At 39.0% G+C, this 72,089-nt stretch overlaps 1 pseudogene; it reads left to right on the top strand.

The window, feature by feature from the left end:
• Positions 1-46,979: 46,979 nt before the first annotated feature.
• LOC102422581 lies at positions 46,980-69,723 on the top strand (annotated as a pseudogene).
• The last annotated feature ends 2,366 nt before the right edge of the window (positions 69,724-72,089 follow it).

Genomic DNA, 72,089 nt, shown 5'->3' with positions numbered 1-72,089 from the left:
CCTGGTGGTCCCACCTGGCGCTCGTACCCACTGCTGCTGCCGGCCCCAATTGCTCCGCGCCGTCAGTGGGTGCAAGCAGGGCTGGCACCATCAGCACGTGGGAGCAGAGGTGGTGGGAGCGGGGCTGCCAGCAGACAGGGACCGGGGCTGTGGTGGGAGGGGCCGGGCAGGGGCGCAGAGGATGGGCCGAGACCCACCCCTGTGCCCACCACAGCCTTGTGGCCCACAGTTTTTAAATAAGATTGTTTGTTAGTTTGCCATTGAGTTGTGTGAGGATTTTATGTTTTGGATATTATTAGATACATGATTTGCAAATATTCTCTCCCATTCAGTAGGTTATCTTTTCTATCTGTTGATAGTTTTCATTGCTGTGCAAAAGTCTTTTAGTTTGATGTCATTCCATATATTTATTTTTGCTTTTGCTTACTTTGCTTTTGTTGTCACATTCAAAAAATTATCACCAACATCTATGTTAAGGAGATTACAGCCTATGTTTTCTTCTGAGGGTTTTATAATTTAAGGTCGTGTGTTTAAGCCTTTAAATCACTTTGAGTTCATTTTTGTGTGTGATGTAAGATAGGGGTGCAGTTTCATTCTGTTGCATGTGGCTATCCAATTTTCCCATTACTACTTACTGAAGAGACTGTCTTTTTCATATTGTATATTCTTGGCTCCTTAGTTGTAAATGAAATTACCGTATATACATGGGTTTATTTCTGGGCTTTCTAAGATCTATTTGTCTGCTTTTATAACAATACCATACTGTTTTACTACAGCTTTGTAATAGAGTTTGAAATCACGGGGCATAATGCCTCCAGCTTTGTTCTTTCTAAAGATTGCTTTGATTATTTAGGGTCTTTTATGATTCCATGCAATTTTTAGGGTCTTTTGTTATATTTCTGTGATAAATACCATTGAAGTTTTGTTAGGGATTGCACTGAATCTGTAGATTTCTTTGTGTAGTGTGGATATTTTAACAATATTAATTCTTCCATTTCATGAGCATAGAATAATCTTCCACTTACTTGTATCTTCTTCAATTTCTTTCATTATTAATGTCTTGTAGGTTTTAATATATAAGTCTTTAACCTCCTTATTTAAATTTATTTCTAGGTATTTATTCTTGATGCAATAGTATATGAGATTGTTTTCTTAATTTTTCTTTCTGATAGTTCATTATCCTATATAATAAAGAAGGTAGTATGCAAATTAACCCTCACAAGATAGCTGTCTGCGACCAGCCTGACAGGGGGATTAGTGAGGGATGACCAAACAACTGAACAGCAGTCTGCATGGAGTGACCAGGTTGGTGGGGGGGCCATGAGGGGTGACCAGGCTGGCAGGGGGACAGTTGGTGGCGACCAGACCAGCAGGGGGGGCAGTTGGTGGCAACCAGGTCAGCAGGGGGGGCAGTAAGAGGCAACCAGGCCAGCTGGAAGGGCAGTTCGGGGCAACCAGGCTGGCGGGGGGTGGTGAAGTTGGAGGTGATCAGTCCGGCAAGGGGGGCAGTTGGGAGTGATTAGGCTGGCAGGGGGGCAGTGAGGAGTGACTAGGACGGCGGGGAGGGGGCAGTTGGGGGCAACAAGGCCAGCAGGGGCGGCCAGTTAGTGGCAACCAGGCCAGCAGAGGGGGGCAGTTAGGAGCGACCAGGCCAGCAGGGAGGGCAGATGGGGGCGACCTGGCCGGCAGTGGGAGGCAGTTAGGGGCGACCAGGCTGGCACGCAGAGGCAGTGAGGGGCAATCAGGCGGGCAGGGGGAGGCAGTTAGGGGTGACCAGGCAGGCAGGCAGGTGAGCAATTAGGAGCCTGTGGTCCAGGATTATGAGAGGGATGTCCTGGATTGGAGAGGGTGCAGGCTGGGCTGAGGGGATCCCCCCTCCCATGCATGAATTTTGTACACTGGGCCTCTAGTTAGTGTATAAAAGCACAACAGATTTTTGAGTATTGATTTTGGATCCTGCAACTTTACTCAATTTGTTTATTACTTCTAAGTTTCTTGATGGAGTCTTTAGGGTTTTCTATATATAGTATCATGTCATCTGCAAATAGTGACAGTTTTACTTCTTTCTTTCTGATTTGGATGCCCTTTATTTCTTTTTATTGCTTAATTGTTCAGGCTGAAACTTTCAGTCCTATGTTGAATAAAAGTGGTGACTATAGGCATCCTGGTCTTATTCCTAATCATAGAGGAAAAGCTTTCAGCTTTTCACCACTGAACATGATGTTAGCTATGCATTTATCATTTATGGCCTTTATTATGTTGAGGTATGTTTCCTCTATACCTGCTTTCTTGGGAGTTCTTTTTTTTATCGTAAATGAGTGTTGCATTTTGTTGCATACTTTTTCTGTATTTATTGAGATGATCGTGTACTTTTTATACTTCATTTTGTTAATGTAGTGTATCACATTGACTGATTCACAAATGTTGAAAAATCCTTGCATTTGTGGAATAAACCCCACTTAATCATAGTGTATGCTCCTTCTAATGTATTGTTGAATTTATGTTAGTAATATTTTGTTGAGGATTTTTGCATCTATGATTATTTGGGATATTTACCTGTAATTTTCTTGTGCTCTAATCACTGTAGTGTTTTTTTCTGTGACATTTTGACAACAAAGGAATAAATTGAAAGATGAGCAAAACAAGTGCAAAAACTCAAGATGCCTTATACTTTAGGCCAGTGGTCGGCAAACTGTGGCTTGCGAGCCACATGCGGGCTCTTTGGCCCCTTGAGTGTGGCTCTTCCACAAAATACTGACTTCTGCGCATGGGCCACGAAGTTTCAATCGCACTGTACATGCGTGCCCGCACGTGGTATTTTGTGGAAGAGCCACACTCAAGGGGCCAAAGAGCCGCATGTGGCTCGCGAGCCGCAGTTTGCCGACCACTGCTTTAGGCCATGCAGGTGCTTGAGCTACACATAACTCAAATACGCTCTAGAGCAAGCATATCACATTCAAAGGGTAACACGGGCCAAATAAGCAAGGTTTAAGTTTATGTGGGCTGCAAAAAAGCAAAAGCTTCAATTTTCATAGAAACGTACGTTTATTTCGATAGGGACATGCTGAATACAAAGGGCTGAAATAAATGAGTAATCATTAATATAAAATAATAAAACATTTTAATAAAAATTAATATTTTTTCTTGAACATTAACTTACCAGACACTGAATAACTTCCCAAATTAATAAGCGTAACGCAAATAAACCTATTTTTCTTGTTCTCCGAAAGTGAAATATTTCCCGTTGCGCACACCAAACAAGTCAGTACAAGACTAATGACGTGGCAATCGGCTGCTAAGATATTCGCTGCTAGTATTAGGAGAGAAATGGTGCACCTGCGTGTAAGGCGCATAAGGGAAATAAATGCAACACAATTATAGAAATCAGTCATTAGCGAAGGTTGTAGTTCGTTATTAATAATTATATATAACAGGATGTTGTAAAAATTAAGTTATGGAATTTTTATTAAAATGTTTCTTACATACCGTTATATTGGCTGAGGCACAAAAATATTCATTGTGGGTCACATGTGGCCCAGGGGCTGTGAGTTTGACATGCTTGCTCTAGAGTCTCGGTGTTACAGAAATATGCAATATTTATATTGTGGTAAACCTGAACCATTAAGAAGAAGTTTGATTTGTTATTGCACATTCTGTTTACAAAGGTAGAGAAATACAGAATGCATTATAGAAAGATTTAAAAAATGTGTTATAATTAATATAATTATACTTCAAGGGGAAAGATTTTAATGGCTGAATATTTACCTCATGTAAAATACTGTACTATCCAAAGATATGGGTAAATTAGGCATAACTCTAATATTCAATATTTAGTGTTCTCTGCTTATTTCACATGTTATTTCTCTAAGTTACTGGTTTTCATACAGCAGATATATCTGTCATTTCTTATATTCCTCCTTATGATTTTACATCAAGAGGAGATGTGTACCTAAATATATACAGAGGTTGGCAAAAGTAGGTTACAGTTGTGTGTATACAGAGTTTATTCTTGTATTATTATTTATTTATTTATTATTGTACTAGAGGCCCAGTGCACGAAATTCATGCATGGGTAGGGGCCCTAGGCCTGGTCGGCGATTATGGCCAATTGGGGCCTTCTGGCTGCTGGCTGGGGCCTCCCTTCCCCGGCTGCCAGTTGCCCACCAGGGCCTTCCTTTGTTCTGTGCCACCCCCTGGTGGTCAGTGGACATCTTAGCAAATGATCTGTCTTGCAATCAAACTCCCGTGGGGATAATTTGCATATTAGGCTTTTATATAGAGAGATTATTTATTTGCATTACAACTATAAGCCTACTTTTTCAACCCAGGTTTGTTGAATATTTGATTCTCTCAATATTTTTCCACACAGTATGCAGCATGTCTGGAGTCAAAATTGTAAAAATGATTAGGGATAGAGTTGTTTCATAAATATTTCTGAAGAGAGTTGAAAGTAGTACAGAAGGTAGTACAGAAGGTATGTCAGTGATTATGACCATAAGTTCAGAACTTTTTTTTTTTAACCTAATGGCTATTTTGTATAATTCAAGGAGAAAAAGTTATGTTGTAATTCTCCTATGTTCCTTATTTCATGTAAGCATAATTAATAATGTAAACAATAAATGGAAAATTCAGAAGAAATTATTTGAAAGGATCAGGTGGCTTCTCAAAGTATGTCTTTAGAGCCCAGGAATTTTTCAAATAAAAAGTTCAATGAATCTGAAAAAGTAGATGAACGTACATGTGAAATGATCCTACGATTGTAACCAAAAACAAACAAACAAAAATCCCCCACAAAAATAACCAAAAAACCTCCCCGAAATAATCCTCCAGACTACAAAAGATGGAGAACCTGGCATTTGGATTTCCCAGTTAATAAGCGTGTGCCATGAATTGCTGTGGCTCTTGTCCACAGAGCTGCAGTGAGTGATAACCAGGAAAGCTTTTCTTTCTTTTCAGACCAGAGACCATAGTAGCTATAATTACAACATTCTGTCAACTGTCCATGGAAATAAATTTTTACTTAGTGCTGTGCAGAGAAGCCTATTGTGTCAATTTGGGAACTTTTAAACACTGTACTTGGGGAAATTTTTTTGGAAGAAACAAAGGATTACTCTCCATAAATATGACCTGGTAGGTTTATGGCTCTTGTGGGATTATCAATCTCTCACTCTCCACTGGAAATGAGTATCTTCTTTGCTCATCTTCATTCTATTTGATTTTAAATATTTCAGTATATAAACGTTTTTTCACTAAAATAACTGAAGGAGAGGCACACACATCTCTGCTGGCTTGTAATAATATCTAATATCTATGTGTATTTATGTTGATATGAGTGTATAATTTACTAGAGGCCCGATGCACGAAGATTCATGCACGAATGGGCCTTCCTTTCCCTGGCTGCTGGCACCGCCTTTGCTCTGGCCCAGAGCTTCCTTTCTGCCTTAGTTTTGCCCCGGAGCCGCCTTTGCCTTCCCACACTGCCCAGAGGCCCGAAGTGGCTGGGGTGGTGTGGAACGCCTGCGTCGTCGCCATGGCAACAATGCAAGCGCCCCACCCCGTCCCTGGCTGCTCGGTGCCTGCGTATGCAAATTAACCCGCCATCTTTGTTGGGTTAATTTTCATACTCACTCCTGATTGGCTGGTGGGCATCACGAAGATACAGTCAATTTGCATCTTTCTCTTTTATTAGTGTAGATGTTTATACGAAGCATATAATGTAAGTGTACTCATATACATATTTTTTTTTATCAACAGCCCCTGAGGGCAAATAAAGAAGCATTTTGATTACCCACCTGTGGTATATTAGTAAATGTTGGACAGCAGGTTTTTGGAGAAGATTAAAACTCTGATTGGTAGCACTTTCCTACTTCCATGGTATAAATGCATTAACCATGACCTAATTCAAGCCACCAACATTCTTTGCTGCTGAACATGGTGTAGGAAAAAAGATGCTGGCTCCCAGACATCTTGCATCCCTATTTTTCAGATGATAAAACTGAAACATATGGAAGTGATGTGATGTTAAAAATAATAGAACATGCCCTAGCTGGCTTGGCTCAGTGGATAGAGTGTTGGCCTGTGGACTGAAAGGTCCCAGGTTTGATTCCCAGTCAAGGGCACATGCCTGGGTTGCGGGCTTGATCCCCAGTGTGGGGCGTGCAGGAGGTAGCCAATCAATGATCCTCTCTCATCATTGATGTTTCTATCTCTCTCTCTCTCCCTCTCCCTTCCTCTTTGAAATCAATAAAAAAAAAATAGAACTCATATTTTTAAAAATCCTACTTGAATCCAGGTTATTTTATTTTTCCAAATACCTTTCTCTCCATTAACTTGTGTGATTTCCTCATACAATAAACTCTTAGAATAGAAGGACAACACTTTTATCTTCTTGGCATCTCACCCCTATCCTCATATATTTATTCTTTTAGTATAAGTATGTCCCATGCAATATTGTAAACAGAATGCAATAATTGGGACATACTTATACTAAACTTTTTGGCCATTTATCTGAAATTCAGATTTAACTGGGTTTCCTGCATTGTATCTGGCAACCCTAGCTGTACTTTATTTAAGCAGTGTTGGAATGAAAATGACAAAGGCCATCACATGCTGAGGGAAGAAAATGAACAGAAGCATATAGGGAGAAACGAAACCCCTTGTGCTCATAAAACCCCAAAGAAACTCACATAGCAGAAGAGGAATCTCTATAAAAGCCCTCTGAGAATAGAAACTATGTCTTACTCAGTCCAGGATCAGCCCAGTGCCTAATTATCATGGAGTGGATGCTCTTAACTATTGTTCAGTGTTTAAATGCACAGTTGCTCTGTAGCAGAGAGAAATGAAGCTGGAGCTGTGGAGTGAGGCCAGATTCTGAGGCCTTAGAGCTGGGAAGTATGGATTTGGAGAAGGTGAAGCTGAGGATCAGGGTTGAGTGGGATTGACCAGAATCTCAAATAACCAGTTTACCTAGCTCAACTAGGACCCTTAAGGCATTCATACTTTCACAACCAGAAAACACGTAATTTTTCTATTACTTCAGTCATCTTTGCTCATATTTCCAGAGAAAGATGTAGAAAAAAAAATTAAGTTTTTAGGTTAACAAAAGGACACAGAAAGTTGTAAGAACATTTTTACTTACGATTATAGGATCATTTCACAGTGTTCCTTCCAAAAGTGACTAATAAACAAGATGGATGAGCTTCATTCTATCTTAGGTTTTGGATTTGCTTGAAAAATTGGTGAGACCTTTTAAGGAAGAGAAATATGACATACACATGCCAGCCCTGTGTGCCTGTTCCTCAGGCTGCTTTCTGGCCCCGCTCCAGGCACTCTGAGGCCTGCAAAGTGGCTGGGATAAGAGGAAACATGACTGAGGTCTTGTGAGTGCTGAGTGCATTGTTGGGGGCCAGTGATGGGTGAGGCATGGTCACAGTTTTGGCGGTGACTGGCAGCACTGCGGATGGTGCACATGAGGCTCTTAGCAGTCTCGATATGGCAGTCCTGGGTGTATTCAGAGGCAGTTTACCAATTTGGTGGAAGCAGTAACAACATTTCAAGGCAGTCTAACTTCTGGTTTGGGTATCAGCAGATACAGGAAGCATCACTACAGTTTGCTGGACCTGCGATGAAGAAAACAAAAAACTCATAGTCACCATGGTCACTGCTAAAGGGACAGTTCACAAGGTACAGAGAAACCTGAGGATATTGGGAAGAATCTGAGATAAACTTGTGCTCTTGCAGAGAAGGCAGTGTAAGAGGCAGAGGAAAAGATTTGATTTGTGTCACTCTAACACTGACCACTATCGGTCCTGTCCCACCCTGGTGGGCTGCCATGTCCTGGTCACCGTGGGCAGCAGAGATGGCCTAGCCCAGTGGTCGGCAAACTCATTAGTCAACAGAGCCAAATATCAACAGTACAACGATTGAAATTTCTTTTGAGAGCCAAATTTTTTAAACTTAAACTATATAGGTAGGTACATTGTTATTAACTTAATTAGGGTACTCCTAAGGCTTAGGAAGAGCCACACTCAAGGGGCCAAAGACCACATGTGGCACACGAGCCGCAGTTTGCCAACCACAGGCCTAGCCTGTGTGCTAATTGTATATATTCTAAATTATATGCACTCAAAAATATATCAACATCATTCACACCGAGGTCCACATTGTGCTTGTTTCACATGTCAGTAACATCTGTTACTTTAAAAAAAAAAAAAATCAGTGTTTAAATAAATGTGAGGACTTATGAGTTAAACAAAATAAACAGTTTTCTTAACTATAAGACTTTTCAGAACCTTAAAATGCTAAAATATTCATTGTAAGTATCCAAGAGGCAGATTTAGAATTAGCATTTCCCAAACTTAATTGGTCACTCCAATTTTCCCTCCTCTGGTGCATCTTTTTAAAACCAGTGTTCTGAGGAACACCACTTTAGGAAAACGTTCTTCATACTCATGATGCTATGCAAGTGTGGGTTAATTGGAAAACCACTCAAGCAGCACAATCATTTTGTTTGTGTGAATGTGATATTGGTGGTTTGTTTTAGTTAGCAGAGAACATTATTTAATTGCATGTTCACACATGTTTACCTAGTTTCTCTAGGCCATTGTTTCATGAGCAGAGCGTTGGTGTATTTGCCATTGGAAAGCACACGGTGTTTGCACACATTGGAGCTGAGAGTCCTCTTTTTATGGGCTCGGCAGAAGTTGAAAGGGACCTTCAAGACTGACCATATCCAGGGAACATCAGAGTTTTCACTGGTTATTTATCATCTATTGTGGTTTTACTACTGGAGAAAGGATCTGGTTTTATGCACTTTTAAGATATTCCCCTCACCCTCTATTATCTCAAATGTAATGTAGTGCTTTTTTTTTTTGTCTCAATGTATTTGAGACTCAACAATAAAGATGATTTGTGAAATTTAACAACTAGTTTCTTCTCAAATAAGTAAATTCTTTAAATTGACCTACCTGGACACTTGTCTCTTTCTCTTTTGAGATATAAAAAAATAAATACAAAGAAGATTCTAGCAAAAATATAACTTCATTTAGAATAACTCCTGTTAATATCTTCTCATATTTGAAGTAAATAGAGATAACTACCTCAACCCCACCCTCAACCCCTCAATCTCATTTTCCCTTTCCAATCTCAGAGGTAACCATTGTCAGGAACTTAATGAGTACCCTTCCTTTTATACTTTTCCATACCAATGTGTAATTATGACATTTATATATATCTATATAATAAAAGGTTAATATACAAATTGTCCCCTTGACCGGGAGTTCAACTGGGGGTTTGACCACGGGGCGGGGCCAGCCGGCCAACTGCCCATGGCCCCTCCCCCTGGCCGGTGTGGCCCGAACAGCCCCGATCAGGGCAGGCCGGCCGGACCCCACCAGTGCACAAATTCTAGTGTACATATATATAAAATGCATCTATAATAATAAAAGTGTAATATGCTAATTAGACCAGACAGCCGAACTATCTTCCAGATCTATAATAATAAAAGTGTAGGGTGATCAGGTAGGCAGGTCAGCCGAACTATCTTTCAGGCAGGCAGGAAGAGTGGTTAGGGGCAATCAGGCAGGCAGGTGAGTGGTTAGGGGTGATCAGGCAGGCAGGAAAGTGGTTAGGGGCAATCAGGCAGGCAGGCGAGCAGTTAGGAGCATCAGGCAGGCACTCGAGTGATTTGAGCGATGAGGCAGGCAGGCAGAGCAGTTAGGGGCATCAGGCAGGCACTTGAGTGGTTTGAGCGATGAGGCAGGCAGGCAGAGGGGTTAGGGGCAATGAGGCAGGCAGGCAGAATGGTTAGGGGCGATCAGGCATGCAGGCAGGCGAGCGGTTAGGAGCCAGTGGTCCTGGATTGCAAGAGGGATATCTGACTGCCGGTTTAGGGGATCGAGCCGGCAGTCGGACATCCCCTGAGGGGTCCCGGATTGCGAGAGGGTGCAGGCCAGGCTGAGTGACCTCCTCCCCATGCATGAATTTTGTGCACCAGGCCTCTAGTATATATGCATAAATATCATATATGCACAAATAATACCATACTTTATTTTTGTGCATATTTGTTTTTTAATAATTTATATAAAACATACTAGGTTTAGTTTGTTTTAATAGCTGTATAACATTTTATTTTGTATATTTATGTATTGCTTTTGGACATGATGAAGGTTGTTCATAGTCTTTTTTTCCCCAGGATTGTTGTCACTGTGGTATGGGTTATGGAGTATATTTGTGTTTTCCCTAAATACTGCTGACTGCATCCCAAGATAGCTTTAAGAATATTTTTTTGATGTTGTTAATCCTCACCCAAGGATATTTTTCTACTGGTTTTTAGAGAGAGTGGAAGGCAGGGGGAGAGACAGAAAGAGAAACATCAATGTGAGAGAGACACATCAATTAGTTGCCTCCCATATGCACCCCAACTGGGCCAGGGATCAAGTCTGCAATCTAGGTATTTGCCCTTGACCCGAAAGCAAGCAATCAAACTTGCGACCCTAGGACCATAGGCTGCTGCTCTAACCATTGACCCACATCTGCCAGGTCAACACTGTACCATCTTAATTAGTATAGCTTCACATTTAGTAGGCAAGAACCCTTTCAAAAAAATGTTATAGTTATTTTGTGGGTTTTTTTTTTAAACTTAATATGTGAAGTTTAGAATCAGTTTGTTCTATAAAAATGCCACTGCAATTTTACTGGTAATTGAATACATTTTAAATCAATTTTGAGAGGTGTTGTTACTATGCTGAGTCCTTTCAATCACCCAGGTCTTTATGATTCAAATAGTTTCATCATTTTATCCAAAATGGTCTCATACTTTTTTTTGTTAGGATTTTTTATAGACTAAATAAATGCTGCTTCTGTAAATGGGGTCTTTTTATTTTTGCTTTTTCCTAACCAGATATTTCTGGCATAAAAAACACTACTAGCTGAAACCGGTTTGGCTCAGTGGATGGAGCGTCGGCCTGCGGACTGAGGGGTCCCGGGTTCGATTCCGGTCAAGGGCATGTACGTTGGTTGCGGGCACACCCCCGGTGGGGATGTGCAGGAGGCAGCTGGTCGATGTTTCTCTCTCATCGATGTTTCTAACTCTCTATCCCTCTCCCTTCCTCTCTGTAAAAAATCAATAAAATATATTAAAAAAAAACACTACTAATTTTTAAAAATAATATCATTTGCGTATGTTAAAACACACGCGCATAAAACAGCAATACCTGATGTTTAAACATATTCAGATAAAAGATTTGTATGTATATATGGTAAGCTAGGGGGCTGTCCTGAGCAAAATCAAATGGGAACTGACTGCTGGTTATCTCTATATTGTACTTATTTTCACAAGCAACATTGTAGTCAGAGATCCAATGGTTGGTTTGTTCTTCTTTCCTGTTGACAGCCAGGACTATTTCCATGTGTCTTCTAGTGTCCCTGAAGGGTAGCCTTCTTGGTGCCTGCACTACTTGTGGGCAGTCTCTTCCACCCAGGAGCCCAGACCAGCGAGGTGGATGGGAGCCAGATGCGGCTTTTTCTTGGCAATGTACAGAGAGTAGGTCTCACTTCCTCAGGGCTTTCTCAATTCTTTGTGAAGAAAAAAATAGAATATTTCCAACAACATTGATACATTCTATTTATTTTCTTAACACTTGATTTTTGAGAATTGATCTTGTGTCTAGAAACCTTACTAAGCTCTCTCACTGATTTTCACAATTTTTTCTTTTGGGAGGTTCTTTGGAGAAGAAGCTAAATAATGGCAATATTTAAAGTCTTTCTGTTACAGAGACCAGTATTTGTCTTCTAACCTCCTTTGTTTTCCTTTGAAAACAGCCCTGCATTTTACCTGGGCATATGGCTGGCTACACAGGATAAAGCCTACATTTCCCAGGCTCTTGTAGTTCGTTGTGGCCATGTGATTAAAAGTATGCAACTTCAGCCCTAGCTGGCTTGGCTCAGTGGATAGAGCGTCAGCCTGTGGACTGAAGGGTCCTAGGTTCGATTCCGGCCAAGGGCACATGCCTGGGTTGTGGGTTCGATCCCCAGTGGGGGCTATGCAGGAGGCAGCCAATCAATGATTCTTTCTCATCATTGATGTTTCTATTTCTCTCTCCTTCTCCCTTCCTCTCTGAAATCAATAAAGAAATATATATTTTTTAAAAAAGTATGCAACTTCAGGGAAGTGTATTTAAAGGGAAAATAAAGCCTTTTACCACCCCTTCCTTGTATGGAATGCAGAAGTGATAGTCATGGTGCTGGAGCATTCATCTTGGACTATGAAGTGAAAACTACATATTGAGGATGCAGAACAGAAATTCTGAATCCCTAATGATTCAGAATCAGGCCACTGATGTTTACAGAAGGTGAAAAAGACACCAAAGCAAAACTACTATCTTGATTCTTTGGTTTTTCTGTTACTTGCAGCAAAACCTGTTCTTTCCAATCCTTATATTTCTTTTCCCATGTCTTCTGGTTTTGGCTATGCCCTTCAGCACAATGTTTCATAGTTGGGCCAGCCTTAATATACTCCTGAATTAAATGAGATTATATCTAAATTACCACCATATGTATGGTTTTTATTATATGGCTTTACAGAAGTAAATCTTTGTTAAGTTTAAGAAATGAAATTCTATTCCTAGTTTTCTAGGAGTTTTAAGGTACCGTGTACAGTGGTTAAATTTTTTAAATGCTTTATTTTTCTCTAAGTATCTGTTGAAATAACACAAATATATATATTTTTCTCCTTTAATCCATTAAGGCAATGAGGTACATTGATAAATATCAAATGTGAAATTATCTTGTCACCCTTAGGATAAATTTTCTATGGTAATGATGCATTTTTATTGAAAAAAAATCACTTTAGATTCTAATTTAGATTCTAATTCTCTAACATTTTATTTCAGACGTTATGCACATATATTTATGTCATATTTCTCTTCTGCTTTTGTCTAGTTATGTTATCAAGATTATGTGATTTATAATGTAAGTTGTATAATTTTTCTTCAGGAACAGTTTATATATGAGAGAGATCATTGATCCTTGGAAATTTGGTAAAATTAAACTATTAAGATGTTTTGTTCAGTGTAGAAGGAGATTTTGAATAACAAATTAGTGTTCTTACTAATTATTCATCTATTTAGGTATAAATTTCATCTTGGATAAGTTTTCTTTGGCTCTCTGGTTCTTTGTCTAGAGAGAGAGGTAGATAGGTAAATAGATATAGAATAAATCTAACTTTAGAAAAATCTTTTATTTTTTCTTGATTTTTTTATTTATTAGCTTTATTTTTATTGTGTATCTTAATGCTTTTTTAAAAATCTCAGAAATATCTTTGTAACTATTTAAGTTGTGGCTACATTTGAAGTGAAATTATTCTGTTGAATAATCATTACCCATTGGGGAAGGGACATTTGCTATAGAGGGGTTCTCCAATTTTTAGTTTAAAAGTTAAATGTTGATATTTTCTTGGAAGAAAATGTAATAAGCATTACAAAAAGAACATAGTAAAAATCTGGCCTGTACTATGATGTGAATTGCTATGTTTTTCAGGTATTATTTATTAATAAGGAAGAAACCCACAATTCATAGCATGGGTTAGGGCAGGGGTGGGCAAACTTTTTGACTTGAGGGCCACAATGGGTTCTTAAACTGGACTGGAGGGCCGGAACAAAAGCATGGATGGAGTGTTTGTGTGAACTAATATAAATTCAAAGTAAACATCATTACATAAAAGGGTACGGTCTTTTTTTTTTTTTTTAGTTTTATTCATTTCAAATGGGCTGGATCCGGCCCGTGGGCCGTAGTTTGCCCACAGCTGGGTTAGGGTGACATGTAATGCCTTCCTAATATTGTTCTTTCTCTGAACCTATCCCCAAAGTAGTTGTTATCTATCTTCTTCAAGTTAAATCTCCAAGTTAACTTCAATTTAACCAACTTTTAAGGATTGACTTATCTGTGGTTAGTATGCCATGTCACATGGTATGCCCAAACCCTTCACAGGGAAGTTATCAGGTGCTAATCAGTATGAAAATATATTCTTACCAATATTGTCATGGCAATGTCAGTCAGCGGGATCATTGAATTGACTTAGTCACGTGATATGGTGCTGGCTACAACCTCTTTTATGTAACAGGTAAGAGGCATGGTATATTTACTGAAGCACGGGCCAGGGTATTACATGCTGACACAGCCTCCCAACTGGCACTCCACCTTCATGCTTACTCCTTGCTCCACTATACATTTTTCAATTAACTTGACTGGCCTTCCTAAGGCCTAAATCAGATCGTGTTAACTCCTATTTAAAATCCTGCAACATCACTCTGCATCCAGGAGGAAGTCAAATTCCTCACCATGGCCTAAAAAGACCACAGTATTTGCCACTGCCTGCCTCACCGACCTCAGCCTTTCTGTACTGCATCGTGTCCGCTATTCCTGCCACACTGGCCTTCTTACTGTTCGTGAAGTATGGCAAACCCGTTCCTCTCTCAGGCCGAGTTCTTGCTGTTCCTTCTGCAGAGAGCATTCTTCAGCAACACTCTCCGAATGACTCATGCCTGGCCTTCTTACTTAAATGTGACCTCTTCAAAGATACTTTCCCTCTTCTCTCCATAGGCCCCAGTTACTCTTTATCTCATCACTGTATGTGGGATGAAAGATAGCAACAGACAGGCTGAGGAGGTAAGTCTTCTTTATTGTTGGCAGTTGGGGAATTTCAAGGAGACAAGCACAACCTGTTTTCAGATGTATGTTGGGCTTTTCGGGACCCTGAGAAGGACCTTGAGGACAGTTGGACGCGCAAAAGGAATAATGCTACCTCTGCAAACAATGAGGGAGGTCTCCCCTGACCCATGATGGCTTTCTTTTTAGTAATTGCCAGGACTTGAAATTATATGTTCTTGGTTTTCTTTCTCATATATTGTCATTCCACACTAACATGTAAGCTTTTTGAAGTCAGAGTGCCTTATTCAATACTGTAACCCATACACCCAGACTGTGTCTCAGAGATGTTCAGTAGGTGTTTGTCCTCCACTGATTGACCGAACAACTTGTTCTCCACGGTCTCCCAGTTCACTCACTCTTCCAAAAGTCTTTTTGAGTTTTCAATCCAAATATGTTATCCTTTCTTTGAAGCCTTATACCTACCCTCTAATGACCTTACATTCTTCCTGTATTCTCGCTATTTCTGTTCATTTCCTGTCCTATGCACTGAAGAGTAAATGCATAAACTTTAAAGATAATGCCATGCTCATCTTTATATGCCCTATTACATTCAGCATAATTCCTTAGACAACTTTATAATAGTGCATCAATTTACCAAGTGATAGTAGTCCTAATTTTCTATTAATTTAGGCTGTTAGACTTGTAATATTTGAGTTATATACTCCTATGTTAAATGGAAGTAACCTTTTTTTCCTTTTAGAACTATAATTGTTTCTGATCTGGCCTCATTCCTAATGTTTTCTTTGCCCAGACATATTCCACTTAGAAATTACAAACTGGCACCTCACATTCTAAACGGAGCCTGCAGATATGTTTTATTTGGCTCTCATAATGTTTCAAAATGTTTGAATGAGCTGCTACTATTTGTGAAACTCAGATTTCATGAAATGTTTTGGACTTCTGGCTTTCCTGTAAAATAGGACAGTCTGGAAGCCCTGGGTTGACATAACCTCCTGATAACAAATGCTCAATCTGGTTCACTACAGTCACCTCTGGTCTTGCTTCATTGTAGTACATGCTTGGACCCTTTACATAGTGGAGTTTCAGATTCCAGCTTTATCCTATTTCTACAATGCCTATGTAATTTTAATTAGTGACGATCCAATAGTAAGTACCTAAAAACCACCTGCAATCCCACCCAGCCCTGTTTGACTTCAAAGTCTGAAGTGTTTCCATTATCTACCACATTTGACTATGTATAGAAGAAGCGTGTAAGGTTTGGGAAGAAAAGGAGGATTAGATGACCCTCCCATAGAAGCTTTCATTTGTTTAGGAGCAGAGAGAAGAGGTGGAGTGGAAGTTAGAACGTTTGGGTTCTACTATCACAGATTTCTTTGTGATCATTTTGTCACGTTGGGCTATAGTTCCTCCTCTATAAAGTAGGAATGGTGTGTTGTTGACTCCTAAGGTTCCTTCTAGCTCTTACCATCCTATAATTTCTTTTTGAAAAAATTTAGAATGTTTTATTTATATGTTGATTTCAGTTATTAACATTGACCTACATAGAGCTAACGAGTCTCTGTTGACTTGACATATTTTCACAGGGCAGTGTCTTTTCTGTGTTGTGCACACCTGTTTGATGCTTTCTAGGTACCCCCTGGATGTAGAAGTGCTAATTAAATTGAACACTATTATTCAAATAACTCCTTGAAGATTATATTTGTGACAGTTGAGCAGTGTGGTAACATTCCCCTTGACATACACTTTAATTTCTAAGTAAAAGAGGAGAGTTCATGGTCAAATGCATTTTGGCTTAAAAAAAAAAAAAGAAGGTGGGGGGATGAATTATGCCTTGTCCCATCCCTGCGTAGTTGGCATATCTTAGAACAGCGGTTCTCAACCTGTGGGTCGAGATCCCTTTGGGGTCGAACAACCCTTTCACGGGTCGCCTAAAACATCCTGCATATCAGATATTTACATTACGATTCATAACAGTAGCAACATTACAGTTATGAAGTAGCAACGAAAATAATTTTATGTTTGGGGGTCACCACAACATGAGGAACTGTATTAAAGGGTCGCGGCATTAGGAAGGTTGAGAACTACTGTCTTAGAACATAAATCACTTGGCTTGTGCTCCAGGGCCTTTCACTGAACTTAACCCATCTGAACTCCTCCTTGAAGTGATTATTCAAGCCCACCCTCCCCCATGTGAGTCCCTGTCAGACATGAGTAAGTGAGTGAGTGGTGTGCTTTCCATCAGAAGCAGCAAGAAGCCAAGTCACAGCGCGGCCAGTACAAGTCCCTGCCTCTTAGGCAAGTGTGTTATTAACAAGAAATAAAAATGAGGCACTGCAGGCCGAGCATGAAAGGAAACCCAAGACAGCTTCACACTTACTTTTTAATTAATGAGATGGTCAGAGATGTTGTTCTCTAACGAAGGTTAGTGTGAAGTGATGTGTATCCAAATATCAGACACAAAAAATGTAGTGCTGAGCCTTCAGTGGTAAGAGCCAGGATAAAGGATTTCTTTTTGATCTGAAAATGGATGATGGGGAAAAAGTTTTTTTTTCACTGATGTGAAACATGGAAATTAGTGCTCACCTACGATTTATGAAAAACTCTTTTAAAAGCTCTGGGACTTGTTTTCTCTGAGAAAAATGTTTGTAGCTGTAATTAAGAAATCTATTTAAATGGTGCCGATAATTACTCTAATTCAGATGAAAATCTGATTGAATACTTGGAAGAGTAAATTGCCCCAGCTGAGTTTAGAAGTTGAAGTAGTTAAATAGGTTTTCAAAAATAAAGATCCTGCTAACTTTAAGTAGGTCAGACTTAGTAGTGCTCTTTGTATGTCTGTTTATCTTAATTTGGGCAACTTGATGGCCTTGCAATATTTATATCCAGGACTAAAATAAGATCCAAAACAAAGTGCAGTGCATTGCTTGAGTTGCTTTGAGATGAAAGGTCCTCACTGTCAAGATCAGACACTAAAAGCTCTTGGAGAGTTCAGGTTCCAAGACAGTGACTGAGTGAACGACCGAATGTAGGGACTCGAGTGCGAGACCAGTGGTTTTCCACATGTGTCACAGGAACAACGGCAGTGCTCCCTAAAATGTGTGTTCCCAGGACAAGCACATCGGGGAAAAGGGCCCGAGAGTCTCTATTTGTTTGTTTGTTTGTTTGTTTGTTTATAAAAACACATGTTCCTTTGGTGACTGTTTTTAATTCATTTCAAATTTGACATCATCATTGCACTAATTTGACCAAACTGCAGATTTCAAGCAACAGAAAAAGAAGGCAAATTAAAGAATATCTGAACAACAACAAAAAATTAAGTAGATTATTTCCTGGAGAGGAGTAGGAAAGTAAGTAAAAAATGGCTGACCTCACATCATTCATATTTGCCCTTGGAAGATGTCCTGACTATATTTTGGGAGCAGATTTATCAGCATAACTTAATTTCGCTTAGGATAATAATAAATAGGGTTTTATTTCCAAAATACACACCAAAAATGTACGTAGATGGAGAGAAATAGTTTCCCATATTGTAGGGGAATGACAAAGGAAAGCTAGTTTTGGGACTTAAAGTTTGCCAGGGAAAAGTTACAGAGTGAATGATCCAAAATAGATAATTAGGGGGTAATTGTTTATAAACACTCTCTATAACACATACTAGTATGATTACTACAAAAGCATATTGTCTCCCAAGTAGCTCATGACAATGTAACTTTCGTAGTACCTGGAGTTCAATAAATGCATAGGAACAAGTATTTTTTCATGTGGGTAGTCACTTTGATTCAACTGAGTCAGGTTGTTTTTCCTAAGCAGGATGCAAGGTGTTTTCTTTCCCTGGTCCAGATGGATTAGAAGAAGGAAGCCACGGACAAAAGGTGGTAGATGAAAAGGGTGGACATTTATTGGAAGCAAGTACAGACTCCCATGTGGGAAGGAGGTTCCAAGAGGGTAACCCACTAAGCCCCTTTTTCTAAGGTTTATAATAAAGGCTGTAGTTCTTTGTTTCTTCATACTCCCTTCTAATTGGTAGAATATCAGCTTCCAAGCCCAGACCCCACAGTGATGCCCCCTTCTCTCCCTCCCCCTTATCTTGTAACATTTCTCTGTCTCCTGTGAAAATCTGTTTTCCTCTTTCTGCCATTTGTCAGCATTTCTCTATCCTCTGTGAAAGTTTGTTTCCTCTTTCTCCCCACACCCTGTGGCTTTTCCCTATCTTCTGTGAGTGGATGTCTTCCTCTCCCCTTATCCTGTGGCACTTTTTTCCCCTTTCTCTGTGAATGTATTCCTCTGGCGGCTCCAAGCCCTCACCTATGCCTTCTTCCCCCAAGGATCCTCTTTATTCCTAAATCTCCCTAAACCTGCCTATTTTACCCCTAAAACTCCTTTCAACTTTATTCCAATAAACCCTGGGTTACATGCTATGCACCTTGCAGCTGAGGAGGGAAGGTGGTACTGTGAACATGATGGGCAATTTGCATTTTTTAATGACAATTATTTTTTAACTCTTCACCTGTTTTCCCACCTCAAAGATTACAATCACTTAAACCATACCCATCTATCAAAGCAAAGTAATCAAAACAACATTTAGAAACTTGGGAAGGAAAAAAGTGAAGAAGACATTGGTTCCATTTTCCTTCTCTTAATAATTCCTTTTGATTTTATACAGAGCTTTACACTATATGTTTACACAGTATACACTACTTCATGTGAGTGAGCTTAGCCCAACTCTGAGTGGGCAGGGATGATCCCATCATCTGAAGGTGATCTAAATGGATAATGGATGAGGAGCCTGAGGCTCGGAGAGATAAAGTAACTCAAAGGTAAACAGGAGTCCTAGAACCTTACATCTTCCAACTCTAAAACCAGTGCTCTCTGTAACCTTAAAACAAAAGAGAGAGAGAGAGTTCTTTCTTTTAACTTGCTAACTAACCATGGGGATGTCATATGCTTCCCTTCTGTTTCTTCTCTGGGTGCTCTAGGCTAGGAATATGATTTCTAGCCGTGTACCCATATAAAGACATTTCATGAATAAATTGGTATCTATGGGATCAATTATAAATGAATAATACAGAGATATTGAAGACATATCTGGAGTCTCAATTGAAGCAAATGTAATTTAGGAGGCTCTGATGAGAGTAAAATGATAGCATGGTTATAGTCTTGAGGGTTTCATTTCCAAGAGATATTCAGGATTTCTAGACTGACTTGCTGTAGGACTGCTTCTTAATAGCGCTTGTGTTCTGTCTTATTCCCCCACATGTCCGGGGATTTTGATAATTCATATACATCATAATTCATACATCAATTCTAAAGATGAGAAAAATATGACACTCAGAAAGGAGATGTCCACATGGCTAATAAAACATTCAAACCACAGATTTTAAGCAGGTCCTCTTACTCTCTGTCCAGAGTTTTAGAAGGAACTCTAAGGTGACAGTTAGTCACACTCCTTACCACCATTGACAAGCATTTTGTGGGCTCCAAGCATTTGCTGGACACAGAGGAAGCAAAGCAGGATAAAATATGGCCCTGTTCTGAAGGAATGCACTCAGTTTTAGAAAACAGAACAGACCATTTCAGAAAGACAGTTCTATCAGTTATATTAGCATTTAGGCAATAGACTATTCTATCCATGTTTTCTTTTTTAATTTATCTTTATTGTTGAAAGTATTAGAGATGTTGCCTCTCTTTTTCCTCCCATTGACCCTCTCTACCCTGCACCCACCCCTCCCAGGCCTCATCACACTATTTTCTGTGTCCATGGGCTATGCATGCAAGATCCCCTGTTAATTTCTTTCCCATCTCCCTACCCCCTGACTACCCTCTGAAATTCATCAGTCTGTTCCATGCTTCTTTGTCCCTGAATCTATTTTGTTCATCAGTTTATTTTGTTCATTAGATTCCACATACGAGTGAGATCATGTGCTACTTATCTTCCTCTGACTAGTTTATTTCGCTTAGCATAATACTCTCCATGCCCCTCCATGCTCTCTCAAAGGATAAGAGATCCTTCTTTGTTCAGCTGCATAGTATCCCATGATTTAAATGTACCACAGCTTTTTATCCACTCATCTACTGATAGGCACTTGGGACATTTCCAGATCTTAGCTATTGTAAATTGTGCTGCTATGAACATAGGAGTGTGTATATCCTTTCTGATTGGTGTTTCAGGTTTCTTAGGATATATTCCTAGAAGTAGGATCACTGGGTCAAATGGCAGTTCCATTTTTACATTTTTTGAGGAAACTCCATATTCCATAGTGGCTGCACCGGTCTGCATTCCCACCAGCAGTGTGCTAGGGCTCCCTTTTCTCCACATCCTCGCCAGTCCCTTGTGTTTGTTGACTTGATCTATCCACTCTTGAGAATAGAGCTTCCAATGTTTCACAGCTAATAGGAAACATCCTAATGTCTCCTGCTATAACTGGGTTTTATAAAATAGCTGGAACCCTTCAGACTGGAAGTTGTGCCATGCCTGCACAGCCGATCCTTCTAAACCATCGCTCAGAAAGGTCAGTGAGTCTCTACTTCTGGCAGTTCCATCCTCTTCTGTGGACCCTTCTGTTCACTGTCATCTCGGGACAATAATCTGACATTTTCAGTAAGCCAAATCAATTTTAATTCTTTTAAAATGTTAAAATGTAAAAGCTCAGTGATGATGTGAATGTGCAGAAAGTGGGGTGACTTGGGCTGTATCAGGTTGGAAAGTTAACCAGTTTTATTTATAGACTTTTGTTCTGCATGAAATATTAAACTATAAAAGCACAGGGTAAACAGATTTATTTTTAATTTGTGTGTGTGACATCCTAGACATCTTATCAAGCTGAAGAATAGGCTGAGCTAATAGGTTAGATGTACATCTGTTTTCTCTCTGTTGAGAAGGCAACTCATAAAAATTCATTTTCAACAGATGGTTATAAGGAGACAGAACTACCTTATTTGGACTAATACACATTCATGAAGAACATGTTACTTTCTGATGAAACTAAGTCATTTCATAAATCCTATCAGTAAACTGATCTAAATTTTTTTGAAAATGTACCCAAACAAATAGTTGGAATATAGCCTTCCACCTTTTATTTTTGTTCCTTGGCCCCACATTTGATCATTGATAGCTTTATAGCAGAGACAGAATTTTGTTCTAAAAGTGTTAAATATAGGTCTTATTTTATTGAGGCTGGAAAAACTGAATCATACTATTGACATTTCCAGGTTTCTAACAACCTCCACCCAAATGTAAGTTCTAAATACTAAGTAAAGGACTCTTTGGAAAAGCTCTTTTCTTAGAAGGGTTTTAAAGAATGAAACTTTACTGTTTTCCCCTTAGTCTTCTAATATTTAAGCCACAACTCTTGCTCCAGGTTTGATAAAGGAAGGACCATTGGACTTGGGCCAGGAATCCTTGTTTCTAGTTCTTGCTCTGCCTCTTATAGTATATGTGAATTGGGGTGGGAGAACCAATGCCTGGGAACCTCAGTTTCCACAGCTTTCAGATGAGGGTCCAGACTGGTCACTGCTGTTAGAGTTTTGATGTCCTAATATCACATATGAGGTTATAGTCAAGGAGGGGGACAAAATGTCTTGCTGTCTTCACATGTATTCTTGCTTTTTGTCTATGTGTGAGCTATTTTTCAGTAGAGAAAGTGAGACTATCATACACATTTATTTTTGGGTAGGCTCATTTGAAGTCTTAGAAGAAATCATATGTTTTATTCTATTTCCTAAACAAGATTCTTTCATGAAATATAAAGGAAGGTGAAGCCGATTAAATTGCTCATCAGTGCAAGTTACTTTGAGATTGAAATGACCTCACAGAAGTTTGTAGCATGATTATCATAACATGTCAGTCCTTGCCCATCTTTATCTCATCTCTTCTACCTCCCTCCATAGTTAGTCACTGACAGCAAAGAGAAGTATCCAGATTAATATGAATCTACTTTGTACATTGCACAAATTTTCCAGTTGCCACAATTCATAGAGATTTCCAAAATTGTATGTATCATTGTTTGAAATATGCATAGTATATTGTTGTTAATTTAAAGTAATCTAGCCTTTAGATTTAGAAGATCATGATGTGGTATTTCTTCTTACATCTATTAAGGGATGTTAAACAATTAGAACTTAATAATACTTTTCAACATCTTTGACAACTACACCAAATCTGAAATATTGGAATGACAGCCAAAAACAAAACTTATTGTGTCCATTAAAAAATTAGCACCTTTCATAATGCTGAGAACCCTCCTGACTAGAGATTCCATATGATATTATTCTGAATAAAGTCTTAGAATTCAGTTTTGTCTATATATTTATAGGTGAAAATTTTAAATTTAAATGATTTAAAGTTAGAGAAATTTACCTAGTGTAAAGAGAAGCAATTTGAGAGCTAATAGAGTAGGAAAGTGTGATTTTAAAGCAACATCACTTGACATGGAAATAGTTTGCTACCCAGCTTGCCAGCATGAATAATTCTCAGCTAGATTTGGATATAATTAAGGTAAACTTTCTCATTAATAAGTGTATTATGGGATAAATAAAGTAATTCTAGTTAGTTTTCCTAAGAACTTATTATAATAGGTCATACTAATATTATCCTTTTCCCTGAAATTTGACATATCCCTCCTTCTCTCCCTCTTGACTATCAGGTCTGTTGCTAATATAGATAGGTGTAAAGTTCCACACAAACATGAATGTTCCTATTTTCTATTTCTAGGAGTTGAGCATTACATTATGGCAAATCTAATCCTATGATCCTAAGTGATAATTTACATAGAGCATTTTGTCTGATATCTGTTTAAGGGATTATACTAGCCAATGGGGATATGAATTTTCTCTCCATTGCTTACCCCAAGCCAAGTGAATGCCTGTCTTATAGAATTATTAAAGAATTGTATTTCTTCCCCATTCCTTTGGTTTCTCCCATATAGAGGGGCAGAAGGTAACATTTGCTCACCCATTTCCAGGGGAACTTAGCGCTGTCTGATTGATGAGGTTGGCTAGAGTAAAATGAGCGTGCTTGGATCTACTTTCTTTATTTCTCTTGAGAGCCAGCTGCCTGCAGGGAGTGTGTGCTCTACTCCTCTCCCATGAAGGCTCTACCCATCCTTGGCTGAGTGTGAAGGGAGAGCCCTGTCCTGCCCAGCAGTGCCTAAGACTGGGTGGATTAGTCTTTCTAATTCTGGGTTCAATATTGAGAAACGCTCTCGTTCACTGATATAAGCCACATCCAGCCATTCAGCTATTTTAGTAATAAATGACATATTTTACCTCATCCTTTTCTTTTTATTTCTTAAGTCCATATTCAATTGGAAAAGGGTATTTTAATTAGCTCTTAGCAAATACCAAAACTATGTACGTATATTCTGATCATGTGTTATTTTTTTTGTATTCACGGGCTAATGTTTTATTAGAGAATAACTAAGCACTGGGATTTGGGAAATTAAAGAGTGGATTAGGTTTACATTTATGTTCTTAATTATAAAAACACATTTGACACCCTTGTTTGAGGTGTTAACTTCTCCCTCTTAAAGACAGCCATTTATTTGTTCAATACAGTTGTAAGCAGAATAGTTTTCACCATCCAGTTTTTAAATGTGCTGTTCTCTGTTAGATATTTGGGGCTATGATTTAACTTTAATGTACTGTATATAGGAAAGCATGGGGAGAAAGTATATACAGAGAAAAACTAGTCAAAATCTAAGAGCTTGTTTTCTCATAGATTCCAAGCAGATAATATGCAGTTAGAAAGAGGAGATAAATCCAGAGACGGTGAAGCATGGAACAGATTGTTGAATCTCAGAGAAGGTGGGATGGGTAGGTGGGTGGGAAGAGATCAACCAAAGAACTTGTATGCATGTATGCATAATCCATGGACACAGACAATAGTGTGGGGGGTGGGGGGGGGGTGGGGGGGCCTAGAAGAGGTCAATGGGGAAAATAGGTGACATATGTAATATTGTCAACAATGAAGATTTAAAAAGAAAAAAAAGATAAATAATAAGGGGGGAAAAAAGGAAAGAGGAGATAGGAATGAGATACTTCCCTAAAATATAGGTTCATTCAGATAAAAATTTTAAGGAATGCCAGAGTAGAAAGGAAGAGAGATGTTTGAGAATTGTGTTGGTATGTGGGTCCTCACTTTGATTCAATCCAATAATGGATTTTTAAAATCATATTTTTACATATATATGTATTTTAAGAAACTATTTGTTGAAGAGATTAGTGTGACATTCTGTTCTGGCAAGAATTTTGGATGCTTGGTATATACAGTTTTAACTTTAATACATACCATTTCAAAAATTGAAAAACAACAACAATCAACCCTTCTCTTGCTACTTCTTTTACATTTGTGTCTCTTCTAACACCTAGCCCCCATGTGCAATGTTGTGGGCATGATTTCAGTGCTTAAGTGTGCCAAATCATAAGCTAGGCTGTCTGGATTATAATCTGGTTCTGCCACTGATAAACAGTGTAAGTAACAGTCAAGGATAGTTGCTTAAGCTCTCTAAACCTCTGTTTTCTCTTCTAGTAAATAAAGATGACAATTGTAACATTGTCAAGGTCAAATTAAGTAACTCACATAGAGCTCTTTCAAAAGAGTAGGATGGGCGTTAGATCAGATTGGTATCAAAATAAATACTACTGACATTTCAAGTTAATCAATTCTTCATTGCATGGGATTGTTTAGATCCCTGGCCCATATTTGTTAAATGCCAGTAGTGACCCTAGTCATGATTACAACTCAAAATGCTCCCTTAAATTCCAAAGTAAACCTGTTAGAGAACCATCAAATGGTGTGTATAGTTCTTAGCATAGTGCTTGATACATACTAAATAATCACTCCTAGATATCATCATCATTTGCATCTTCATCATTCCAGAAATTGCCAGAAGAAAATGTTTGGGATCTTTTCAGAACCTCAATATTCTCCAAGATGGTACTTGTGCTAGGACTTGTGTGAGCTTCTCTTGTGCGATGAGCTGTTTCAAAGTGGTAGGATTGGCCTAGATCAGATTTGTGGGCCCACTTGAGCCTGATGTCCAAATAGTTACCAATGGACACAGACAACAGGGGGGTGAGGGCATGAGTGGGGGGGTAATGGGGGGATAAGGACACATACGTAATACCTTAGTCAATAAAGAAATTAAAAGTAAAAATATATATATAAAAAAAATAGTTTGGTTTGTTTAGTGATCAGATCTGAGATCTAGTTTCCTGACTCTAGGTCTACCCATTGGCCAGAATGGGAAAACATAAAGATTCTATGATTAGTGGAGAGATCTTCTCTGCAAAGTCTGGGCCACATGCTTGTTTCATTTCCTTTTAATGCCACTGCTGTCATCTGACACAGCCTAGCCCTTTATCTCAGCCATTTAATTTGAGGCTTTCTTGCTAGCCTTTTCCAAGGCTATACTGCTGCTCTATCTCCCTTCAACAGCATCAAAACTACCATGGGGGTTAATGCTATGGGTAGGACCTGAAGGTTACATTGCCCCAGTCGGAACTTTTAGAGATAATCCTGTCCCGCCTCACCAAAAATGACAAGATTTGCTGAAATTGGATTATAGTTCCACATTCTCGTTTAACCTAGTGTTTTATTGGTCAGCTCCTCCCTGGGGCTATGATTTCATGTTTTTTTCTCTCCCTGTGGAGGTTCTTTTTCTATCATGCAAAGCAACTAGCCACATGGTTTTATTCTTCCTGGCCCTAGCTCTTATACTGTGGCCTTATGACTTGGCTAGAGAAGAAGTCAGTCAATTTTATTTCTGGTCAGATGAAAAGATGAAAGCGTTTGGAGCAGAAAATATTTACTAAAATAGTTATCCTGCTCATCCTCAATTAATCTGAAGTCTACATCAAAGAGATAGCAATAGCTTTGGAAGCTATAGAAAAAATATGAACACATCTGAGAACTGCCCCCAGGGAGGATTTGATATTAGGATAGCTTTTGATAACTTAATTTGGGAAAGAGATAACAATTGAAATGATAGGATAATGGGAACCCACAATCTATCTGGGGATGTAAAGTTGTATTTCTTCTTAGTTTTATCAGGGATGTAGATGAAACATGGACAACTATTTCTCCACTATCTTTCTGCTGTAATTAGTTTGGCAATGAGTTTAACTAGAATGATAAAAACTGACTTTACCAATAAATTTCAATAATGATTACTAGTAACATTTCTCCTCTTAATCCTCCTCAGCCTCTTCCTTCTCCTTCTTATTATTGCTATAAAGCAGCATAGCATAAAAGTTAAGAATTTGGCTTTAGAGTTGTACAGACCTCAGTTTAAATCTAATTTGAAGCAAATATAACGTGTCTGACGTTGGGTGAATTATTTCACTTCTTTGAGCCTTAGTTCCTTCATCTGTAAGATAAGGACAATAATATCTACCTCATGGGGTATTTGTGGCAATTAAATGAAAGAACATATGTGAAGTGCTAAGAATACTTTCTTCAAAGTGAATGCTCAAAAAACTAACTTAACTGTATAGCTAAGGATTTGATATTTCCAAGTAGCTGTTCAAATGCTTTATTAAACTTCTATAAAAAATGAAGTGGTTGTCATCATACCTTAGAATATGCTTCTGTCATACCTCTTTTCCCTTTACTGTCATCTGCTCCATATTCTATATGAATTTGGAAATTTTCCATTGGCATTACCCAGAAAAGGAGGAGTAAATCAGTGAAGATAACAGTGAAATATAAGATCAAGAACATATGTTTATGATCCTGAAAGACAATAGAACAATGCCACTCAGAAAAAATGTGCTGGTAAGACACACGAGTATGTGTTGTTATCGAGCTCACACATGCTTTTAAGTGAAGGCCATTTAAGATTTTCTCAGTCTTTCACTTGACTTGGTTAACCATACGAAAAGCTTTCATCAAAATGAAATACATGTGACATTTGATCATTGTCACTTTTCCTTTTAATGCACAAAGGGAGGATTAAAAATTTATGTAGAATCAGAAATTGTTTATGATATGTTCCAAGACCATAAACTCTGTAAGGGTAAGGATTGTGCCTGTGTCCGTCTTGTTTTCCACTGTATTTTTACCACATAGCAAGTATCATGCCTAGTACATACTAGTAGTAGGTATTAAAAACCAAACAAACTAACTGTCTACTTTGTATATAATTGTTAATATAATTAAGCATTTGCCTATAAATAGCATTTATTAAAGTATTTGTTGTAAAGTCTAAAGATAAGATGACATTCAGACAAAGGTTTCTGTCAGATTTGTCTAATAAGACTCCTTTATGTGAACTAATTATGTTTAGGTCATTGCTTTGCCTTAAGGGAACAGCATTCAGTTATGATCAATCTGTGTGACTCTTTTCCAAAGGGTATTTTATTTTTAATGAAAAATTGGCCAGTGGTATTTTTCAGACTTGTTCATTAACATTTTAGCTGTGTTATCTAAAATGTTGATGTATGGTTAAATTAAGGTTGTAGTCCTAGGGGATAAACTAAAAAATACCAGAATGTTACATTATATATAAAGGACAAGGAGATTTTAAATTAGTAATAAACCAATCGAAATTGGGTTGTCTTGAAATCCTTAATGATGATTATGCAAAGGACTAATGGTAAATATATTTTTCAAAAGCTTCAGCATCTAATAAAATTTATCTAAAGTTAATTTCTTTGATGGAAGGTCTTGAAGTTTTTAATTAAAAATCTAAAAGAGTGGTAAAATACTAATATTTTATAACAAAGTAATGAGATTGATTATTCCTTCCAATGAATAGACCAGAACATATAATTTTATGTGTACTTCCTTCAAAGTGGTCATTTATTGCAAGGATACAGCCATGCTTAGACTTTCCTATTGCCAATAGCAATAGGAAAAGTATTATCATCTATATATACTAGATATAAAAGCCTAAGCAACCAGATGACTGGACGACTGGCTGGGAGTTATGACGCGCACTGACCCCCAGGGGGCAGACACTCAATGCAGGAGCTGCCCTCTGGTGGTCAGTGCACTCCCACAGTGTGAGCGCTGCTCAGCTGATAGACGGGCACCAGACGCCAGACTCACAGCAGCCTCTTCTGTGGACACCACCCCCTGCATGCCCAAGAGGCCGCAGCAGCAGGCGCAGTGGAGCTGGGATGAGCAGGAGCAGCATGGTGCCCAGCCCGGGAAAGGGCTCCTCCCCCGGCTGCCTGCAGCTTCCTGCACTACATGCTGTGCGGGATCTATGTGAACAGTGGGCTGGAGCCCCACCAGCTGGTGGGTAAGGTCGGGCTGCGGCAGCGTGGAGGTCCACTGATCCCTGCAGGCCAGGCGGAGGGACCCCACCCGTGCATGAATCCGTGCACCCGGCCTCTAGTTATTCTATAATTATGCTTCACTATTTTACTTGTTTACCTTAATAACTTGGCTGCAAATGATGTTTGGCTGGTCATAAAAATCAAACCCTTTAAAGGATGAGAATGTGCTGTCACTGAGTACATTAAAATAAGAATGGTAGGCTTTGATGATTATTCTTAAAGAATTCTAACTTTGTTTTGAGAGATGGCAGCATCATTGGAAAAAGGTATCTATCCTCCTAAATGACCACTACATTGAAGATAAAACACCTAGAGATATGTGTGGTTTTCTTTTTAAACAAAAACCAGCTTCATTATTTTAAGAGTTCTATCAGTGTGGAGCACAGTTAAGGTAAGATCCTTACTTTAAACATAGACTTCCTTTATCTAGGAAAGTCTTTGTCCATGGTACAACTGTGGGATAAATACATATACAGTAATAAGAGAGAAAGAGCCAATCACTCTGTGAAAAGAGTCTTGGAAATCAAGTGATTACTGACAGATTAATCTCAGGACAACTGCATTATAATTATGGCTTATGTATTTTGAATCAAGATTTGACTTTCTCTGTCAACTTTAAATGGATATATTGGGGCAGCATAACAAAATAAAATGGCCACATGACGTTACTGGAATCATGAAAGAGCAAGTGTTATACAGTGATTTCTATATAGGATTTACCCATTGAAGAACTGGGAGTGAGAGATGTTATTCTGCTTAGTAGGTACACCCATCTCATCTATTTATTTTGGTGTGATTGAAGCACTGAGGCATCATCTAATTTCTTCCAAATAGAATATAACTTCTGGTGAGATCATCTACTTATATACTTGCATGTTGATGTCTCCCAATGCAAGATACCCAGACACCTTGGTCTGAATTTCCCATAGGTTCCTCAAATTTACCCTGTCATTATCTAACCTTCTCATAGTTCCCTCAGCCCTGGTCCAAAATTTGATTGTTTCTGTATTCTTTCTGCCCATTAATGTTGTGGCCAGCCAAGTTCCAAGAACTGAACATCACAGTATCTTTCTTAACCCCTCTCTCTCCTCTGTTCAGACCTATTCAGTTAGTCCCAAACTCCAAAGTTGATTTCAACCTGCCATTTGCTCTTGGTCCCCACGACCTTCCGTAGGGAGAGCCCCACTGTTCCACTTGCATTGTCTCCAACTTGAACTATTGCCACAGCAGACTCTGCTTTCTTGATTCCAGCCAATCCTTTACGTTAATTACCAAATTCTTTTTCTAAGAAACAACTTCGAGATGTCACTTCCTGCAAAAACAAAACACAAAAACAAGCAAGCAAACAAAACCCAGCTACTTCTGGATTCTCTTTTTTTATAGAAGAAAAGTCAGTATCCTTTCACCTGGTGTTCAGAGACCTTTACTCCCTAATCCAAACCTAACACTTCTTCCCACACAACGCTCTAAATTTCAGTCACACTTTAATTTCTTACCATTGCTCTGATGCTCTATGCTAGTTCACAGGTCCTCTGCTTCACACAGGCTGTTCTCTCTTGCCAGAGCATCTACTGTCTTTTCCCATCGCACAGGGCCTGCTTTCCCTCTAACACCAACTCCAAGGGCAAACTTGTCCCAGCTTCACCCAAGTGGTTGGTTGTGTTTGTCCTGTGCTCTATGGTCCTTATTACATTGTGATGTAATTATCTATTTAATTTATCCACCAATTTTGTTATCAGTGGTTTTTACTTGAGTTGTAGCCTCTGGCATGGAGTATAGGCTAGATAAATGATTGCTGAATGAAAAAAAATGAAGAAATAGCAACTAACACTAGTATAAGGGGACTCATTAAAAGGCAGGTATTATTCTAGGTTATTTATATGAACTCATTAACATTTAACCACAGCACTATCAAGTAGGAAAAATTATTATTTTCATGTTACGGATAAGGACGTTGAAGCACAGAGAGGTAACTTACAAGTAGCAAGGGCCTGAGCAAAGAATCTGAACCCAGGCTTTAGACACAGGTTCTTAACAACTATACCTTACCACCTCTCAGTGTATCCAAAAACCATAACCCCACATTAATTAATTTTTGTGAAATCCTTGCTTTTAGGGAAAGTCAGTTGCAAGGAAATTAAATAGACATTTATTTATTTAGCCAACGCAGTTTCTAGCATATATACGATAGTAAGAAACAAAATTATTTGTCTTCTCTGACCACAACATATCACGGTATTAAATGCAGAGTACATAAAAAATGATAAAAATGACACTTGCATTTCCAGAGTTTCTCTGAGGGAGTATAACTTCAGTTGTCCACTGTGATGGATGTCTTAATATTGCCTCTATTTTCTGGCTTCCCTCCTCTATCATTTTTTCCTCTATTTAAAAACATTGTCCTTCTATTCCCTATATATTTCCTACATATCAAAAATAAACTATTTTCCTTGGAATATTCTTCTCAGAGTCAGTTTCTAGAAGAACTCTGCTAAGACAATGATGTTTATGATTATTACCTTGGTTGCTAACTAGTGAATAAAAAAGCTTCAAATGTGTCAATATATTAACACGAAAGAGTTAAAGCACATTGGGGGACATTTTTTTTAGTCATTGGTTATAAACTTGGCTCAGAGCCCTGCTCTGGGCCTCTGGTACATTGCCCAGAAGGCCAATAGGCACATGAAAATATGCTCATATCAGAGAAATGCAAATTAAAATGACAATAAGATATCACCTCACACTTGTCAGAATGCCTATCATCAATAAATCAACAAACAACAAGTGTTGGCAAGGATATGAAGAAAAGGGAACCCTCATGCACTGTTGGTGGGCATGCAGATTGGTGCAGTCACTGTGGAAAGCAGTGTGGAGTTACCTCAAAATATTCAAAGTGGATCTACCTTATGACCCAGTAATTCCACTTTTGGGATTTATCTGAGGGAACCCAAAACACTAATTCAAAAGAATATATGCACCCTTATGTTTATTGTGTGTTATTTACAATAGCCAAGCTATGCAAGCAACCCAAGTGCCATCAACTGATGAGTACAAAAACTGTTGTACATATATACAATGGAATATTACTCAGCCATAAAAAAGAATGAAGTCTTAACAATTTGTAACAGCATAAATGGACCTAGAGGTTATTATGCTCGGTGAAATAAATCAATCAGAGAAAGACAAATACCATATGATTTCACTTATACACAGATTCTAAAGAACAAAATAAACAAATAGCAAAATTGAAACAGACTCATAGACACAGAGAATGAACTGGTGAGTGCCAGAGAGGAGGGAGTTTGGGGGACTGGGTGAAAGAGGTGAAGGGATTAAGAAGCACACATTGGTAGCTACAAAATAACCACAGGGACCTAAGCAAAGCATATGGAATATAGTCAATAATATTGCAATAACTATGTGTGGTGCCAGTTGGGGTACTGGAGATATTGAGGGGAGCACTATGAAAGTATATAGTTATCTAACCACTAAGCTATATACCTGAAACCAATAAAAAATAAAATTAAAAGAAAAATAATCAACTATACTTACTCCCAGTTGGAAATGTATTGTCGATCTCATATTTGTCAAAAGCTCTGACTGAAAGTTTTTATCTTTAATAAAAAGGGAAATTAGTTTTCTGTTTAATAAATGCTATTTTATAAATGAACACCTTAGCAGCTTGGTGTTAGGTCTGGGGGAGGAATGGGAGTGATAGGGTCCTTAGTGGTCAAAAAATTAGGAGTGGAATACTTCCGTCTGCCCTGCCAAGCTCACAGCACAGGGCCTGTTAGTGTGAATGAAGACCAAAGTAATATGGGGAAAATAATTCAAATTCTAGTTATTGTGTGCTATGCTCCAAAGTATCAGTTACAATTAGGAAAATGAAACCTTGGAGTCATTTTTAGAGCATTTCAGTTCAAGCCTACAGATAGAAGCCGAGTGCCTATTTAGATGCTGCTCGGGTTGGAAAGAGCAGCAAAATACTGAGCTGAGCCCCCACAGAAGGGTCTAGGGCAGCGGTTCTCAACCTGTGGGTCGCGACCCCTTTGGGGATGAACAACCCTTTCACAGGGGTTGCCTAAGACCATCGGGAAACACATATATAATTACATATTGTTTTTGTGATGAATCACTATGATTTAATTATGTTCAATTTGTAACAATGAAAATATATCCTGCATATCAGATATTTACATTACAATTCATAACAGTAGCAAAATTACAGTTAAGAAGTAGCAACGAAAATAATTTTATGTTTGGGGGTCACCACAACATGAGGAACTGTATTAAAGGGTCGAGGCATTAGGAAGGTTGAGAACCACTGGTCTAGGGGAAAAGGAGGGATGCATGGTGGCATGTTGGAACAAGCACAGTGCATCTGGCCTTGGAAGAGATTCGTTTGGGCTTTATACCTCAGGACAGGTCTCACACACCTGGAGAAAGCTGGACCTACCTGACATTCATAGATTGATTATCAGTCAGGCACTGTAACCAGATGATGTGCAGCTAATTAAAAAATATGATTTTTAAATTTTTTTTCTGATTTCAAAAGCAATTTCTTTGTGGAAAAATGAAAAAATAAAAAAACCACGACAAATAAACAAAACCCAACTTAAACTCAAGTAAAGAAGAAACTAATGCTTCCATCCAGGGAGTTAAAAAATGTCAACCACAGTTTTAGTCCACTCTCTTCTCTATATTTCTATTTTTATGTACGTGTAATCATGGTATACAAGCTATTTTGTGCCCTAATTGTTATTTTACATTAGAAGCATTTTTCCAAATTACTACATAGTTTTTATTTCATGCCTGCAGTGTTTCACTCAGTAAACATTTTCCTCTTATTAGATATTTATTATTAGATATTTTATGAATGTTGTCATGAATAATTTAATGTTTATGATTTCTTTTAATATTTTATATATTATTTAGTAAAGTTATAGTTCCTCGAGAATATGAAGCTTGGACTATCCTTATTGTTCACTGTTGCACCCCTCAGGTCAAGCTCAATGTCTGGCATATGGTATACACTTCAAAAATTTTTGTTAGAACAGCAAATGATGAATGAAGAGAAATTATTGGATTAAATGACATGAATACATTTTTATTGCCATTTTTAAATCTTAATACTGTCATATTATTTTTAATTGGCTAGATATTTTTACAAATGTTATTTAATTTATTTCTAAGAAAAACACAGTGGTGTAGTTGAAGAAATAGATGTTCAGGGATTAAATTATAGTCATATGGCTAGTGTGGAGCCAATATTTATACTTACGTCTTTTGATGCTAACCTTATTGTCCTATTAATTTTGCCACACTGCCCCTCATCTAAATTTTCTCATTAAAAGAGAATGAAGAAGATAAAGACCGTAGGCTTTTAACTACTATTTGCCTAACAATAGTTGGCGGGAAGGTATAGTTGGTTGCCTTGAGCAGAGTTTGCCATTGTGCTTTGTGCACCACTCCCACAGAACATACTTGCAGAGTTTGTTGATCTGACTGATCCCTAATCCCATGCCGAGACCTATAGAATCAAAATCCCAGAGGATGGGAGGTTCTTGTGGGGCTAGACTCTGCACCTTAATCTGTGTCCCTCAAAATGATGTGCTGAAGTCCTAATTCCAGATACCTGTGAATGTGATTTTATTGGAAAATACAGTCTTTGCAGATATAATCAAGTTAAGATGAGGTCCTACCAAATTAGGGTGAGCCTTATAAGACTAGTATCTTATAAGCTGAGGCAACTTTGGAGACAGGAGACTGCTATGTGAAGGAAGATACAGAACACAGAGGAATAAAACACTCTTTGAACATAGAGGCAGAGATTGGAGTGATGCATCTACAAGGCAAAGAAGGCCAAGCATTACTGGCAACCACCAGAAGCTGGGGAGAGGCAGGGGAGGATCCCCCTCTAGAGCCTATAGAGAGAGCACGGCCCTTCCAACACTTTGATTCCTAACTGCTAGCCTCCAGAACGGTGATGGAATAAATTTCTATGTTAGGCCACTTGGATTATGGTACTGTGTGTGTGTATGTGTGTGTGGCAGTCCTAGGAAACCAATACACATCCCAAGATAAATATTTTGCATGGTTAAATTTTGAGAGCCACTAGTTAAATTTGCCTGAATTTAAATTATAAGCTGACTGATTATTAACCGCAAATAGTATTTTAAAACCAGAAATAATCAAGTAAAGGACAAGATTAATTTTGCTGTATCATCAATGGAAATAAAACTGATAAACATAGTAAGTTGGAATCAATAAAGAAAGTTATATTTTGACATATATGAATTGCTGTTACCTTTTGAAAAAGAGATAAACCAAATCTCTATTGGCATGTTTCACTCTGGAAAAGAAGCATTTGTATTTGAGATCTTTTGAAAGAAGAAATCCATCCATCTTTAAGGGATATACTTACCATAATGATACAATTTCATTTTGATCCAAAGGCTTTAATTTTGGCCACCAATTTTTAAAGAGCTCTCCATTTTAACTAATTATAAATTCCTCTTAACTAAGAATAGCTGGTTAGTAACTATTCCATAATTTTTTTAAAGTACAACAGGTGGTAATGTAAAAGGGTTCCCAATGATCCCCACCTTCTTTTATTCATATTTTGTATGATTTCTTCCCCTTGATTGTGGGCTGGACTATTGACTTGCTTTTTAAAAAATACATGTTTTTATTGATTTCAGAGGGAAATAAAAACATGGATGAGAGAGAAACATCCATCAGACGCTTCCTGCATGCCCCCTACTGGGAATCAAGCCCTCAACCTGGGCATGTGCCCTGACCAATAATCGAACCATGACTTCCTGGTGCATGGGTTAGGGTTCTACCACTGAGTCACACCAGCCAGGTTTGACTTGCTTTTAAGAAATAGTATATGGGCACTTAGGCTAAGAATCTCTTACCCTTTGAGATAGCATGGAGGGACCTGGAGAGTATTATGTAGAGTGAAATATGCCAGTCAGAGAAAGATAAGTACCACATGATCTCACTCATATGTGAAATCTAATGAACCAAATAAATTGATGATTAAAAATAGACCCAGAGAAATAGAAACATGAACAGACTGTTGAACCTGAGAGCGAAGGCAGGGGAGGTTGGGTGGGAAGAGGTCAACCAATGAACTTGTATGCATATATGCATAACCCATGGACACAGGCAATGGGGTGGTGAGGCCTGGGGTGGGGGATGGGAGCAGGTTGGAAAAGGTTAATGGAAAAAGGGGGACCCATGTAATACTTTCAACAATAAAGATTTAATAAAGAAGAAGAATAAGAAAACTGAGGCTTATTTAAAAAAGGAAGAAATAGTACATGGTAAATGTGATGGCATGTCACTTTTAGATGAGGTTACAAAAGACTGTCTTGCTTATATTCTCTCTGGTTGTTCTTGCTTGCTTACTCTGATGACGCAAGCTGCTTTGTTATGAGTTACCCTACATAAGGCCCATCTGGAAAGAACTGAGGGCATCCTTGAGCCAACAGGCAGCAAGGAATGGAGACCATCAGTCCAACACCCACAAGGTACTGAATCCCATCAACAACCAACCATAAGATTAGTAGTGTTCTTGTCTCTATTTGAGCCTTGAGATGCCTGTAGCCCACTTAAAACCTTCATTGTAGTCTAGTTTTTAAAAATCCTCCCCCAAGGATATGTTTTTTTATTGATTTTAGAGAGGGGAAGGGAGAGAGAGAGAAAAAAATACACACATTGATGTGAGAGAGAAATATCAATCAGTTGCTTCCTATTATGCACCCCCATCATGATTGAGCCCAAAACCTAGGTATGTGCCCTGGCTGGGAATGGAACCCACAACCTTTTGGTGTATGGAGGATGCTCCAACCAACTGAGCCACCCGGTCAGAGCTCACTATAGTCTTGTGAGAACCTGAGCCAGAGGACCCATTTAAGCTGTTCACGGATTTCTGATCCACAAGTAACTGAGATAATAAATGTCCTAAGCCACTAAGTTTTGGGGTAATTTATTATGCAGCAACAGATAGCAAATACAAGAGCTATTAAAATGCCTGAACTTTTTTCCATCTTTGGAAATTTATAGAGATATTGTATTAATCTCCACTACTAGGGTAGTTTTATTTGGTTTTAAATGTGAGTGATTTTATGAATCTCTGCTTACAAATTAGGGAATACAAATATGGTGGATTTTGATCCTTGCTTACCTACGAATCCAGTATTTTTTATGGTGTCTCATTGGAGGTCATTCTGTCTAACCCCTGCACTTCTCAAATGATGAAGCCATCATTAGCTTGCCTGAGTAAGATTGCCAGATTTAGCAAATATAAATATAAAAAATATAAATATAAAATGCCCAGTTAAATTTGAATTTCAGGTATCTGGTGAATCATTTTCTAACATAAATATACCCCATGTAATATTTGGAAGATACTTGTATTAAAACATAATTTGTTATTGAATTGATATTAAAATTTAATAGGGTGTCTTGTATTTTTTATGGCAAACTTACGTCAACAAGTTAGTTACAGAGTCTGCACTAACAGCCAGGTGTCTGGTTCCCAGGCCAATATTCTTCCTCCCAGATGACCCTGAGATGCTGATGAAGGTCGTGCTTTAGAAACTCATCTGTGGTTGTGCATGTTGAAGTTTTAATGTAGTAACCATTACTGAGCTGCTTTTGAAAGGAGCTCATGGGTCATTAAAGGACAAAACTGATGTTCTTTGACACAATCAATGGCTCTCATTCTGCAAATGAAAGCCCAGTCTGATAGCTTTAATGGAAGGCAGCTGCAGATTCTGATATTCTATAATAGCAAGGAGGACTCAATGATATTTGTTTCTGATTTGATTGCATTAATATAATGATTTAAGTATGAGACTATTTTAACCCTGTGAGTGCCAACCAATATCCTAGGAACTATGCTAAAATTGCCAAGGCATTTTTGCTGATTTTACAGCAGTTTAGGAAAAAAAATTATGAATCGCAAGTAAATGAAGTTACATATTCAATATCTTCCACAAAATCATCATCTTCACAGCAAGAATTGACATATTTAGCAATATCACCATCACTAATAAAAGCAGACTTAGAACTGGACACTGCAGGAGGAGCACGATAGCACTCCCAGCACTTTTGGCAAAAGACAGGAGGAGCGCGATCACGCTCCCCGGCACTCTAGGGGTTAAAGAGGAACAATTTTAGAAAAAAAAACCTGAATCAATTTTAAGGAGTTTTATATTTATATATTTAACATATGCAGATCTGTAAGCATTAAAGTAATTATCTGAAATACATAAATATACACAGTAGGCACTAAGAAGCCCCTTGCTAAGTGGTACTCAGAAACCTAAGCCTGTGTGTGATTGCTCTCTAAAATTAGTGGGTTTTGTTGTTGTTGTTGTTGTTGTTTTTGCTTTTGCTCTTTAGCTTTGGATATCTGTTTAATTGGTTAAGTATACTTAGACTAGAGGCCTGGTGCACGAAATTCGTGCATGGGTAGGGTCCCTAGGCCTGGAGATCAGGGCTGATGGGGGCCTTCGGCTGCTGGCCAGGGCCTTCCTTCCCCAGCTGCTGGCTGCCAGCTGGTTCCTTTCTTTGTTCTGTGCCACCCCCTGGTGGTCAGTGAATGTCATGGCGAGCGATCGAACTCCCGGTCAAACTCCCGAGGGGACTCTTTGCATATTAGCCTTTTATATATGTCCTGTATAATAAAAGGTTAATATGCAAATTGACAGAACAGCAGAACGACCAGTCGCTATGACGCGCATTGACCATCAGGGGGCAGATGCTCAATGCAGGAGCTGCCCCCTGGTGGTCAGTGCGCTCCCTACAGGGAAGCACTGCTCAACCAGAAGCCAGGCTCATGGTTAACAAGCGCAGGGGTAGTGGTGGGAGCCTCTCCCACCATCGTGGCAGTTGGACATCCCCTGAGGGTTCCTGGACTGCGAGAGGGTGCAGGCTGGGCTGAGGGACCCCTCCCCCCAAGAGCACAAATTTTGTGCACTGGGCCTCTAGTAGATTATATATGGGTAATTTACATAATAAACTCTTCTTGATAATGGGTTTATGTAGAGTATTATTGTCTTTTGAGAATAACAAATGCCATGAAAAACAGAAACTAGTGGAGTAAAAATAGGAAGGCCCAGTGATTAAGGAATTTGAATAAATGCCACTGAGATTTTGCGCCTTTGCTCATTCCAGTACATTTATTCCATTGCATCCCAAGGCCTAGAAACACTTTATATTTTATGGTTTAAATAAAACTGTTATTTTCCAGAAGTTTAACTGATAAACCTTCAGTAATTCTGTCTTCTTTGGGGACAAACAGCGAAGTAAAGTATGAGCAGTTACTTGAAACGCAACAAAATGTTAAGAGTCTTTTATGTTGAAGAATTTTTTATATTTCTTATGTAATTCAGTACTGGGCTAGGTACACAATATTGATTACATATATATTTATTTATGAAGAACGTGGGAAAAATTCATTGATATTAAAGTAAAATAATTTATTTATATTTAATAATCATGTATAAATGAATAATGCTCTACCTTTAATAAAATAATTCAGTTACATTATCTCCTCAAATCTCCAAAATAACCCTATAAACAGGTTTAAAGAAAAGATACATTTGCCTAAGGTCACACTGCTGGAATGTGGCATACATGTTTCAGTACAGTTTCTGACTCTAAGCCCAAGAATATTTTCACTGCCTCTGGATTTCTCTTACTGTTCTGCTAGAGACTGTATTCACTTTGCAAACGTAGAGCCGGTGCTGTAATGAAACCAGGATTTATTTATCAAATGCTTAAGAGCCTTGTTTCCTGGAATTGATCATCTGGACCTTTTGAAGCCTGAAAATGGCTTATTTAGGAATACTAAAGAAGGTGGAATGGAAATTCACTTTTTCCATTTAAAATTCTCGTGGCTGATCTCATCTCCATTTAGAGTGCTGTATCTCTCTGAATATTTTACTGGATTTGTGCTGCAGCTGAGTTAAAGTTGTGCCCACTGCCCTGAGCCAGTGCACGGGCTATGTCTCATCATTTTTTGCTGACTGGCTGACTGACCCAAGTCTTTCAGGGTAGATGTGAGGAGTGCTAAGGCAGCTGAGAGAAAGCGCAGAATACTTGAGCAGTCAGGCAATGAACCAGAATAAAAGGATATGAAATCTAATCTCTGAAGAAAATAAATTCTACACAACAGTCTGAATTATCAGTGTTTTGATTTTGTTGGTGTGGATAATGGAGAACTGAGTCCTTTTTTTTTTTTTTTGTCTTTAGTGGTAGTCCAGTACATTATAATTATAAATCAATAACCCCCTGATTTTATCCTCCATTTAAAAATAACCATTGGACTTTATAATAGAGGCCCTGAACTCTAGTAATTGATTTTTCCCTTCAGCATACTGAGCTGAGGAATTCTGGGCATTTGAGAATCAGATTTATTTGAATTAACTGCTTTAATGTAGTTGTGTAGCCTCCTGTGTCCATATACTCCTGTTGAGTGAAATTCTCATACAAAGTTGAAATTATAAAAAGAGCAGGACTGCAGTGCTCCTCCATAATTCACTTCTTTATTAATATCCTCCCTTAATTTTCCCCAGGCCCTACCACATACAAACACTCAGACGTCTCAATGCCATTCCTGTTACATGCTCTTGTCTCCAGAGGAACTTGGAGATGTAATCTTAGAGATGTAATGGCTTTTTATTTATATGCCAAGTCCAGTCTTACCAGTCTTTTTTATTTGTCTTTGTACTTGTACTTTTATTTTCTTGTACTTTTAAAAATTTTTCTTCTACTTAGACTTTATTTTCTAGTTACTTTTTTGACTCCTGGATTCCCAGCAAAGCCCTGATGTATATCTTGTGGACTATCTTTGGGTCTTTATTCTATTCTTAGCTTGCTGTATTCTATTGTGCTTTGCCATCTTATTGATATATGCTCTTTATTTATCTAATGGCTAACTTTTTCCCTAGGCCTTCAGTAGTTTTGTATAATACTCTTTGAATGTAATGCAAGACATTTCTGCCTGATCAAAGGACTAATGGGGAAGTTGAAGTTCCTTTGACCATTATAATAATAACAAATATTCACCAAGTACTTCCTGTGTGGTAAATGCCATACTCTGTGTTTAATACTTATTTAATTACTAGAGGCCTGGTGCATGAAATTTGTGCATGGGGGGGGGGGTCCCCTCAGTCTGGCCTGCACCCTCTCGCAATCCAGGACTGCTGGCTCCTAACCACTGGCCTGCCTGCCTGCCTCATCACACCTAACCACTCACCTGCCTTCCTGATCACCCCTAACCACCTCTGCCTGCCTGCCTGATCGCCCCTAACCACTCACCTGCCTTCCTGATCACCCCTAACCACCTCTGCCTGCCTGCCTCATCGCCCCTAACCACTCACCTGACTGCCTGATCACCCCTAACCACTCTGCCTGCCTTCCTGATCACCCCTAACCACCTCTGCCTGCCTGCCTGATGGGCCCCAACCACTCACCTGCCTGCCTGATGCCCTAAATGCTTGCCTGCCTGCCTGATTGCCCCTAACCACTCTGCCTGCCTGCCTGATCGCCCCTAACTGCTTGCCTGCCTGCCTGATTGCTCCTAACCTCTCTGCCTGCCTGCCTGATGCCCCTAACTGCTTGCCTGCCTGCCTGATCACCCCTAATATCTGCCTGCCTGTCTGATCACCCTAACTGCCTCTGCCTCGGCCCCTACCGCCGCGGCTTCATCTGGAAGGACGTGCAGAATAATGTCCGGAAGGTCGTTCGGCTGTCGGGTCTAATTAGCATATTATGCTTTTATTATTATAGATTACAATAGCCATAAGGGTATCTATATTATCACTTATAGATGAGGGGAGCAAGGCTTTAATAGACATTAAAGTCAACATAAAGCTACAAAAAGAGCTTGGCTTTGGATCCATGTGTCTGACTCCAAAGATCATGATCTTAACTATTGTAGTGCCTCTTCTTTGTTATAGTGTCTGTTAATTGAGTATTGATTTCCTATTCAAGTTGAGCCCCCACCTTCAAACCATTGCAAAATGTATGTCCTTGTTATAATCAGAAAATGGCTTTTTATTTATATGTGAAAGGCAGCTATCGCTATCACTGTCTCTCTCGTGTGAGAACTTGTGCAGAGGGAGGGAGTCTGTGGGGATTTCTTAGTTAAAATGTGCTCTGAGCATGTATGTAAGAAATCCACCAATTCTGCCTCCAATTCCCTTTGGATGTTAGGTAGCCCGCACAACCATTTATCTTGCACCTTCAGCTCACCAGGGTGAAGGCTAAATTTTCAAATGGCAGTTCTCCTTATATATGAGGGAAATGCAATCTGGTCTTGCCTGAGGTTTTGATTTAGGGAAGAAAGACCACAAGAGGCTAATCAGGGTCCTACTACTCATAATTTTCTGGTGCCCCTTGTACAAGGTGTTTTCTCTGGCAAAATGAAAGTCCCGACCTAAGGCAAACAAGGTTATTTCTAGAAGTGATTTATTACTTTTCACAGATTCAGGCCTGGAATGCTTATATGGTGTTTTAGCTACTACAGTAGGCAGTGGAATTGGATTAAAGCTATGTGTGGAGAATAAGCATTTATTAAGAACCATATTGATGTTTGAACAGCAACTAAAAATATAGGATCCAGGAACGTGTCTCAGGACCCAGGTATATTAACACTACTAAATATATATTTTTACAGTGAATAAATTAATAAAAGGAAAATGTCAAAGGCTTACTTTAAGAATAGAGTCTAGTGAATGAATTTATAGAAAGGAGACTAGAATAAACTTTTTAATAGTCATTCACTTTATTTAAGCTTTCAGAGAAGATATCCTGTAAAAATAAAAGTATTGGGATGTAAGAATAAGTGTATGTGTTTTTGTTGTTGTTGTTTTCTAGTGTTTCCAGAAGCAAAAGCCCAAAAAAGTATTTATCGAGAGTTAAGCAGGTAGAATAAATTGTCATATTTTCATTCTATGAAATATAGCTTTGTATTTATTTCCTGGGAGAGATATGCAGAAATATTAAATGAGAAAAGTTATAGTGTAATTATATATATATATACATATCCATACACATGTACATATAGAGCTTATTTCAAAAAGGAAGGAGGAGAGAGAGATAGAAACATCAATAATGAGAGAGAATTATTGATCGGCTGCCTCCTGCATGTCCCACACTGGGGGATGAAGCCCACAACCTGAGTATGTGCCTTGACCAGGAACTGAACCATGACTTCCTGGTTCATAGGTCAATGCTGAACCACTGAGCCATACCAGCTGAGCAATTATTACCCCCTTTTTTTAAAAAAAAAATTATGTACAACCACAATATGTGTATTTATGTATATAATTATTTGTATGCACATACACAAACTTATCTCAGGAGAGTGAGAATGGAGGAGGAAAGGAAATTATAATTTGCTCTGCCTTTCACATATAACAACCAACTTTGTATTATTCCACTGGTTATAATAATATGCATTATTTTTAATAAATAAAAATAAAATTTTAAAGGAAGTCTACACTTATAGTTAAGATATCACTGATGCTTGAAGTTTGAATGGATTTCCATGGTATCTTGAGTCTGAGGAGCTTGAGTTTTGCTGCAGTATTAAAAGTCAGTCCCATCTGGTATAGCAATAGATCCTTGAGTGAGAAACTCAGCCTTTCGAAGGCTCGGTGTCCTTTTCTGGAATCTTGAAATATGAAACAGATGCTTTCTGAAATCTCTTTTGTCACAGATATCCTATCTTATTGTTTAAAAATATTAATAAAGTATGTATGAAAATAGAGGTGGTACCAAGGCATGGCCTGGGGCTTTAGCTTCCTCTCTTGTCTTCACCTAACTCCTGCCCCCAAATCCATCAGTCCACCTATAAACTGCTTCAAATAGGTTTGTGATCTAAAGGAAAACAATAGGATTGTTATGTAAACTAAAATTCTAAATAATCAGCCTGACCTGTCCCTTACTTCATGTCCCTATTCTCTGAAACCTCTCCGAAGTAGAAATTCTAGGTCTGCTACTATTAGAACTTGCTCCATAGAATAAGGCAATGTGTGTGATTAGGATCAGAAAGGTCTTTATTCATGAAGTTGGTTTAAAAGATAGTTTCTGGCAAGCCGAGTATGGCTCAACGGTTGAGCATGGAACCAAGAGGGCACCTGTACTATTCTTGGTCAGGGCATGCAGGAGGCAGCTGATCAATGACTCTTTCTCATCATTGATTTTCTATCTCTCCCTCTCCCTTCCTCTCTGAAATCAATAAAAATATATTAAAAATAATAATAATAAATAAAAGACTACTTCTTTGCACATAACCTTTGGGAAAGATACACTTTAAGCCTTACTACTCATTTATACCTCAGTAGATAAAGGTTTTTTTCTTTTTATTGAATTTATTGGGATCACACTGGTTAACAAGAGTATACAGGTTTTATAAAGTTTTAAAAGATCTTTTTATTAGAGGAAGATTTTGAGACAGAAACATGGGGGGAAGGAAAGGGGTGTGGAGGGAATGGAATAACCACAGAGGGGAGAAGCTTTAAGAAAAGCGAGTGCAAGGGTGATCGGTACCTCCAGAGCGTGCCTTCCTTGACTTCCATTTTTCTCTCCTACCTCACATCAGAGGCATCGGTAAATCCTGTCAGTCTTCTCTTCAGATATATCCAGAGTCCAACTGCTTTTCACACCACCACTGCTCCCACCCTTATCTAGATTATTGCAAAGGCATTCTAAAATTAGTTCTGGCCTTGTCCCCTTATGATTCATTCTCAACACTGGAATCAGAAGGACTGTTTGGAAACCTAAGTGAGATGAGACCTCCTCCTCTCAGAACCCCTATTCTATATCCCCATTTCACCCCAAATCAGTCAAGTTGTCTACAAGATTCTACAGAGATTTTCTACTTGGCTCTCATTAGAAACAACCTGGTGAGCTTTAAAAAAATACTCATGTTGGGGGTCTGATCCCTGAAATGTTGACTTCATTGGTTTTATGGTTGGGGCATTGGTATTTGCTGAAAGGTCCCCAAGTGATTCTAATGAGCATCTACTGTCCTCCACAATCTTCTCTCACTTTCAACATTACTCCTCTTACATTCTAGTCCAGGGGTGGGCAAACTTTTTGACTCGAGGGCCACAATGGGTTCTTAAACTGGACCGGAGGGCTGGAACAAAAGCATGGATGGAGTGTTTGTGTGAACTAATATAAATTCAAAGTAAACATCATTACATAAAAGGGTACGGTCTTTTTTTTTTTTTAGTTTTATTCATTTCAAACGGGCCGGATCCGGCCTGCGGCGGTAGTTTGCCCACGGCTGTTCTAGTCTCTCTGTTATTAAACCCTAGACACACAGGTCTCCTGGCTATTTCTCAAACAACCAGGCACACTCCTACCTGTCTTTGTGATCTCTGACACTCCCTCTGTTGAATCTCCTTCAGGTCTTTAAAATGTCAAGCTTAAAGATCCCTAACAAATTATGAGTGGAAGGACCTTGATTAGCCTCTTATAATCCAGCCCCCTCCCTCCCCCCATCAAACTCCTCAAACTAGACCAGATTGCATTCCCCTCATATATAAGTAGATTTCCTATTGTTTGATAATTTAACCTTCATTCTGATCATCTGAGGGTCAAGATAAATAGTTCTATAATCAAAACAATTATTGAAAGGAGTCAGAACTTGTATTCATGCATTTTCTGCATGCATGCTCTTATTTAACAAAAGTTCTCATAGACACACCCATGTAACCTTACATATACATACACAGGAAAGGTATGTACAGAGAGACTTTGACCAGAGTTTCTGAGATCTCTTCCAGCACAGATATTCTATAATTCTGGTATTAAAAATTAACACTAACCCAAAATTATAAATAATAATGATATGACAACAAAATCAAGGAGTAGCTTGAAGGGAGTTAGCCCCTCCATTCCCTATAATCTATCAGCCACCCTCAAATGACCCCAAAGAACCACATAATTAAAAAGAGTAATTTTTTTTTAAGTTAAAAAAGTGATTTTCAACAGGTATGCCACAAGAATTTTTAAAACATGCAATACCTGACTCTAGTCAGGGGCACTGATCTCTTTTTCCTTAGATTGTCAAATAAAAAAAATGACAACAGCCCATACAACGATATCTGTCTGGTGTGAATGAATCAAAATTTTACCTTTGCCTTTACTTTTTTGCTAAATTGGCAAAAAAACAGAACATATTTTTTGGTGTGCCAGAGAACTTTAGTAATTAATTTATATGTGCCATAAGATGAAAAAGGTTGAAAAGTGCCAAGTTAAAGCAGTGGTCCTGTTGCTTATTGAAAGTTGAAAGCCCACTGGCTTCGCCTTTAGAACACATTTGTGTCTCTGGAGCACTCTCCCTGTAGGAGTCTCATGCTGTGTCTTCTGGGAAAGCGTTTGGGACTCTATTGAATAAATCCATCTGTGTGATTAGAGTTGTGTGACTTATCTGTGTGGTTTAAAAACACTGTCTTTTAAAAATGCAAATACCCCTTGGGAAAGGTACAGTTGAAGGCTGGTGACTCATTTATATTTCAGTATATGATGGTGTTTGTTTTTTTGATAAATTTGACTTAATTAAAATTTATAAACTGCTCTTTGAAAGACACTATTAAGAACATAAAAAGGCAAGCCAGAAACTGGGAGAAAATGTTCACAGTACATAGATCTGATACAGATCTTTGTACAGGATACAGGCAAATAATTTGATTTTTTAAATGGCAAAAGACTTAGACTCACAAAAAGAGATGTATCAATGGCCAATAGGTACATGAAAAGATACTCAACATCACCATTCAGTATATGATGTTTTTAAGAGTGCTTGCTACCTAATAGAAGCTCAAGAAGCATTTGGAAAATAAGTAAACTAATGGGTTAATTCTTGAGTATTTTCGATGAGACAGATATGGGCTCCATGCTCTGAGAGAGATCTGACCGTGGTGATCTTAAGTTATGTCCAAGAAGACACCTAGAAGAGTGACCCTGTCACAATAGAGGAACCTGAGGAACCTGACATGTCCAAAGATGAGGAAGAAGCATTAGCCTATGACATGGAGAATTCATCTCCTGTGGTACTGGCACTGCAGCTGAGAACTCCCCAGCTTCATGTATGTGGGTGAGTTTGTATGTGGGTGATCTCAGAAGAACCCACAAAAGAGCTCACTTTTTGTTGTTCTTATTAATCCTCACCTGAGGATATTTTGTTTCCATTGATTTTAGAGAGAGTGGAAGGGAGGGAGGGAGGGAGAGAGAGAAAGAGGGAGAAAGAGAGAAGCATCGATGTGAGAGAGACATTGATTGGTTGCCTCCCACATGCGGTCCAACCATGGGGTCAGAGATCGAACCTGCAACCCAGGTATGTGCCCTTGACCTGGAATCAAACCCAAGATCCTTTGGTCTGCAGGCTGATGCTCTAACCACTGAGAAACACCAGCCAGGCAAGAACTCACCTTTGAACATATGACAAACCAGTTCACAAGAGTATTAAGTTGAGATAGGGTTTGTGGCAAAACAGCTGCAATGAATACAAGCTACAGAAACTGTCAAGACCACTCCCTGCTGGATTTATGGCTTAAAATGGGTAGATCCACCATCACAACTAATTTCACCAACAGTAACCCCTAAGTTAATTATATGCTCATTGTAATACATTAGCATGCTAAACAACATAGCACACCATGATTGGAAATGGAAATCCCATATAAGGACACAAAATGGCCCACAAACCTTTGAGAAATCACCCCTTTCCTGGGAAGATCCTGAATGTTCCTCCCCTCATTTGAATATCCTTCCCCCTGATTAAATGAACCCTCATAAAGGGAACAAATTCTGCTAACTGGGGCTGCTCTGTCTGTGGAGTAGCCCATTCTCTGTCTCACTGCTTCAGTAATAAACTCACTTTCACTCTAACTCTATGCTGGCTTGTGTTTGAATTCTTTCCTGCGTGAAGCCAAGAACCCACAGTAGGTCACAGACCCTTGGGTCCCTGGACCCCTAGAATGCCTGCATCAAAGTAAGGTCTTTTTTGAACCTTCTGTCTTCTAGGTTTTTCCATTTGACCTTGGGGTGGAAAAGTAAAGCTTGAAGTGGAATAGAGAGAAGACCCTTTGCTCTTCTCTAACTGTATGTTTCCCTCCTACAGGCTTTAGCTGTGGGGAAGGAGAAGCTTACACTTTAATTCAATTTTGGCCTTTTGATTTATTAATAAAATAAAATGCTGTTTTGTATTTTAAAGTGGCTCTAGTTTTGTTGTTGTTGTTGTTTTGGGGAGTATCCATAAAAAATAGTGGGGGTGGCCTGAATTTTCATCTGGAGGCAGTGGAAATACTAATCCAATAGAATAAATTTGAAGCGACAATGGAAGATAACAATGAAGCTGTTTATAATTTTATCCCATGAGTCACACTTGTTACGTATATCTGCTTCACAGCTCTGTCCTGATTAGTATGATATTGATTCTTGTGTCAGCCTGAAAATATTTCTGTAGCAAGTCAAGCATGTTTTCAATTGGTGCTGAAATTTCACACAAATGTTATTTTTAAATCAGCATGAAATTTTAAAAGTGGATTGATTTTTTTTTCAGTCTTTAAAAAGAAAGCCTTTTTTTCAAGAAAGTCTTTGCTCTGGGATGGTCAATGGATCAAATCAAATTCCTATTAGAAAGACAGTCTACCAGTACCAGACTCAAAGCTCACTTTTAAAAACCTCACACTCACACTAAGAATGCCTTGTGCTGATTTGATCTGGGAGATTACTGGTTATAAAGGAATTTTCTTGGGCTTTATTTTTTTTCCCCATGAGCTACTTAGGTAATAGACAATATTGAGACTATCCTAAGAAAAATGTTAGTCACAGTCTCCTGAAATATTTCTCTTTACATTTAAGGCAATACAACTTTACATTTGTCTGACCGAGATACAATGTCCATCCTTAACAGTTGTCATCATCATTGTTGATAAAATGGCCTCTTCTTGTGGGGATGACTTCCCAAAGTGTCCTGGTCCTTTGAGACCTGCAGCCTTGTAAGCTGCAAGATAAGGACTGTCCTGGGTTTCTTTCCTTTCTTCAGACAGCAGCCAGGCCTGGTGTTCTGCACACAATAGGTGTCAAAGAGTGCTATTGACAGACTATCTGGGTGTTCCAGTCACTTGGAATGCATATCTCTGCCTATTGTTCATATTTGAAACACAAACAGCATTAACACTAATGTTCTGTGGCTTCTGCATTCCTTTCACAGCTCTCGCCTCATTTAGACTAATTACTGTAATGGACAAAGCACCCCATCTATTTTGACAGTTAAGATGGAGGAAATTAGAAATTCAAAAAGACCGTAAATGACGGAGTCGCAAAAAAAAGAATCCATTAAAGCCAGTTGAAAGTTATCTCAATTCCTCAGCATTCAGTATCTCTAACTTAAAATTTTCTAGTTTGTTAAAGCATAAATGAAGTGGCTTCCTTTTTCCCTCCTGAAGATCACAAACCCCATTTCTCTGTGGAGATGATTTTCCTACCTTTGTGTGTAAGTGTGAATAAGAATAGGTAATCTTTCCCTCTGTCATCTTGGAAGTGAATTTTCTCCTTGTGCCTTCTGAGAGGATGAATAGAGACGGGAATATGAAGAGCTGGTGAGTAGGGCTGTTTATTTCTCGGCTTTCAGATTAATAACATACTAAGCAATTTTCACAGTTATTACATTTATTAGTAGGAAGAGCCTTAGGCAAAATGGAGAAAGTCATCTTTGCTACCAGTGTTGCTTTATTTTGTCATCTTTGTTAATCTCCTTTTCAAACTTCTAGAACTTGGTGCCCAAACCTTTCTGCAACCCCTTAGATGCCCAAGCCCAAACCTACCCTCAGCATATACATCAGAATTTCTTCTGGTGAAGCTTTGTGCCAAAATTTCCTTGACTCCTTTCTGCTTGTTCTAACTTCTTATGTATTCTGTCCTCCCAGGCCTTGATGGATATGTGGCTATTAAGTATCAACTCCTCCTTTCATGGTAGCAATGACCAATTATGACTCAATGTGTTACAGAAGTGTTGCATCAGATGCACATGTAATGTAAGTAATTTGAGCATGAGCACAGGGTTTGGGGATAAGGCAGAGAGAGAGAGAGAGAGAGAGAGAGAGAGAGAGAAAATGAACAAGAACACAAGCTATAATATAATTTCTTTCCCATTGTACTAGTCAGTTCAGACTCTGCTGGAACAAAGTACTATGAACAGGGAGGCTGAAACAATAGACATTTATTTCTCACAGTTCTGGGGTCTGGAAGAACCTAGATGGTTTTGGTGAGAACTCTCTTCCTAGCTTGCTGATAGCCACTGTCTGGCTGTCTTCACATGAAGAAGAGAGGTTTCTTCTTATAAGGCAATATATCACACTGAATTAGGACTCCACCTTACGCTTTTATTTAACCTTAATTTCCTCCTAAAGGCCCTACCCTACAGTCACACTGGGGATTAGAGTCTCAACATGTAAACTTTGGGGACACACAGTTCAGTCCATAGTGTCCATTCTGCTCCATCTGTGGATGATTGAGAATGAATAAGACAGTGTGTGTGTGTGTGTGTGTGTGTGTGTGTGTGTGTGTGTGTATTTACCTGTTTCTCTTTGGTCAGTCTCAATTTCTGTTTTCATAGTATGAATGTTTCATTGGGCTGAGCTTAATTCTAAAATTTAAATAGTTCCTAAGGTATGACCAACTATTTCATCTGAGGATCAATTGAAGAAATAGTTCTCTCTGTTCCAATGGTATTGGAAAATTAAATAAAATGGACTGATCTGTTGAGAAATGGCATCTGAGCATGCTATGTACTTCCTGGATGACGTAAGGGACTTTCAAGGGTTAATTTTGTCTGATTTTTCACATGAGGAATTACCTTTAGAACTAAACAGGACTTCATTATACATTTGGATTTTAACAGGTTTGACTAGTATAACTTAAGGTCATGGGCAGTCTGGAGATTACAGGTACTTCTTAGGATGTATTTGGGTAAGGAGACCCAGGGATACTTTGAAAACATGCATAGGCAATATCTCTCTGATCGTAGATAATAACAAAACTATTTTTTATATATGACTTTGTGGTATCTAAAATGATTTTATAACTCTCATGAAAAATAACAAATTAAGGTACAAACTCCAGGTGATTTGTTTATTCATTTATTCAGGAAGATATTTATTCATGTGCCTTAGGAATGCTCAATAAGTTCTATGTGGACAGATGCTTTCAGATGTACTTCCATGGAAATTTGCTCTTTTCTAAGTAAAAGCTGAGTCCCGAGAGAATAATCCCCACATGGGAGGTAGTTACAGGAGAACAATTTATTTAGCTTTTACTTATTCAGGAAATATTTGGGTGCTGACTAAATGCCAGCACTATTCTAGGTTCTAGGGACCACTTGAGAACAAAACCAACAAGGCCTTGTACTAATGGAGTGCACATGGGGTGAGGAGGGATAAAGGCAATAAACAAATACAATAATCACAGTACCAGTTGGCAATACATTGGGCTGACATTACAGGGTACCTGGATTGCTGCTTTAGGTTGAGCAGTTAAGGAAAATCCATCAGATTTAAGGCCAACTATGAAACACACGGAGTCAGTCATGCAAAGAAAAGGAAGAGAACATTGCTACCACAGGGCATAGCTAGGAGAAAGGCCTATGGTGTGAACACACTAATGTGTTTGAGGACTACGTACAAAGCAGCAGGACTAGGTCCATCTGCAGCAAAATGGAAAAGGGGAAAGAGTGGCTGGAATACTGATCTTTCTTAAGAAGATCTGCAGAAATTTGTTCAGTAACAAATTAGAGATGGCAGTAGGTCAAGCTATTCAGTAGATCAAACTATACAGAGCAGTTGAGGAAGACTGTTCAAACGGTATACTCTGAGCTAGTGCAAGGAGACAGACTTCTCTGAGACTGCTCAGTCATGGGCAAACCCAGACAGTGGTCACCCTAATCATTCACCTTTTTGGGCAACTGACTCTTCGGCCAAAGCGTTTTGATTTCAATATGTGTTTCTTGTGTTCTTTATTTTCTTTGGTGTTTCATTACCATGTGTATTTACTTAACAGACCTTTACATAGTGCTTAGTATCTACCAGCCACTATTTTAAGCTTTTTCAAATATTTACTTATTTAATCATCATTATCTGAGGTAGGCACTGTTATTATCCCTATGTACAGATGAGAAAATTGAGGCAGAGAGAGGTTAAGTAAGTTACAGAAAGTTCAGTGAAGAAGCATGGATTTAAACCTTCAAATTCTGATTCTAGAACCTAAGCTGTTAACTGAAAGGTCCCTGGTTCGATTCCGGTCAAGGGCATGTACCTGGGTTGCGGGCACATCCCCCGTGGGAGATGTGCAGGAGGCAGCTGGTCGATGTTTCTCTCCCATCGATGTTTCTAACTATCTATCTCTCTCCCTTCGATGTTTCTCTCCCATCGATGTTTCTAACTATCTCTCTCCCTTCCTCTCTGTAAAAAAATCAATAAAATATATTAAAAAAAAAAAAGAAGCATGGATTTAAACCTTCAAATTCTGATTCTAGAACCTAAGCTGTTAACCACTTCCCTTATGTTGCCTGTGTGGTGTGTATATATTCTAATTAGTAGTATCTGGAATCACGATGAGAATTCCATTTTAAGTTCTGACACTGATTTAAAACTTGACCTTGTTCTGTATATCTGAGATTGGTGAGATGTATCCTGAGACAAATACTTTAATGAGCTGGTTAAGGGCTTTGAGCATAATGGGGGAAAGGATGCTATGAAAGGCAGGATAGTAATATTGGCAAATGATATCCGACATGGAATTTTCCAGTGTGTGAGTCTTTGGGATTCCTGTTTTTTTACTTTTGCTCTTACTGATTTGTCATATCAAATATGTGCATATACCTCCATCCATCTGCACCACTAATCATATTGAAGAGCCTCAGGCTATGGTGGCAAAACCATTCAACTATTAATAAAGGTTTATAGCAGAGCCACTTACCAGTAGTCAAGAGACTGACAAAGCTGCCCATGCGTGCTTTTGGTAGGGAGTTTCAGGGAGAGGTTTTGATTTTAAAAGGATTACTTAATTCAAAATACAATATGATATTTGGGATGTAGGGTGATCTGACAATTATGTGACTACCCAAATCCACAGACAGAAATATTTTTCTATCACACCTCTTCCATGTTCCTTCTTTCAAGGCAACCAGCTCATTCTAAAGATAAACATTTGATTAGACTACCACCCTTATAAATTCATTTAACCTTAATTACCTCCTAAACACCCTGTCTCCAAATTGTCACATTGTGGGTTAGGAAAATTTGGGAGAGACATAATTTTGTTTATAGCAGTGATATCTTTGTCTGGTTTTGGTGTCAGGGTGGCCTCATGAGTTAGGAAGTATATTTTGGGGGAAGAGATTGTGAGGTTTGGTATTAATTCTTCTTTAAATGTTTGGTCATGTTTTCCTTGCTACTTTAAAGATTTTATCTTTGTATTTGATTTTCAACCTTTTGATGTGTTTGGGTATGAATCTCTTTATGTTTATTTAACGTGGAGTTCACTAAGCTTCTTGAATGTGTTGGATGTATTGATTAATATTTTTCATCAAACTTGGAATGTTCCAATCATTATTACTTTGATAGTTTTTTCACGTTTTTCTCTCCTCTCCTATCTTCTCTTTTATTTCCTCTCTTGTTATGCATATGTTGGTGCTCTTAATTGCATTCCATATGAGGTTATTTTTTTTTTACTTATTCTTTTTTGTCCCTTTGTTCTTTAGATTGTATAATTTCTAATGATCTGTATTAAAATTCACTGATTATTTCTTCTGTCAGCTCAAATCTATTGATGAGCCACTCAGTTATTGTACTTTTTAACTTCAGAATTTCTATTTGGGTTTAAAAAAATAACTTTCATGTTTTTACTAATTTTTTTATTTTATAAGACATTGTCATCACATCTTCCTCTCCTTTTAAAGCAAGGGTTCTTTTAAATCTTTGATCATATTTATAATAGGTACTTTGAAGTCTTTGTCACCATGTCTAACACGGGACCTTCAAAGGTAGTTTCTGTTGCCTGCTTTCCCCCCTCCCCCCATATGTAGGTCATAGTTTCCTGTATTTTTGCATATATTATATGTTTTTGTTGAATATGGGCATTTTAAATAATATAGCAATTTTCTCTTACTTTCTTCCAAATAAAATAGGGTTGGTCCCCAGGTAAAAATCTTCAAAGATCTCTGTTTTATACTTGCCTTTCCTTCTGAGGAAAACCTCTGTATAATTGCTCCAGATGTGGGTCTGGAGAGAGTGGCCCACTTCCCTTAGAGTGACACCCTGGCTTCACAGCAGGGTGCTGTGCTGGGCAGCTTCTACTGGCCTTCTCAGCTTGTCTGTCATGGTATGCAATCTCTGCTCTATGAATGAGCTGAAGCAGAGTGATCTCGGTCTCTGTATTAAAGGTGTGTAAGTTTAGGATAGAACTTATACCCTATGAGTGGAGGCTAGAGGAAGAGACCCCCAGATCTCAAAACTGTTCTTCCTGGAGTAGAACTTCTGCAATTCAGATCAAGGTGGGTGGGTAGGTGAGCAATGGGAAATTGGCAGCCTGACCCTCCTGAGGAAATACTGTAGCCCTCAGTTGGGAGCTGGGAGGAAAGGGAACTCTAGTTTTTGGCTGCACACACCCGGACTGGCGCATCCATCATGTTGAATTGGGATAGAGGAGGTTTGTGATTCAGATGCCATAGACTTTTCCTATTCCTACCAAGATTTAGGAGATTTTCTTGAGTAAATGTTTCTTCATTTCCAGAGTTTTTTTATTTGTTTTTGTTAAATATTTTTTCACAACTTATGATTGTTTCACTTGGGAGAAGGTCTTAGAGCTCCTCATGCTGCCCTTCAGAAATCATCTTCCTATATACTTAATTTTTAAGCCTATTATCTGTATTAATCCTTAGAACAACCTAACAGTAAGGTAGTAAATATCAGATCCAGAATTTGAATCCAGACACTTGATACAATGCCTTGCTTGTGGCAAGTGCTAAATAATATTTGTTAATGTATTAATAAACCCAAAGTATCAAGGGATAGAGTTTAGGGAAAAAGTTTTCAAATGAAGGGTGTTAAAATAAGGCTATTATTGGGTTGAGAGGGATATTATTAAGCTTTTTTTTGCTGTTATGGAAGAAATATGCAATTTTTAAAAGTTACAGAATTCTTAAACTTTGTACCTAAACTATTGGTCTTTGTGACCAAAATATGCCATACAGATAATTTATTAATTCCACAGGCACATACTATTGTAATGGTCCTTAAATTAGTTCATTGTGGAAGAAGTTTCATTTGGTGACTTCACATATAGAGCAAAATCCTTGGAGGAGAAGTGGCTACTTAACGTTACCCCATTGGAATCCTGGCACCGTGGGGCATATTTTGGAAAGTCAGTGGGAGTTTTATTTGCATGAGTGCCCAGTGGGACTGGTGGAAATGAGGATGATAGGTGCATGGATGAAGGTAAAGAGAAAGAGCCTTTCCTGAACATAAGAGGCAGGGAGCTGACTCTGGAATGGTCAGGCTCAGTTCAGGAAAACAGGCTGATGATTTGGACTGCTACACTGTGGTGTTAAACATATTGTCTTCTATCCCAACACTTGGGAAGAACATGTCCCCAAACCTCCAAAAGATGGTTCTAGAGGCAAGTGAAAGAATGAGAGAGAAAGGGAGTGAGGGAAAGGCAGAGAAGAAGAAAGGAGAAATGAAATGACTAGAAGAAATATAACTAGGGATATTGTAAGCTTTCTGGCCTTATGTAGTCTTATGTGTAGAAATGAGAATATTGACAAGGAGACTTATGAGAAATCAATGAAGTCAGTGTGACATAGTCAAGTCCCAAAGCTTTGTCTTGCTGAGCTCATGCCATTGGATTTAAATCAAATGCATAAATTGGGTTATGATGTTAACATGGTGACTCATTGCAGCTACCCAATTTTGCAGCATGTAGAGCAGTAGCTCAGAAAGGGGTGTAATTTCCAAAGAACATGGTGCCAGTCAGTAACATGAGAAGAGATACAAGGTAGTGAATAGGCATTTCGAGGGTGTGAATAGAAGTAACCCCAGCAATGATAAAGGGAAACTTTAGTATCCAAGTGGCTAATCCCAGAGCCACACCAGCAAGGAAGGAACCTGGGGATCTGGCTTTATTTTCTAATTATTTCTGATGGAGGCTTCCAGCCCAAAATTCTGGCTGTTATCACTCCATCCCTTAACTTTGCCTCAAACAAAGGGCAGGTCAAAGGTATTTCTCTGATGGTGTTTTCTTTTGCAAAATGGCTGAAATGGGAAAAAGAAAAGGTGGAAACATTTTGCACTCTGATTATTTCTATGCTTTTAAAATTTTTATTTTTTTATGCTGCCTTTTGTCCATTCTTTTGGAAGAACACTCTGGCTCATGCCTGTTAACACCTGAAGCCGAATTCCAGGATTTATGATTATATTTTCATCTGTCTGGCTCCTCACAGAGCAGGTAATCTTTCTCTTTGGGCCATAATAACTGTGGTGTTGCAGTTTCCAAGAAATGAAATCAAGTTAAACCTGGGCATGAAAATGCTTCCTACATTGAGTTGAAGCCTTGAAAAGCAGCCATGGTTGTTTCAGTTCCATTCAACTCCCAAAGCAAGTAGCAGTGTCCGCCAGATGGAAATAGCCTAATCTGTAGATGGGAACATTTCTAAGACTTCTAGACTGCATTACAAATGCTGCCAGTTGAAGTCTCCTGCACAACTAAGAATTGTATTCTCCTAAACTGTGTAATTTAGAAAACTCCAAAAATCACTTTTGAAAAATGGAATGGAACAATCTGCCCCAGACAACCCTTGCAAAGTGGGCTGATCATTTAGAGATCAAAAACTTTCTTACCAACCTCTAATGGCTTAAAAGTACTTCTTAGATTTTTTTTCCTGCCCTCAGCATATCTTTAAATGACATGCACAGATGTTTGCCTTCACTTTCTCGCATCCTCACCTTGGGCATTCACTGCCTAAGCACTGGAGTTTTGGTCATCACATGAATGATTACAAAATATACAGCCAAGTCCACTGTCCTTTGGCACCTCCAGCTCTTGTATGGGTCACTGGATAATTAGACATTTGAAAAGCACCTTGAAATAAGGGCTATAAATAATTCCTTTCTCCAATTTTAGAAAGCTCCATGGAAAGAAGGGTCATTGGAAAAAATCCTTGGATCACCTGCATGAAAGACTTGTATTTGTTTTCCTTGGAATAATTTCATGAGAGGGAATGTGGTACAATGGAAATAGTCCTGATGAAGTGGAGAATGGGGATCTAGTCTTGGTTCTGTCACTAATCAGCTCTGTGTTTTCAGGGAAGTCCTTTCTCCTCATGAGCACCTATATGTAGAATGAGGATTGAACTTGAGGATCTTTAAGATGTTTTTTGAGTATTTTGTGAATACTTATTTAACCTCTGTGCCACTTTAAAAAGATTTTTCTCAGCCTATCTAATTGTGGTTCCTGGACTGTCACTAGGTCAGTGATTCCTCAGACTTTGTGAGAACTCAGGAGGCCTGGAAGGAGCACTTGAACACTTGAGGTCCCAAGTTTCCCATTAAGGGGGAGGTTGGTGTGGCACACCCAGGCAGAAAAGAGATAGAAGAACTGGTGTCACAGGGAGCAGCTGGCACAGTCAGCATGTACAATTTAAGATGTTAGCTTGCTGTCTGGAATTCTTGAATATGTAACAATCCTCGCCATGAGGCCTACTGCTCATAGAAAATCCAGAAGAGAGATATGTTCATGGCTGAGGAAAAACAGTAATTAAGGCAGTGGGCTCTGAAGTCGGACAGATCTAGGAGCTACTGTGGCATAATCGGTTGGCATGCAGTACTTATATGAAGTCAGACAGATCTGAGATGTGACACCAAGTTGTCATTTACTGGCTTTGTGTCTCTGGGAAAATTTATTAACCTCCTTAAGCCTCAATTTCTCTACTTGTTAAATGTGAGTATGCCGGAAATTATCTGATGGTTATTGGGAAAATTATGTATGTAGTGTGTACTTAGCATGCTATCTGGGAAACAGTTAACAATGTGCATTAACTCTTATTCCCATTTTTATTAGTAAGTTTACAGGATGATAAAGTTTGGATTTACTTTATGTACTATATAGTAAATATTTATTACTTTTAGCATACTATAGATAAAAAAGTGAAAATGTAGATTTATTTCTCAAAAAATGTAGGATCCTATTTTTGGCATAAAATGTTTGGTTGTCTATTATGATGCTGAGTGTACATACTGCAGATTTTGTTTTTTTTGAAGAGTTATTTGAAAGGCAATATATAGAATGCAGTAGTTCATGTATTTGGTTATCAGAATAAAATACAACAAAGCAATATTTACCAGTTATCTACTATTTTTAACCAAAGGCTTATGAATACTGTTGGGCTGTAAAAAAGGTGTTTAAAAATTGTATTGATTATAAAACATATTTATGGATACATTTTAATTATATTGACAAAGTTAGCAAACCATGTTGAGAAATTCTCTAGTTTAAAAATTATATCCAATTGGATTTTGTTTCAAAGATCGCTGATTATCCTATATAATAAATGGGTAATATGCAAATTGACCCTAACAGCAGAATGACCAGAATGACCACTTGGCCAGTCACTAAGAGGCGCACTGACCACCTCTCTGTCCCTTCCCGCAGCCAGCAGGCTCTGATTGCCTGATGGCGAACGAAGAACCAGGGCTGGGTGGTGGGGGATGCGGGCAGCTCCAGGCCAAGGCCCCCGCCCCACCAGTTGCCCCCCACACAGAGGGTGACCTGGGGCTGGGGCGGGGCCGGTGAGCGAGCGGGAACGGCTGACCTCTTGGTCCCTCCCCCTGGCCAGCAGGTTCCGATCTCCCAATGGCAAACAGGGAACCAGGGGTGGGTGGCGGCGGAGGTCGGAGCTGGCTGCCGACAGCTGGGGAAGATGGCCCTGATCACAGGCCAGGCCTAGGGACTGTACCTGCACATGAATTTCATGCACCGAGCCTCTAGTGTAATAATAATAATACTTGAAGTTTAGCCTTAGAAAACTTAAGCTGAATTCTTAAAATATTTCTTAATCACATAATTTTGGAACTCTAGGTCCTTAATTCACATATCATTTTGGCATTGGGGTTCTCAGGGTGTGCGGATATCAGACACCTGGCAGAGATGGATTAGGTATAAATCCAGCCAGACGCTTGGTGGCAGATGGCTCTCAGTGCAGTTTCTCCAAACTTGGAATGTGTAAAAAGTTATATGCTCAGAGGCTGAAACCTAATCTATTATGGACATATGTACACTGAGTTTGGGGAATCTATGGACACCAAGAACAGTGCTATGTACCTAATACTAGAAGAGGATCTGTGGTCTAACATGACCTCAAACTATCAAAATCTGCCTCTCCTAGGCCTCTAGGTGATTTTTCCCAGACAATGGAACATTATTCTTGGGTGTTATAAATACACAATTTAGTTTATTCCTATTCCATTTATTTATTGGCCAAGTTTCTTATTTATTTGCCAACTTCCTTAACACCCAGCTTTCATTTTAATTGTCCCTTCTAACCTCAGTGGGTCAGTTTCTCTTACTTATTCTCAATCAGAGAAACTGTTGTCCTAAGAGCTCCAAAAGTTAGGGAGAAAAACCCTGTCTCCCAGTACAAAGAAACTCTAGTTGACTCTTTTAGTCAGCGATTGCACTCAGTGGTAGGCACAGGTTCCCAGACATTCCTCATGACTGTGGGACACATCACAGAAATGTGCCTACTGACCAGGATGCCTGAAACTAGCATCTCCTCTGTTACCCTCTAAGGTCCAATCCAGCTGGCCGTCCTGAATCAGAAAGGCTTGTCTTGGGGGTTTCCTTTATCTGGAAGCTCCCAAAGCACTAAGATTATGGTAGAAAATACACTATGGAGATTAGAGAAGAATCCTTTAGCCTATGGTAAGCTAGCTAGCATGTTTATTATGTAACAGGAATAGTGCCATGCACTGGTGATATAGCTATTTGCTCATGGTATTTATAGTCCAGTAGACAGGTGCTCTCCCTGAGTATGTCAGGAATATATAGGGCTATTACCTTTAAGGCAGACTTCCTCACTAGTGGCACTATTGACATTTTGAGCCCTACATTTCTTTGTTGTGAGGAGTTGTTCTGTGCATTATCTGATGCATGCCAACAACTCTAGACACTGCTTACTAGATGCCAGTACCAACCTCTAGTTGTGGTAGTCTCCAGACATTGCCAAATGTCCCTCCGGGTCACAATTATCCCCAGTTGAGAACCACTGTTATAAGACCATGCATTCTACTCTTCAGGTTTCTCTAAAGTCACATGGGAAGGGGCTGTTTTCTCAGTTTTCATTCAGGGTATGGAGTCCACATATACCCCAAAACCATGGTTTGAACAACTTGGATATGTTGTCATGACTCTAGAGCAGCTTTCTTCAAGCTGATGTTTTACAGATGTTCTCTAGAGTGTTAATTGATGCATGGTTAAAACAAAGAGTCCTATTGTCAGGTACGCTGGGCACATGCTGGGTTAAACAAAGTTAAATTTCTTTGCTGCAAAACTTCTTACCCCTTTTGATATGCTCAAGTGAATTGTAACTCTCTACAAGAGGACATAGCACTCAGTATCCCCAAACATTTCAGTAGCAAATCCCTTTTACACAGCATGTTTGTTGATGTCCTTGAGCATAAAATTCTGAAGAATACAGTTTGGGAAATGGTAGCCAAGGACATTCAACATTAACTCCAGTTCTCACTTGTTGGCCTAAGAAGAGTTCTCCTCTGAAGTCATTTGAAGGAAACTTAGCAGCAGGTATAAACAGTAGGAGGTAGAGCAGCAAGGTGGTTGAGCTCTGGAATCAATCTGGTTTTTCAAATCACAGCTCCACCACTTCCTAATTCTGTGTCCTTGGTCAAGTTACTGAAGCTATCCTATGCCTTAGTTTTATCTGGGAAATGCAGGTGCTACTCCAGTGATCTTTAATGAGGATTAAATGAGTAAACAGATGTAAAGCATTTAGAACATCATTTAGCAAGTAAGTGCTCAACAAATGGTAGCTTTTGTCCTTATTGTTAAGCCTTAGAACCAGTATGGTGCATCGAGAACTCAGTTTTATGAGATTATCTCAGGGACAAAAGAACTGCTCTAGCATGTTGAAGGAATCTGTTTATTTGACTGACGCTCTGGGACATGGGACAGTTTCCCATATACAACGAGAGAACTGGAAAACAATCCTGGCTGAAAACACTTAAAGACCATTTTAGCATAGAAAGTTCCAAAACAGGTTGGTGAAAAAATGAATTTTACGTTCTGTTCCCCATTCTGGTATGTTCAGAGCACTGGCTTTAAATGTTAGCTTGGAGTCTTTGCAATAGACCACTTGGCTATGAAAGGATAAGGCAAAACCAAGATGGGTTTTGATTTCTCAGTATGATTTTCAGAAATCTAGTAATTCTGCTGTAATAACCTGGTTGTTAATAACTGGAGAGGAGCAAAGGGAAGCTGCAATTTAGACAAATGTCCAGTAAGGTCTGGGCGACATGAGAAGGTACTTAGCTGTCAGTCATACCTGGGAACAAGTCATTGGCCAGAATAGGCATGGCCACTGCATGGTGCGAAATCTGAGATACATAAGCTCCTGAACAAAAGGAATTCTCTCTTGGTGCTCTTGGCCCTCTGGTGCTCCTGGCTTGCAGGGCTCACATACTCTGCACTCCCACACGTGGCCCACAGACCTGTGGACTCCACACAATGGATTAATGGTCTTTAGCTATCCTGATAATACATTGGACCCAGCTCTACCATGGAACGGAAACTCTGGACACTGGCTTTGCTTTTAGCTCTACTAAAGCCCCAGCTGCACATTTCCCAGGACTGGATTGAGGGAAATGGGACTTTGGAAACCAAGGCATATAATTTATCGCAAATAAAAATCATTCATTCTCCTGTTCGAGTCTTAGAAAATTCCTTTTCTCAAGATATTGCAAGCACCCCACGCCCACCAGCAAAGGAGGAATTTCACCCATGAAATCCTCTGGTAACACTAGCACAGAAGTCCTTATAGAATCACAAGATGATGAGGGTGTTCAATGAAAGGAATGGGTAAAATGCCTGAGGGAGTTACTGTCAAGCTCTAGTTTTCTCTAATAGCGGAAGCCTTAGGTCAGTGGTTATCAACCTTGGCTGCACATTAGAATCACCTGGGAATCTTTTTAAAATCCTGATTTCTGGGCCTCATCCTCCGGAAATTCTGTTTCTTTGTTACTGAGGTGGGGCCACAACATTATAACAAAGAAACAGAATTTCCGGAAGATGAGGCCCAGAAATCAGGATTTTAAAAAGATTCCCAGGTGATTCTAATGTGCAGCCAAGCTTGAGAACCACTGCCTTAGCTAACAGAGTTACCTATTTAATTCCCTGCATTGCAGGCATTCTGTCACAGGTGAGGCTGCTGAACCAACTATACATTTAGGCCTCATTTAGATCTTTGGACCGATTGGAAGATTTTGCGCTTCGGAAGCTTAGATCAGTACATGGAAAGTTGTCTCTCTGGAGGTCCTCCTGTTCCCCTCCTCCATCAGTAGTATATATGGAATTTTGTTAAATATCTTTGTGATCCAGTCCCTCCTTTATTTCAAGTTTTTCAGTAACTATGATCTGGTCTCCTCTCCCCAACAAACCCCGCATCTCTACCTTTAACCCATTCAGACTTTACACATTTCCTCTGGACCAGGGGTCCTCTCTTGTCCCTTATAAAGCCTTTTAGAACCTGTTCATAAGTTCTGAAAGGGCCTTATCTCTTCTGATAAGGCCAATAAAGCTAATTACTACCTTATCCTGCTCAGATAGGCTCAAGGACTCAAGACTTCAACTGAGGTATCAGGTACAACTTAATGGAGGAGGTACATTTGAACATGTTGGTTTTCATGGTTTCTCTTCACTCATATTCCATGTGTTGGGCCATCCTTGGCTAATACATAGAGCCTGCCATTCATTGTAACTCACAGAATTTTCCTTGTATACTTTAGTCCAGTAATTGCCTCCATCTTATACCTGCAATGAGATTAATTAATAGTTCCTTCTTTTATTCCCTATAATTTTTACCTTATCCCCAAAACAAGGTGGCAGAATATAAAAGACAAAACCATTAATTCATGCCTGAGCTACTCTGAAGAATAGGTCAGGAACTAAGATGCAGAGGAGAAATGAGTTGTTCAAGGCATGCAGCTAAACGGACCGTTGCCCTCCTGGACCATAAAAAAGAGTTAGTACATGATGAGGATAGCCCCTTGCTATGCTTATTTTCTTGGGCTCCGGGATCTGATCCTGATAGAGTGCTATTTACAGTTGACTGACAAGACCAGGGAGAAGGTGGTCAGAATTGGCTCCAAACTTTCCACGCTTGGAGGAGCCAGCAATGGCTAGCATTGTAACGTGTGCTCAAAACTCAAACTCATTCTCCAAGTGATTTCTTAGAAATGAACACATAGCAAAGTTAAAGGATTCCTGTGTTATCTTGTTTCTTTCTTCTGGTTCAGACAAGTAGAAAGAGAAGATTCAATAATTTCTGGAGATTTGTCACCTCACACTCCCTTCACATGGGAGTTTAGGAATCATGAGAGCCTCTTTTTTTTTTTTTTACTTCTTTGCTTGAAGTTTTAAAATTGGTTAAATAAATAGGAGCAGCTCCTAAAAATGTCTATAGAGACCCTGCAGGGTCACCTTATATAAGGCAAAATTTACAGTGCAAGATGTTTTCAGGAATTGGAGAAGCTAAAGACTGGATTTATACCAAAAAAAAAAATGGGTATAATTTTATTGTCCAGTGAAAACCAGCTCCTTGAGTCATCTTCGATGCTGGACTGCCCTGGGACATTAAGCATTCATCAGGTGGTTTGCAGAGTATTTTGAACTTTTCTTCCTAGTTGGGGGTTGGGGGGAAGGGAGGTGGGATTGCAATGGCAGCAGGTGGGAGCTCAGAGGACACCAAGATGCATTGTGGAAGTGAAGCATGCTTGAGTCAGAATTGTCTCTGAGTTATGACAAAACAATACTAAATGTATAAGAACTGTCTGTTGTGGATAGATTCCTATTTTCTAAGGTAATATTTCAACAGTTTTATCTTGCCAAGGTTCATATATGCACCAGCACATTTTCAGGAACGCTAATAGAAGAAAAGATGCTACTTCCTTTTAAAAAATTCATTAAGAAACACAGCAAAGATTATCCAGACGCAATCAGAATGCTTCATATTTCATTTTAAATAACTGCTTTGCGGGTGTTGAATGCTTCTTTGCAGTACCTCTGGTATTACCAGAAGTGATTTGTAACAAAGCAGGGGAGAGAAAGTATCCATCTTGAGTTAATCCAGGATGGCGCACACTCTAGGAATAACAGTGGTTTCCTAGTTAGGCAGCAGCTGCTGTCTCTCTTGCCTCTGAATGATTGTGTTGACAGATCTTTGTAGTGTGAGTCAAATATTAAAGGCATAATGAGAAAAAGCAACTCTAGAGCTTTTTTTTTTTTTTGAAAGACCCTTATTTAGTTGTTTCAAATAAAAAGTTGGAAGATGGATGTCGTTTTTACATCTGGGTCCAGCAATGCTTAATGTGGAAGGTATATTCATTTACATGCATTAAATTGAGCTCTTTAGTGAGGGAAAGCAAAGTCAGAAAGGAAAAGAATAAAAATGCTGTCACTTAGGTTCCACTGCTTATTAGGACATTCAGGATTCTGAATTTTTTTCAACCTGGTTTCTGAAAACATTGTAAACCTTCAAAAAGAGGCATTTGATTAACAGAATGTTGTCTCTAAGATTTACAAGCCATTGCTAAAAAGAAAAATTTACAAGCCATTGCTAAAAAAGAAAAAAGAAGCAGGAGGAGGAGGAGGAGGAGAAGGAGGAAACAAGTAAGAGAAAAGGAAAGACATCCAAGGGAATAGAAAAGCACATATCAGAACTCCAGAGGTTAATTCAGTTAAAAGCCTCAGGAATTTTGCCATTGAAACATACATTAGAAAACAGAGAAGGCAGAGCTGTGGTAAATTAAAGGTGGATGTTGGTGTGGGAAGTGTCTGATCTGGTGAAGTAAGCTTGAAAATGCACACGCTCAGATCCACACAGGATGATTTTAAAGGCCAGAGTAGTGTTATGATGTGATGGTGCTGAACTTGAAATCAGCTATAAAAACTTCAAGCTATTTAAATAGTAGTAATAATGGCTTTATATTTCAAGCATTAAATCAGGCAAGTAGGCAGACAATTGAGTTAGTCATCACAACAGCCCTGCAAGGTGTTTGCTATTCCCGTATTACAGATGTGAAACCAAGGTGAGGAGAGCTTAGGCAACTTCCCAAGGTGCCATAGGAATCAGTCCCTCAACTGTTTGACTCCAGAGCCCATGGCTCTTGTGGCAGAGGCCAGGATTTGTGTTTAGTTTCTTTCTGAGCATCGGGAAGACTGTTTCCCAGCCCCCCTGCTGTGAGACCAAGTTCCGGCCAGTGCACTGGGAGCAGAGGTCCCCTGTGAGATTTCCAGGCTGAAGCACTTCAGAGTTCACGTTCCTTATCCTGGTTCTCTCTTCCCCTTCTATTGGTACTGCAAAGTCTGTGTTTTGAAGATGTCAGTGTCTCAAGATGGAAGCACTCTAAGTCAGAATTTATGGAAGTTACCAAGGAAATCCTGCCAACACAAATTTTTCTGTGATGCGGGCAACAAAGAAACCTTTGCTCTGCGAAGCCCCTCACATTTTAGGGTGTACGCGTTTGTTCCAGCAGCATAGCCTATCCTGTCCTGACTAATACATTTTACCATTTGCACTTTACCTCACCTCCTTTAAATTGTAGTTGTTAATACAGCATACCCCATGTTTTATTCTTATACACAAGGAGTTAGTAGATAACAAAAAAATTGAATAAAATATCTCTAGGAGTGTCAGACAGAATAAGACACAATTTAGAATGGCAGTTTTGGCCTGAAAATGATGCCTTTGGAGCTATAATCAAACTTGGTGGTTCAGGGGCCTGCTCATCTAATTCACGGAGAATCCCTGGTTTGACATCTCTTTTGTCTTCATATGGCTCATGGTCTCTTGTCAAAGTCACTCTAATCAGCATATCTATGAAGAAGGCTAAACTGTGAATTAAACTAGTCCTCTTTCCCTTCAGATAACTTTCAAGGAAAATCTGAAGTGCTATATACTCCTTGACCTATTTGATTACTCAACACTTTTGATTTCAGGAGATAGATTTAATAGAAGAGGAAATTTATGACACACTGGTTCCATTAATGAGCACATATAAGAGGTTGGCCAGCTGTTGTATCCAGAGTGGAGAGGGTCTAACTTATCAGCATTTTACAGGTGGGAACATGAGGTCCCCTCTCTTTTGTAGAGGCGAGCTATTACTAAACCTGATATCTGACACCTTGCCCTTTCTTAGGTATTCCAAACCCTGTAACAAGGAACACTCCAAAATTGTCTTGATAGAAAATTACCTTTAACTTCTTTGTAATTTAACGACTGTCCTCTTGATTATAAAATGCTGATTGTGTGAATTACTGAGGCAGGGGAACAACTTCTTTCCAGGGCAACGTCATAAGTGGGATGTGGCAGTGGTAGCTGATTTAGAGATGGCCAGATAAAACACTTCAACTGATAATGTTAGGGTTTTGTTAGAAAATCTTAATTAAGAAAAAATTTTCTTCTTCAACACTTTCTTCTATTAATCCTATCTGTTGTTTAATGACTTCTAGATCAGGAACACATGTAGCTGGAGCTTTGATTTGAATACTTTCTATTCCAGGTTTCTCTCTAATGTAGTCATTTATATATTTTAAACACATTTTCCCCAGCACACACATCTTTGATGAGGGTAAACTTTAAATATATCTTCCTGCAACACCAGTAGAAGTTGAATGAAGATATATGATCCATACATTCAGGAGAAAGAGGATCTGATGCTTTTGGAAGGGTAATTAAAGGGTTTGATTTTTTGTTCCCCATCTCTTCCCCCACATGACTGTTGCCATCAGAAACCTCATAGTTCTGATTCTTCTAAATAGATTAGATGTATGTCACTTTTCCCTTCCTTTAGAGTTATGTAGATAACTAGCACTGAAATTTCAATATATGCCTAACACCATTGTGCAAATCAATGCTCAAAAATGTATTTATTTATTTATTAACTACCAATTCTGATTATATCACTGTTTTAGAACCTGATCCTGGATTAGGGGCTCAGGGCATGATGCAGCAGTGTTAGGAGATGAGGATCTAAACATGCTTCTCTCCCTTCTCTTTGTATGGAGGTAAAGACTTTTCTGATTTTGATAGAAAGTAAAAGTTGTGCCACGTTGACAGTACAGATGAGGCACCGCACAGCATTAGCTGTTCCATCTGGTGTTTCTTAAATAGGAGAAGCTATTCCGGGAGCTCTGTGAAGTGCCTGCTTTATCTCACAAGAGTTGGAAAGGACTGGGATTTTCAGTGGAAATAGGTGGAAGATGTGACTTACAGAGCTAAATGAGAAAGAAATGGAGACATACAGCGTATGGAGGAAAATGTCTAGCAAATGATTCTGTTTCTACGAAAGCTCAGCAAATTGGAGTTTTCATGATAAACACAATTCTGTTCCCAATCCACAAACCTAATTTTAACAAGAAGTTATCTATTTGTCTCTTTAGTAATCCTTTTGAGATTACAATTGCAATTTATCATTTGCAGTGATAAATTCACCAGCCCACAGGTGTTTAGCACAGGGTTTGGGGAGGTGAGTAACATTGAAATTTCAGTGCCACTATCTCTGTATGTGCTTCATAAAATTTTTGGCAGCTGTTACTGAACTAAAGCTAACTTTCCATCCTCTTTTATTGGCTCTGAAAGAGCTAGTGCTTTGCAATGGGCTCTGTATAATTGGATGTTCTGTGAAGTTATCTCAGGTTATTTCTCATTTTTCTGTCTTACAACATGTTCTGTCTCACAAGAGCTTATTTCAAGTTAAATATAAACATTATTAGATTGTACACATGTTTCTGATCAAGAAGTCCTTGAATATTTTGGGGGATCATCATTTTCTAATGCAATAAAAAAGACAAAAACTACTCCTGGACTGTGACTTTACCTGTTGAGTCACTTTGATAATCAGGTCAAGAACATTAGAAAAGGGGACATCTGTAATACTTTCAACAATAAAGATAAATTTAAAGAACATGAGAGTTCAAATGTGCTTGGTTTCTTATATCTCTATTTATTTACAGAAAGAGCCTATTCACTCTAGCTCCAAAAGCTTTAAAATACCTAGGAATATAATTAACAAAACATGTCTGAGGTACATATTTTCCAAAGACTATCAACCTTCGCTGAAGGATACAGAAATACTTAAAAGTGGCGAGGTATAACATGTATCTGGTGTAGATGATTCAATATTGTAAATATATCAATTATTCCTGAGTGACTCTATAAATTCATTATAATAATCTATAATAATAAAAGTGTAACATGCTAATTAGACCGGACGTCCTTCTGGACGACCTTCTGTCCTTCTGGATGAAGTCAGGGCTGCAGGGGAAGCCCAGGTCCCGGGTGCCAGAGGGAAGCCGGTGTCGGCAGCTGGGGGAAGGAAGGCTACTCTTGCATAAATTTCATGCGTTGGGCCTCTAGTTATAATAATAACAATCCTAATAGGACTTTTTACTAGTATGTAACCTTGATTCTAAAATTCACCTGGGAGAAAAAGTTCCTAAAAATAGTTAAGAAAATATCAAGGGAGAAAAATGAAAGAAGGAAATGCCCATTGAGCTTTTATTTCTGATTTTTTACATAGTAATAATTTCCTGGACAATTTCATATGTTTTAATAGCAATCCATAACTCCTTTTTAAACAGTTTTTTAAAACATTTTTAAAAATTAAGAACCAGTCTTGGAGACCGTGGAACTCACAGAGGCAAGGCTGAGGACAAGGAATGGATCCATACCACCAAGCTGGGCCGCCTGATGAAGGACATGAAGATCAAGTCCCAGGAGGAGATCTACTTCTTCTCCCTGCCCATCAAGGAATCTGAGATCATTGACTTTTTCCTGGGGGCAACCCTCAAGGAAGCCGTTTTGAAGATTATGCTGTTGCAAGAGCAGACCCGCACTGGCCAGAGGACCCTGTTCAAGGCACTTGTCACCATTGGGTATTCTATGGACAGTTTGGCCTCAGTGTTAAGTGCTCCAAGGAAGTAGCCACTGCCATAATGGGCCATTTTTCTGGTCAAGCTCTCTATTGTCCCTGTGCAGGGAGGCTACTGGGGGAACAAGATCAGCAAGTCATGATCCCTTGCAAGGAATCACCGTTTCTTGCAAGGTGACTGGCCCTGTGGCTCTGTGCTGATGTGCCTCAGCCCCACCCCCAGGGGCACTGGTATCGTCTCAACCCCTGTGCCCAAGCGCTGCTGCTGATGGCTGGTATTGAAGACTGCTGTACCTCTGCCAGGGCTGCACTGCTACTCTGGGCAACTGTGCCAAGGCCACCTTTAATGCCATCTCCAAGACTTAAAGCAATCTCACCCTCGAACTCTGGAAAGAGACCTGTTCACCAATTCTCCCCATCAGAAACTCGCTGACCATCTTGTAAAGACCCAGTGTTTTCTGCAGAGGACCCAGATTCCAGCTGTGGCCACCACATAATTTTATACCAGAAAAATAAAGTGAATTAAGTCTATTAAAAAAAAAAAGGAAGCAGTCTTAGGATATGAAAGAGCATACCCACCATTTTGTGAGGGTCAATGTTGTGAGTAAAATACAGCTAATAATGCAGGATATAGAATTGTGATTTGAGCCAGGTTTGTAAGGAAGAGAAACTGCCATTACATAATTTTATTCGTTCATTTTTTTCAAAACTACTCATTGAACACCTGCTATGAACCATCTTGTTAGATTTAGGGATATGGTGATAAGGAAGATAAACATGGTCACTTATTCCAGGAGCTTGTCATCTAATTGATGGAGTAAAGCATACTCCATTTCTTGTGAAAATTCTGTGTAAAGTTAAAATAAGGTAGCATTTGTAAAGCGTGCAACATGCTGTACTTGCTCAACAAGCATTAGTCTTCCCTTCTACTTTGTATCTGTACGTACAGGATAACTTATTGTGTTTGGTTGCCAAGAAGATTTAGCATTCAAGCAATATTGTTTTTCCTTACCAGTTAAATGTGGGTCATGAATTTGTGAGTGATTTAGGGAACAGGTGACAATACAAATGTATTCTGTAACTTGTGAGCAAACAAGAGAGGCAGATACGTATCCATAGCAGAAAAGGAGTCATTGTCAAGATAGGCATTCCAGATATGTCATAGAATAATTCTGAGGGCGTGGGAGAGAGTTGTTAAGATTCTCTCCCAACCCAATGAACTAAATTTAAATGATGTATATCCCTTTGCTAATATCAGAATAGAGTCCTTGGAGGTTGATAGTTCTGATGAGAAAGAATGAGGCCAAGTTTCAAGTTGCTGGGTTATTTAGATTCACCCTTAGGGTCCTCCAAACTCTCAGAGAAGGCTTCACTTCCTGGAAAAATGGAAAATGAGGGATGTTGATCAGAAAATGACCAAGAACTCTTGAATCCAGAAAAAGTGACTAGCCTAGTAGGTAGACTAGAGATATTCTAGATTTAAAAAGCAGTAAAATCCTTCAGGCAGCAGTAGATACGCAACTGCTGCCCTTACTTATTCTAGCAATTACTACCAACAATGTAGCAAGTTCTGCTACATTAACTCTTTGACCCTGTTTGCTTCTGCGTGCTGAGTACTCCTTATGCACCACTTAGCAGCTCGGAGCCAAGGGCTGTGTATCTTTACTTGGATGGTAAAAGAACCAATCTGCCAAATAATGTTAACGTCTTCATTCATTCTTTCATTTATTCATTTAAAAAGGTTTCACTTACTGAGTGTTTACCATGTATCAGATACTCTTCTGAGGTTACATCAATGAAGAAAACAGACAAAAATGCTTGCCATTGTGGAGATTCCCTTATAACATGTGTGTGGATGTGTGGATGTGTGGAGGAAGATAGATAGGAATGCCTAAACATAATAGTTAAATTATATAATATTTATGAAGCTGGTAAGTACTGTGTAAAAAATAGATGGAGGTACGGAGATCAGATGTGCTGGGTGAGAGGATGGTGACATTAAAGGGATATTAAAGCCAGATTTGTAGGAGGAGAGGGCTAGTTATAGGATATCTAAAAAGAGCATTCCAAGCAGAGAAGATGCCTGAGACAGGAGTGTGCCTGGAATGTGAGAAGATAATCAAGGAGCAGAGTGAGAGGGAAGAAACTGACAAGAAATGAAGTCAAAGAGGGACTGGGTTCAGACTTTGTAGAGTTTTGTAAGCCATAGTAACACCTTCCAGCTTCCACTCTTGCCTTGCCTATGGATGGCGATCCTGCTACTTTGCAACCATCCATCAGTTGAATTTTCTCAGGCAATGGGAAGAATTTTGAGAGGAGAACAAGAGAGTTTGTAGTCTCTATAACTGATGACTGAAGTGAAGAACGCTGAATCGATTGTTCCTATTTGATTATTGGTTTGTGATTGGTCATGCCTTCTAAAGAGATGAATGCACCCCTCTTGCTGTAGGCATGAATCTTTGGCATGAGATAGAGGGTGATGATCCAGAGACTCCCAACCAGGAGCTGCCAGAGAGACTCTGTTAATCAGAATATCTTATGTTTACAATGCAGACAGATGCCAGTCCCTCTTACCCATTTAAATACATCAGAGAGCCATTTCTTGTCAAGGGTTATTTTTTCAATTGTTTGACCACGTGTACTTTTAATTTTAGCAGTTACTTTTCAAAATGTTTTTCTTTTTTTAGTGTTATCTTTTTGTCTATTTTATTATTATTATTATTATTTTAATATATTTTATTGATTTTTTACAGAGAGGAAAGGAGAGGGATAGAGAGTTAGAAACATCGATGAGAGAGAAACATTGATCAGCTGCTTCCTGCACACCCCCTACTGGGGATGTGCCCGCAGCCAAGGTACATGCCCTTGACTGGAATCGAACCTGGGACC

The sequence above is a fragment of the Myotis lucifugus genome, unplaced genomic scaffold, assembly GCF_000147115.1.
Source record: "Myotis lucifugus unplaced genomic scaffold, Myoluc2.0 scaffold_89, whole genome shotgun sequence".
In the NCBI taxonomy this organism is placed as follows: Eukaryota; Metazoa; Chordata; class Mammalia; order Chiroptera; family Vespertilionidae; genus Myotis; species Myotis lucifugus.
The sequence above is the reverse complement of the archived record's forward strand: the minus strand, read 5'-3'. Positions and strand labels throughout refer to the sequence as shown.